General features: G+C 36.1%; 1 long non-coding RNA gene across 1 annotated transcript; it reads right to left on the bottom strand.

Moving 5' to 3' along the window:
• Positions 1-44658: 44658 nt before the first annotated feature.
• Positions 44659-69269, bottom strand: LOC146544477 (uncharacterized). The gene is made up of 2 exons (XR_014883056.1): positions 69174-69269; positions 44659-45377 (listed from the first exon to the last, which is right to left on the bottom strand). It is a non-coding gene; the product is annotated as an uncharacterized LOC146544477 (long non-coding RNA).
• Positions 69270-72089: the final 2820 nt, after the last annotated feature.

Here is a 72089-nt window from a genome sequence, read left to right as displayed (position 1 = left end):
AAATCAGTCTGGTCTAAAGTACTTCACCTAATTTCATGTTCTCAGAGACGCGGTACGTTATTCCAAGATGAACTTTTTTGAATCTTAGAAGCTACTGTATTGAAAACATCAAAACTAAAATTAGTATCTTACACATCAACAAACATTGTGAGACTGTTTTTCTTTAACTTAATTTGTAATTAATATATAGCTAAGGATTCTTCGTCACTAAAGGAGAAGATTCCTTGTGAACTGTCAAATTATTGCCCACCTGAAGTAAATAAAAGTGAGAAATTTTATTTTTATTAGAAGATATGATGAAATACACAGGAAAAATATTGACATAATGGGCAATATTCGGTTTCCAGAGAAATTGAACTGGATCCACTTGGACAACAGGCAGTGCTCAGATTGGAAACTCAAGGATCTCTCCTACCCAAAGTGAGAATTCACTCCTCTCCTACCTTTTCTGTTTCAGCTGTTTCTGTTTCAGCTTTCATGTTCTTTCATACCATAGTTAATTTTCCTTAAGTTTTGCTGTGATAATTCCACTTGATATTTCTGTTCTGAGCTTTTCCCACTGAATGTAATTTTTAATTAATTTTTTTGCATTTTCATGTATGACTCTGTGGGCTAATACTGTTACATTGTAATTGTAAGAGAGGAAGCAAATCTTTAGTTTGCTTATACCTTTTCCTTCAATCTGACCTAGCATCATGTGGTGCAGCCCACATTTTTCTACGTGACATGCAGTGTAGAAGTGCGTACCTAAAATGTATACAGTCAGGAAAGAAAATGCATTCACAGTTTTCCCTTTCCTTTTTGGGGAGAGGCTGAATTCTATTTTAATTTGAAAGATCTCTGCCACTTCAAATACATATATTTTGTTGTTGTTCACAAAAGAGGTAAAAAATAAATTCAGAAATAAAAACAAAATTGGAATAAAAACATGGGTAAGCTCAGTCCATGAGTAAATATTAAATGCATTCATCCTTTTTTTTCTTTTTTTTCTTTTTTTTTCTTTTTTCTTTTTTTTTCTTTTTTCTTCTTTTTTTTTTTTTTTTTTTTGAAAGTTGCATGCTACTGCTGGATAAATATTTTGAATCCATTTGTAATCTACCTATTTTAGAAAAAAAATGTGTGTTTTATCTGCTAGATGCACATTTCTGAAAACTCTTCTTTTTATATTCTGAATTATTAATGTGCATATATCTAAATTAATCTCTCATCCCTGTTCATGTAGAAGAGAAGGTCTCAGTGTTATGCTGCTGTATTTAACTGTTTTTGCTTTCATGAAGAATTATTTTGGTGACTTAATCTTTTTATGTGATTTTGTCTCATTATTATTCTTTGTTGCAATGCTTTCTGTGCTGATATTTTGTTGCACTTGGGAATCCTTTCATGACAATTGTCATACCATTCTGCATTTACAAAATCCATTATGACAGCTAATATGCATTTAAAATATAAACACACAGTGCTAGATGAAAGGATTGTGAAACAGATAAACAGAGGCAGATGGTGTAAATTTAATTTATTATTTAAAAAAAAAAACACAAACAGGAAAATAAATCTGCTGCAATGATTTAATATCTAATTTAATTAAGAAAAAAAAAAGTGTTAGAGTTTAGTTATTGCCAGGAAATTGTATTTTATGTTGTTTCTGCTTGGAGAGAAATGGTCTGTATAAAATTTACAACATTTTGTTCTGTGAAGAATCTGATGTGTGTTGATTGAGTTCCAAGGAATTTTCCTCCTTAGAAGGAATTAAATAGAGGAGAAAGCAGGGAACGAGGCTCAGATTGCCAGGTTAGATGCACAGAGCTGGAGTTGAGGCTGGGTTCTCAAATATCAAGTTAATCCTTAGCTGTCACACAAATGACAGTCAAGCCAGCAGGTATCCTGGTCCATTTTGACCTAAAATTTAGCATCCTACTAAGAAATCCTCCCCACAATGTCTGTGAAACTAGAACATTGACATTTGGAGTGTGATGTTTTGCCAAATTGATATATTCCTAAAGCTTAAAAAAAAAGTTTTTCTTAAAAAACGTCCTGATTCACTACAAGATTAACCATATTCTTTTACATCCTTACATACGACTCATTAAAAATGATTAAAAATGAGGAATAAAAATAAGAATAGTAAAAGCATCAGAGGAAAAAAAGAGTTCTTGACTATCACTGCTATACATTTTTTTGCCTGCTGCTGTTTACTTTCTGCATAACAATTTGAGGACTACACATGCAAGAAACAACGATATAGTTGTGGACTTTGATACAAATTTAATATTATTTTACCCAAAAAGTATTGATTGATTGAATTTTTGAAACATCTGACTTATTCTCTGGAGTTAGTGTTTTGCTGGTTGGAAATACAACTTTACAACTTCACTGGTATTGCAGTTTCTCCTTGTAGGATCTTTTTCCACTGCTGCCATGTGCATAGCCATGGGAGAGCATACTGAATCTAAATTAATTTTTGTTTTGTGGAATCCTTAAATGGCCAGAAAACAAATAATGAGAGGGAATATTGTGGGGTCACATGGGAGATGAGTCTGCAGAATTAAAACCACAGTAAATTTGGATTGCGTTCAGTGGGGACTATTAGCCTGTTCAGAGAAAGAATAGTGAAGAGGTATCTATTTGACTACAGTTCTGGGGTTTGCTTTCAGGAGCATATTTTTGTTCATGGTATTTTAGGCTTCTGGGAAAAAGATTAACATTGACAATCCCAAAGAGAAGAAAACTATCAGAAACATTTTTCTTGTTGCATCCAGGAAAAAAATTTACATTTTCTGCCCAGTAACTTAAAATAAAAGATTTATATTATGTCAAGTTAAGACTAATTTCATTTTTGTTGCCCTTTTTTAAATCAGAGAAGAAAAAGAAATCAATTATTGCTAGACTCTGGTACTGCAAACAGACTGCTAGAGACTGATAGGAAAGAAGTTGGTTTACAGGCTGCTTTCCTACACTAAAATCAATTAAAGTAGTACTCCTGGACACTCTCAAGGGCCTGGGAGTGACATGGGGACATCAGCCCAGTCTCTGACCCAGGTCACAGACAAGCCCCACTTACAGGATGCCCCTCAGACACTGCAGTCAGAGAGACACTGAGTCCAGCTTCCAATCACCCTGCTCCTCACAGTTTTTCAGACACTGGTTATGTTGATCAAGAGCAGTCCCATAGTGACAGGATCATTCTTATCAATCTGCTTTCTGCTTCCATCTGCCACACAGAAAGGGCTTGTAGCTGCTCTCCTTGAGTCTGCTGATTTCTCGTCACCACTATCAGCCTGTCTTCCTGACTAATTCATGAAGAAGGGCAGATTCCTCACTCTGGGGGTGTGTTTTTTCAGGACATCTGTTCCCTGGTTCTCCTTTATTCAAATCTACCTTCTCTGTTTGTCTATGTGTGAGAGAAGAAGGTGAAGTTTCCTTTCTGGCTTGTTTACCTGTCAAAACACTGTAGTTCTGATAAATAAATAATTCTGTAAAAATATCTGTTAGAAATATCAAGTCTTTTCATTAATATCTTTAGGTAATTTTAATATAGTTATGTTTAGGAATTGCCTTCATCCAGTACTGATCCTGTTGCTTTTAGATTGCTTTATCCTGTTTTATTCATTGGCTATTTTCTTATTTATCCTACATTCTAAAATATATATCATCTAACCTGCTACATTAAAAAAAAAAAAAAGGAAAAATTCCTTTTATGATGCTTCTATTGGAATCTTAGTCTTCTGTCAAGGTACTGGTTCTTACCCTGTTGCAGAACCAAATATATGGTGAAAGAGATGTTTGTTTTCCTTGGTAAGCTAAAAGAAGTAGCATTCATTTCTTTAAAACAGGACATAATCCTGTTTACTGAGAAAAAATAAGTTTTAGAAATTGAACTAAAACCCCAAGTTAAAGTGATTTAGAAGGAACTAAAATAGATGCTAACATAACCTGGAAATATTTTGTTCTGGTATTTTCCAAATTAACTGCATTCTGCATGGAACTGAACTTGCTGGTAAGTATAGAAGATGAGGAACATGCTATGGTTATTTGAGCTGATATCTGCAAGAGACAATGTACATGCCGAAGTGAACTCCATTTTCCACCTTTTATGTTTGCTTAGTTATCTTCTCACAGGACTGTTACATTCCTTGTCTTCAGGAATGTCCTCTTCTTAAAAATTGTCCTGCTGGCAGGCTGTTTCAGATATTTAATAGGTGCATAAAGTCGTACAGACTTGTAAGCCCTCTAAAACATTCACATGAATAATGCAGAAGTTAAAATTCACATGGGTGAGAAGTTTCACAGATAAGAGACCATCTACTAGGAAAGCATGTGGTTGCCCTGTGAGTGCCACTGGAGTTGTAAACATTATCGGGGAAAAGTGAGATTTCCTGGGGCTGCAGTAAGTAAAGCCTGTTACATCTTCTGGTATTAATCATAATAAGTGTTTTATCTGTGGCTGTCATGTTTAGTTTCTGCATGCAATTTACCTCTCAGGCAAGCTGTTCACAGTATCAGCCAACCTTATCTGTGAACTTATGGTCTTCAAGTACCTAAATGTATTTCCACTGAAGTTCCCACAGTTAATGTGACAAAAGCCAACATAAGTGCTATTTTAAGACTGCAGTGCATCTCCTTACAAAAAAAAACAACGTTGCTTGTATTCTGATCACTCCTAACAACTGAAGAAAATCTTCACTGTCCTTTCTAGTCTTACACTCTACTGTAACTTTATTATAACCAATTTTCAGATAGACTTTCTATACATATGTAATTTATCTTGACTCCAAATGTCCCTCACACATGTTATCTCCTATCCTCTAAAGTGCCTTCACTAGCACGGATCTTCCGCATACAAAGCATGTCATTATCTGTCTGGCTCCAAAGGTATGTTTAGCAAGATGCAAAATAATGAAGGAAACACGTGGTCCCTGCCCCCAAAAGTCGACCAGCTAAATAAATTACTTTGGGAGATTCAGTGATAGCCCTCTGACAGGAAGGCAGGGAAAAAAAATGCCTTCTACAATTTTGAGAGTTGCTTTGTTTGCACGATGATTCCAAAATGATACGAAGAAAGAGGTCAAAGATTAGACAGCTCTTAATATTCTGCTCTGCATGACCCCATCTCACTGCAATACTCTCATGATCTGCTAATAATCCTTTATAATTAAGCTTCCAGCCTAATATTAAAATGTAATCCACATGAACACCAGTTAGAGCATACGGCTCTGGAGTGAAGTGGTTACCACTTCAAGTTGTGCATGGCAAGCACTATGCAGTTTTAATTCAAAATCTTTAAAATATTTGGCCCTCAATGTAAAGACAAATTAAGCTTCACTTCTAATATACACAAATACAACATGACACATCTCCTTCAGACATGCTGTTGTGACACCATTTGCCTGCACAAGTCTTGACAAAGGAATATGGAAGCATTGCAGCATCTGCTGTAGCTGGCATGGCTTCAGCGTTGGTGAACTTTGCATTTGGCTTTCTGGATTGGATTTTGTATGCAAATCTATATGTATGTATCATGGTAATCACCACTACAGGACTCAGTTGTATTTTCTCTTAGCACATGTGTAACTCTAACATCTTAACTGGGATTACTGTTACAACAAAGTTGATGATGCAGTGTTTAGCCCTGTGTTTCTATCCATTCCAATACAAATAGAGTATTTGTTTTCTGAACAACATACCTTTTATTCTCAAAAATGCAAAAGATTAATGGTTTGATATACTATACCGACGTAAGAGAAGCAACATTTTTTGTCAGAGTTTAGGTAAATATTTGAACATTAGTTAATTTAGTTCAGAACATTCTTAAGATAACTGTTCTCATTTGATTGCAGAACATAAAATGGGAACTGAAATGCATCACTAAGCAGAACTTGCAGTAGAAGAGTTCAAGGGAAAGTGCAGTGTGAATATGAGTTGATTATAATCTTTCTATTGTTTCCCTTTTTTTTTCAGATAAAAAAGTTCAATTTTAGCTTTTGTGAGTTAAGATAGAGTAAATCTGTTGTGAACCATGGAACGTACATATTTTCCATTTGAATATCACAGGAGAATACTGCAGCTTGAATTGTTGACACTATTTCCCATTTCTTTAAGGAAGTTTTGCTAAATAAGCTAAGAATGTTTTCCACTGATGGCACATGTGTAGTGGAATTCTAAAAATCTAATTAGTGCCTAAAGACCTACCTAGGAACTGCCAGCGATATTAATATGTAATATATGTCACTTTAATTAGCCATATCCACAGATTAACGCTAATTTCTAGTCCTGGAAAACTTCATTCCAGAACTTGACATTTGAGTTCCTACAGCTGCCCGGCAACCTCCATGAATGGCCAGAGCAAACTGAAGCAAGAAGGTGAAGGGCATGAGAATAGTCATTGCATTGAACAGAAAGATGGTTTGCCAAGCATTGTCCACGTGTCATTGTAGTGTAGAACTGCTTTCCAATTTTGGAAGGTACAAGTTGTGACAACAGAAGCAGTTTGTCATCAATAGTGGGACTGCCAAAAGAGCTGCAAAGTATGTGTCAGAATAGAATGGCACAAGAGAGTACTTGCAGCATCTGCTGTAGCTGGCTAATGAGAATTCTCTCATACTCTGATCTCCTTTGACTTCCAAGAGCAGATTCCCGAAATGATGGAATGATTATTTCTGTTCTTCAGTGTTCTTTTTAAGGTTTATAAAGGGCCCACGGAAGTAGAAAACAAGCAGATGACAGAACGTACTTTTTCTTCCTTAGGCATTTTACTATTTTGAAGATTTAATTTTGGTTTCTCTTCCTTCCTTCGCTGTAAAATCTAGATAAAAATGAGCAAAATAACAGGGAATGAAGCTAGAAACAGATTTTGAAGAGGAGACTTGAATTAAACTTACAAAAAATTTTGAGGTTGTTGTATGAAAATATCATGGTAGATAATACATTTATCCCTTGTGGGTATAAAACTGAAGTTTTACTGTGTTTTCTATATGCTATATTTTAAATATATTTATATACAATAACATATGTGAAATATTGTAGTATCGGGGAAAATCTTTGTTATTGATTTATAAATAGAATTAAATTTCCTGTAAGATGGGAAGAGGCCTATTTCCAAGAAAAGATCAAGAGTACATCTATGCAATTCTTTCATAGTAGCTCAATAAAACAAAAATGAATGAGTTACTTTACATTTTAGGTAAACCAGAATGTATTAATTTCACTAAAATAAATTATTTGCTTAGTAAGTACCCATGTAGCAGAAATGCTTAGTCATGGTTTGAAACAGTGATTAAGACCTGGTAGGAAGGCAGGGCCAACCCAGGGGAGCTCAGGTGAGTGCAATGAAGCTGAATGACCAGAATGGATAAAGCCAGGATCCACTCCTTCCCAGACCTCATTTAAGGGTTGGCAGTGGAGGCAAGAGTATCTTGCTAGAGATCCCTGCCTACCTGCAGCCTTCAAAGGGTAAGCAGATTCTTTCCTTTGTTTCTGTGTCCATGTCTGCTGCATTTGAGAATATTCTCACTTGCTGTATCCTAGGACTTTGCTACACTTACTGTCATGTTACAGTGGTGCAACTGACTCTGTGATTCTTATGAAGTTATCTTTTAATTTAGTTTACTTTCACTGCAGTCAGAGATAACTTGATGAGTAAGAATAAAGACCATGTGGTATCATTATAGAATATGTGGGGGTGGGAGGGGGGGAGGAGGGAGGGTAGTAAAAAGAGTAATGTGCTCTGAACGCTTGAATAACCTCTGTCTAGGATGCGACTTGTTCTGTATGTATTCTGTAAATCACATTAACAAAAAACAAAAAACAGACAGGAATTGTTAATTAGATGAGAGAACCAAAGACAACAAATTCTTGGTGCAGTAAGTTTATTTATTTGTCTTCAAGCCTGATCTTAAAAATATGTGCAATTACACCTTTCACCATAGTCAAAAAGGAGAAAACAGTGAGAAGGTTCATAATGGAGAAGGTAGGAGGTAGACCAGAGGTATAAATGAGGCTAGGAATGAATGGGTTGGATTTGTTTAAGGAACAGTTTACTTATTTTTTTATGCTCTTGTGCTGGGTTGCGCTACAGTGTGCTTGAGGGAGCAGGTGTTGCTGATTTGCAAATCTCAAGCAGATAGGAAATAATAATAGAAATGGGATCAAAGAGGGCATATCCCTGTCTTTCCCACAGTGGCTAAGGAAGTCTGCCTTGGCACAGTAGCTGACTAACCTGTATCTATTTCTCAGCACCTCTGAAGAGGCAGATATGAAAGCATCAGGAGTTTGCCTGAATAAGGACTGCTTTATGAGTAGAGATTTGAATGTCAGATTTAATTTTGACAAATCAAAATGAGCCCTATTACAGACTTTCCTTCTAGAGTGTCTTCCAGTTTCTTCTAATTATAAACTAGGTTTATTCTATTTAAATTGGCCTGATAGAGTTGCCAGGGGAATAAAAATAAGATAAAAAACAAAAAAATTAAATCCTTTAATTGTATTTTACAGCTACAGAAATATTTCAGCTGAGCCTTAAAAGCCTTAAAAACTGTTACTTCTTGTATTACCCTAGCAACTGGTAGCAAATAGAGAAGAAAGCTAGATATAAAACAGAAACGCTTCAAAGTATGCATGAATGGGTGCAGATGGGCCCCAAATTTTCTGTCTCATGCTGGTTGTGAGGCTCCTGCAGGAGACTCAACACTGCTCTTGTAGGGGCTATGCCTCCCCACAGAACACAGGGTTATTGTGATAGACCCACATCTTAGCCAAACCTGATGCAAAGCCTTTGGAAATCCCTGTTCATCTTATGTGACAACCTTGCTTTATTTTGGGAGCCTGTATTACGTGTAACTGGCTGTGATAACCTGATTGGACAGACTGGGCTGCATGAAGAGTATGTAGGCTTGTGAGGTAGCTGAGTTACAATTCCTGCATTCATATGATGATGCTGACAGGTGGAAATACTTCAGCCTTCAATTTAACTCAGATCTGACTACTGAAATGTGAACTTTCTCTATTATTGAGACTACAACTTTTCTATGAAACAGATTCTTTGAACAAGAAAATTGGGTCTTTTCCTCAAGTGAAAATGCAAGAAGTGTGGGTTTTTTGTTTATTTGTTTATTTGGGGGGAATGGGGGACAGATCTAAGCCCTTGTTCATACTGGGATAAAGAACCCAAGTTACAGAGGACAGGTTGTGGCTAAGCAGAACATGAGGAACAAGAAAAAGGTTGTAGGGGATCAGATCTTTATCAGCAGCTTGAATTCAAAAGTGCTCATGTTATGCTTAATTCTACAACCATAGTTTTCTTTTCATATCGGTTTATTTCATGGTCCATACGTATTCTTAAGGAGAACCCCACAAGATTTATTCATGCAAGTATTTCATCAAGGAAGAACAGTTAAAACTAGATTTCATACTGCACTTGATAAACTATATTGAAAATATTCAGAGAGCTCTAAATAAGAAATTACAGATAAATATTAGGAACTATTGCCTGAAGTTTGTTGCAGAATTTCTGTTCTGATCTTCATTCTGCTTGTAAGAAAACCCATTCTGTCTCTGCCTACAGTTTAAGATTTCCTTGCCAGCTCCTTGTGGAACTCCACTTCCGATCTGTCCTCAGGGAAACCACTAGAAATGGGGAGTTTGTTTATTTTAAGCTTTTGAAACTTACCTTTTACTCAGTACATGAACTGGTGACATTAAATCAACAGAAGGCTTTTCTTTTCCTTCTATGGATTTCATAACAGATTATAAGAGATACCTTATTCCTATAAGGTCTGTGCCTTTTTCTTTTTGCCCTTTAGATCTCTTGACAAAATGAAAATCCAAATAACAGAGAAATTACTTTTAGTGCTCCTCCTCTCCCTGCCTTACTCCCCCTTTTGCTTAATATCAAAAGGTTAATGAACCAAGTCCACATTGTTTAGATTTTGTACCAAGTACAAAGAAATATGTTGTGAATAGCTGATAAGTGGCATGATCAATAATAGGGAAACATCTTCCAGCTGGTGTTATATAAAGGAAAAATTATCAACAAAGACTCTGGAATTGTCAACACTGATTTGTAATATATTGATAAGTTGCAGATCAGTCATCGCATTTTAAACAGTTGTAATGTTGACCACTGAACCATGTGTATTTGGATCATCAAACATCCTAAAACTCCATTTGAGTGCAATGGCACTCTAAGTTGTGCTTAATGAACTTCTCCGTAGCATAAACTTAGTAGTTTTCTAACAGACTTTTTCAAACATTGCTCACCATTACAAGCCTAGTTCCAAATAGTAAGTACAAAAGTGTTCCAGCCTAAAAGCAGGCATTTCCTAGGTTTCTGAGGTGCAGTTATTTTTAAATAAATTTTCACAGCACTCTTCAAGACTTCTATTTGGCAAATGTAAATAGAATCCTAGAGTAGCAGCTCTGTAAGTTGTTTAACTCCTATGGCACTGTATTTTGATTAGCCAACTTAACTGATATCTGATGTCTTCTAAGAATTCTAGTATTATGTGCATTTAATTGAGCCTAAGCACATCTGAACAAAGTAAATTTGTTAAAAGATGGTATTTTGATGAAGTAATCTCTAAAAAGAGAGCCTATAATTATAACACTAGAATTATGGTACTGGTTCTTTTGCATTCGTATTTTACCTACCATTTATGTAGATTAAAAGCTAAGCACTAGCGTGGGTTTTTGTATGTACAGACCTTGATTGTGTGGTGACTGTCCAGGAGGAGTCACAACTTCTAGGCTCTGAGTAATATCTTGGTCCTGTGACTATCAGTGGGAGATTTTGCATGGACTTGTGGAGTAGGGATTCTTTAAAAATTCAAAGTAAAAATAATTGCTGGATGCTGACTGATCTTCCAAAGCCAATGGGCGATTTCACCTTTCTGTCTCCAAATATTCAAAAAATAAAAAAATTCATGAAAAAAAAAGCCCAGAAAACAAAAATTTCTGATTCTAAGAAAATCTGTTTCACAGAGACATTTTATGAACTTCTGCCTTCTTACTAACAAAAGTTATCAACTCCCTAAAGACAGTCCACAGTTGGAGACCTTAATGAACTTTCCTGTCAACAAAATAACTGTTGTTTTGAAATGAAACAGGGGCATAAAAGAGAACTTTAATTAAGTAAATACATTCCTTTAGTTATCTTTACATTGATTTGTTTTTGAAGTGCCTAATATTTTTACTAAATATTTCCTTCTGTATTTCTTAGGTAAGGGGTTGGAGGGTTCTAAAAATATTAAAAAGGATTAAGACTTCTTAAGTATTTAAAAACTAGGAAAAAGCATTGGAATGAGTGACACCTCTATGAAGTGTCATTTAAGAACTGTCTTTTTTTTTTTAAACTAGCAAGAGTATTTTAAACATCTCTGGAATCTGTAACGTGTATGAGATCTATTTATTAGAACAGCACTTCTAAGAATGAATAAAACCAATTAAACATTTCCAGGAGTCCTGAGACTGAGGTGTGTGCTTTGCATGTGTATGTAAAGTATAAGTATGAATGCACGTAAGTGTGTGGGAGGGAAGAGCAATTTTCCCTTCTTCCTCTCAGGAGAATGCCTGAAATTTAATTGAGGTAAAATAAATGTTCTTATCAGAAGTCACAATAGACCTTCCCAGTTTTGTTTGTGGCAGAGTTCAGAAGCCCTCCCCATGGCTTGCTCTACCTTCCCCCACTTCAGATATTAACCTGGACATCGTGCCTTCCAAACTTTAAATGAGCTGCACGATGTTTTATTACATTTCTCATGTGGCTAAGCTTAGTGTGGCTTTTAAGTGTTCCTCGGTATGCCGTGCTTACGCAAGTTATTTTCTGCTGTGGATTGTTGATGCTGCAGCAGCAGATAGTGATGTGCCCTGAATTCCAATGAGGAGAAGGTTTTGGTTTACTTTGGTTTGTTTTTTTTTGAGTTCAGAGTAAGTATTTTGAAAAGATTTGTAACTCATATTTTTCTCTGTATTTCAGGCTTAAAGCATTGGAAATGAGTTAAGTGCTGCTTGGAAATAACTGTCTTTATATTGTTGAAGTTATTTAAAAATTAATTATTTATGAAGTATATTGCTTTTCTAGAATTTCTTTTAGCTATTGACCTGTGTTTAGTATGAATCTCCACAAAATGCAGATGAATGAAGAGAAATACTAGAGCTCTGAAAAGTTAATTTTTATGTAAGTAATGTTTTGTGAAAGCAGACAAAAGTGATGGGTGGGAAGCTTGGCAGCAAGAGCCTGAATTGCATCTAAACTAGACTTTCTTTCATTGGATGAAATTATTTGTGACCTTGTCCTGGCAATTAGGAAAATTTGTAAGCAATGAGGTGGGCGATTGAAGTGATGTGTGTATTTTCTCAGACTCCTTTAGGGGATTAAAACCTTTCAGTGTGTTCTATCCATCTGCTTATTTAGTGCTTGTATTATTGGAAGCAATCCTTTCCTCTTCCAGCAGTGATGCTTAGATCCCTAGTTCTTAAGGGTTGTGTATGAAACAGATTTCGAGGGATCCAGCCATGATTAGAACAGTTAGCCTGTTAACGTCCTATGTATTTACAGTGGATTATTTGAAGGGAAGCAGGGGTTAAGTCAGCAGGTCTCTCAGCTTCCCCAGGGGTTAACCTGGCAGCCTGTTTGGCACACACAGGAGGGCTGACAGGTAGCAGGATTTGTCTAAGCAGTGTGCATGAGAGCCAACAAGGAAAACTGAATGCTCTGGATTAGTTTTGGATTATGTTGTCAGAGTGAAGCCTGACGGACAAACTGCAGAGGAATAAAATGCAATCTGTTTGGGGAAACAGACAGCATGCATAGCTTTCATTTTTCAAGAAATGACAAGAAAAATCATTAATAATTTGTAAATCCATGTCCATTAACTTTTCTCTTTGTTATCCCAAGACAGTCTTTTTAACATGATTTTGCCACTGTTCTGTATCTAGTCTTTCTTGTGACAGATGGTAAGATAAGTATGAAATTGCAGAAGTACAGTAAAAACTGAAGGAAAGAATAGCTAGATTGTAACACCTGGATTTGCTTACAGTGGAATATTTTAAGTGGGAGGAACTCTTTTGTCTTTGTGTTGAAAGATAAAATTGAGTGTAATTTACATACTCTTCCTATTCTATTTTCCTTTGTGTAATCAGCATTTATTTCGAATTACTGGAAGCAGCATTCCACTGTTTTTTTTTACCTTGAAAGTAATTGCATTACCCATTGCTAGCATGGTTGATTCCCTGTATTTTTTTTTCTTAATCCAATTACTTCATTATTTTATTCCTCAAATACTGACTATTTTACAAGGGAGACAACAGTTGCTGTTTCTTTCTTTTTTTTTTTTTTTTTTTAAAGAGGAAAAGAAAAAGCTTTTTCTTTTTCCTCCACAAAACAAAAGCATAGCACTATTTTTCTTTCAAGCTGTTTGTTCTTGCAAATTTCACAGTTTTTAGCAGTTAAATGTTTGGCTATAGAAGAACAGTTCCTGCTCATTTACTTCATGTTTTATTTAAGAAGTTACATGAGTATTGGATGGTGATGTTCTCCAGTTAGTACTTTATAATAAATGAGGAATGCACTAAACGTAAGCTGGCTCAGAGACTCTCTGTAAGTAGCAGGAAAAGTCGGGGAAGAGTGGAGAATGTGTTGTGGACTTGATCTTCATTAATTTTATACTAGATTTGTTAAATTTTCACACTAGCTTATTTTTACATAAATGGCAAAACCATTTTAAGGTATTCCTAATACACAGAAAATGACTAGAAGTTACAGCTGTTTGGATTATTTTATTCCTGAAGTGTAAGCAAAAGAAAACAATTCATGAAAGTTCTAGGACTCAAATAGCAATAATGCAGCTGAATAATTTGAAAGAAAATCTTTATATGATAGGTTTTTTTCCTACTTTTGAATTATCCAAAATTAAAATGAATTCATCTTGTTTTGGGAAGAATATGGTAAAGATTCATTGAATTAGCTGTAGTCTTTTTATGTCTGTATGCAGATTGCCATGGATATTAAGAATATTAAAAAAAAAAAAAAACAAAACTGGGATTCATTTTCAGTGAGCACATGAAATGAACATTAAGTTTATATTTCCTAATCAGTGATAGAAGAAAGATCGTGTTCATGTTTTGAGTTTTCCACTTTAATTGCAATTCCCTAGGATGTGTTCTATCTGAAAGTAGTCGTGCTAGCTGTTTTGCTTACTCAATCATTCCTGAAAAGTAAATGGGAAAGTGGTGTGAGGAATTGTAGAAGTTAATTACAGCTTCTTAGGCAGGAATTTGTTTGGTTAGAAGTGCTGTTGTATTTTTTTTCTTAATGTGAGTGAGCCAAAGTAAAAGGCACCGAGGCATCTCTGTACAGCTATAAAGTATTACCCAATAGATGGTTGCTATTTTTCTGGTTACAACTTATAGAAATACTTTTTGTACGAGTTAAAACTAATTTTCTTGTAGTTACTAGCACCATTCTTAAGAAAGGGAAAAAGTAGAAAAATACTTATTTTGGGTTTATAAGTAATGATTTCTAGAAAGTTTCTAGAGAGTACCTCTTGGCTGAGGGTAAGAGAGATTTCTCTTCAGTGGCTCCTATGCCACAGTCTTACAGTTCTTCATCCCATGAATTAAAAAAAGTGAAGATGATGGTATAACATACTGTCACTGTTTTTAACATTAGATGCAACTTGCGTGTGCGTATGTAAATTATGGTGATCTCTGTGCGCTACCTTCCATATAAACTGTTAGAAATATTAAGCCAGCTGAAAAACTGAGTAAGCAAGTAGTAAAACTATCTCCTAGAGAGTAAAATATTTATGTCCAACCCCATCTTGAGTCTGAGCTGATATCCTGCACCTGGTATATTCTGCTGGCTGTCTCTAGATAGATAGAACCTTAGAACTGCCTACTTAATAAGAAATGACAACAGTGCACAATAGAGCACAGTCTGGATTAATTTGGGCCATTGTGTGTATCAGTATCTCAAAGCGTTATTATTTTAATATTCAGCATGTGCTTCATTGGTTGTGTTGCTCAGGCTGACTAGATTAGGTCCTGGAAGCATTGTTGGTCATTTTCAGTCTTGTTTTGTACTGGAGAGTAGCAGTAACCTAAAGACTGTAATCTCTCCAAGCTCCTGTTTTTTCCCTGAAAATAATAGGATTTTGTAGATGTCGTGGAAACTGAAAATTATGCCTTGAGATATTTTTATGGATAAAAGTTCAGTGTGTTCTGAATGAACATCCAGAGGTCAGTGCTTACAAATGTTAAGCTTTTCAGAAGTTGTACTTTTATCTATAAAACTTCAGTCCAGATGATAATTTTAAAAACACTGCTTGTTTACGTATCTGTTTACGTGAACTTTCATAATGTCTGCAAGTCTGAGTATGTGAACTAGTGAATAGGCCTGGGACACTTTCATGCACATACTTCAAAATACCTTGTATCTCCCTAATCTGTAATTGTCAAGTGGTTATTTCATTTATTGCTGAACTGGAGTGAAATCGCAGCAGATGTACAGAATGCTTGAGGCCAAAGGTTAAAGAAAACTGCAGAAATATGTGGGTGTAGATGCAATATAACTTATGTGAGGAATTTAATTAACAGCTACTCACAGTAGCATAGAGCAATATCAGTGACTGATAATAAAGACTTCATTATCAGTCTACACAGAAAAGCCTTCAGTTCTATTAGAGCTTTTTGCAGTAACTTCTGAGTTAATCAGTCTCTTCAATTCTTTTAGGGAAGAATTCTAGCTAACTAATGGCCAGCAGGAGCTATGTGTTTCTGTACGTTGTCCTTCCTGAAAACAGATCTGCTTCAGGCTTGCGTAACTCTTCAGAGCTGATAGAAATCATATCACAGTTTACTATGGCTGCAAACGATTATTCCATGGAAATAAAAACAAGAAATGCTGTTAATTCCATTATTCAGCTTTTAAGCTGTCCACTACGAGCCAAGCTGTCTGACCATACTTGGATTAATCATTGATTTCTTGGTTATGAATATATGGGAAGTGACAGAGCAATAAAAAAAAAAAAACCTTCAGATTGCTCTTGTATGGAGTATTGTTAACAGTAATTTCAGGAAAACTTTAATATCCTGTTCCCTTTTCATATAGGAAAAGTTAGGCAATAGCACATAGAAATAACTAAGCAGTAAATTATCAAGGGGCATTCAATTTAAATGGAAATAAATCCATAAAACTCTTGCATATATCCCTGTGTTTTAGGGGAATAGAAATCTACATGACTTACTATATGAAAGCATTTACTAGTATGCATACTAAAAAAAAAAAACCTCCCAGACTACTGAAAGAATACAGCATTAGCATTGTTAACACTGCTTTAGCAAGTTGTGATGCAAAAAAAAGTGAGTTTTTTCCATTGATGGGTCCTTGTATATCTTATTTTATTCTTCAGTGTATCTATCATTCTCTGTGGTAGATTATACTGCTGGTTCCAAACTGCACTTTATGAGAAAGCCCTGTCCCAGCATCCAGTTCACACTGTCACTCAGTCTCCTGCTGACTTCTGATATGTTCCTTTAGGCAACTGTAAGAATCTATTTCAGAGCTGGAATGAGAGTTCTACTCTGTCCCCGGCTATGCGCAAAGGCTCTTCTCATCTACATGCATGAAGTAAATAGAATGGTCAAATACCCTGCTTTGTCCAGGAAGGTTTCTGGATGCTGTTTTATCCTGAATTATTCTGGGTGGGGGGGGGGGAGGCGGGATTGGCTTTTACCTGCTGGTTACAGTGCAGCAAGAACTGATGCATTCTCAGGGCTTTGATGGAAGCACATGAAAGAAGAGGCTGTGCGAACAGGCAAAAGCTGTGTAATCTCACATGAAGCAGTGCAGGAGAGAGATGTTCCCTCTTGTGCTATCTGTATTATGTTGCATGGCCTAACACGAGAGATGAGTTTCTTTAATATGTAACATCACAACCTTCTGCTCCATTTTCATTTTATTTTTAATCTGACCACCCCACATAAAAGCCACGGACACTCTCAGTACCTACCTAAGAATTTTCTAGTCTCAAAAATAGTGCTGAGAGCTGTAACAGAAGTGGGAGGGGAATTTGTGATAATGGTTTGAGTTCTGAATCCCATCTGCGGGAAGCATCACAGCCTTAGCGATGCTGAGAGCTGAAAAGAACTTGGCTCATCTTTGAGACTCCAGTGCTTTGCAAGGTGGTAAGTGAGAGATAGCTTAGTTTTATCTGGGAAAAGAGCAGATATGAAATTGTTGAGACAAAAATAGCAGGAGCTAAAAGAATAACTTCTTACAGACTTTATTTCTCTTTTTCCTCCTTTCTCTTCTCTCCCTGCTTTTTTTTTTTTTTTCCTTTGGAATACAAACTTGCCTGTCATAGGCAAGCATGTTACAGGAAGGAGATCTCTACTGCTTGCATATGGATCAATGCTGCTCAGCCTCTGTGGGCTGCAATTGGTGGTGTTTTTCTTGTTTTGAATATTCTTGCACTGTAGTCCTGTGTCTCCCAGACTACCTCAGAGACATTTTCATCTTCATTCTCTTCATGATGATTTACTGAATTCATAATGCCTGCCTTTTCTATTTCTACTCCTAAACATAAATGCACAGGTTATATTTACTATGTAGAAGTCTACAAGCTACAGGAGTGCTTGGATGAAGTGTCTTTACTGCAAAGATAAGAGAGGAGGTACTTTTCAGTACATGCAGACAAGTGAAGCCCTGAGTGAGAGAGCCCAGGGTTTTAATATTTGCTTTTTTATGTGAAACAGTCTTCCTGTATTTACAGGTCATCCAAATTCTACTTAAGCAGTGACATCTATTGTACAGGTTTGAGAGGGCTTGCGGGGTTAATTCTGTCATTACTGTGTTGACATGAGGCATGTTACAGCTTTCAGCTGAAAATGTTACTTGTAATCTTTTAATCCCAAATTAGGTCAACATTTTATCAAGTTAATCTAACATGAAGATTAATTAGACTAGTTAACACACGCACAGAGGTTATTTGTTTTAAGTCTACATTTAATCAAGGAGTTAGTCCTTAATACAATAGACAGCTTCCCTTCTGCCCCCTAACCCTGGCTGTAGCTCATTCCATCATTTTAGTATCATGCACTGTTAGAAACTTAAAATTAGGAAAAAACCAAACTGAATTGATTACTCAGTCCACCCACAGGCCCAGCTGAAACAAAACCAATCCATCATGATATGAGAGATGGATTTTCAAAAATAGCATAGATTTGTCAAATTAGATCTATCATAGATCACTTTTTCAGAAGGGGAAAAAGTGCCATTAATACTAAACTGCTCTGGAATTTGTTTGGAAATAATTCTATAGTATTCCAAGATAATTTTTCATATAAGAATTATCAGCATTTGAAATGTGGAAGATATATGTTTTATACAGGAAGATTGATACTGCCATTGCAACACAATGTCAAAAACAAACTGTTGACAGGAATGTGCCAGGCAAAATGGAAATGTTATAAGCGTTTCTTATGTCCGTGTTGGAGTTTCCCTGAAAAATAAGACTGTCTCAGCAGCTAATGCTATGCCTGCCAAAGAACACACCTCTGAGACATGACAGTGCTGGGTAGGTTTATGCAACTGAGCCTCTTTTGTGCTGGGTATTTGACTCGGTCTTCAAACCTCATATAAATTCTAGTAACCAACAGACTGCAAGGAACAACAAGGAAAAATGAACTTTTAAAACCCATTGTAATACTTGTCATTCTGGAAATTGTCTCCTAGTGTAGACAGAAATCTTCCATTTTTTGGCTAGGAAAATGTTCCCCAAAAGAAAGCTGTGCTTTAATAATAGTGGAAAATAAATTGGATTTTTTGTTTTTTTTTTTTCCCTAGGTGAGGATGTCTTTTTAATAAGTAATTATAGTTCTGTTAGAACACTTGAAATTACTTTATACTACCATGCATCTTTTCTTTTGTTTACCCACAGAACTTTTTGCTGTATTTTCAAGAATAAGAACAATAGCAAAATCAGAATGGAAAAATGAACTCTGGTTTCTTTCTCTAACTGTATCACATAGTATTGTTTTGGAAAGGGTATGGCATGAGATGGTACTCTAAAACATCCCTAAGGAAGGGAGAGGAGACAGTCCGTATAGAGGGAGGTGGCATAAATCTGCTAACAGGGGTCATTAGACTGGACAAATGCATTTCTCCCCTGAGTTTCCTAGATAAGGAGAACCTATCTAGTAGTTAGAAATTCCAAGAGTCATTCTGGATAGCATTACTGACCCCCCTGGGTGTTGCTGCAGAGTTCATGCCCTGTTTCATCAAATAGCCAGTGACATTCACCAGGGGCCATGCTAATTATAGGGATTTAGCAGACAATGTCTAAGAACATTTCATCACAAAATAGCATGTCTTTGTCTGCAAGTATTGGTTTCTTGATCTGTTAAGTTAGCGAAAAAACTGGAGGTAAAATGATTCTGCAGTTTGTACAACATTAATCAACATATTGAAACGTTAAGATACAATCTCCCCTGCATTTAGTGCTGGCATTAGTGTGCTATCTTGCAATTACTGGTAGAGAATGGCTCAGGGTAGCTTAAAAATTCATGGATTACACATCAGTTCAATGTCTTGTAAGCCAATTGTTTTAATGAACTACATGGTTGAATCACCATAAAACATTTTTCTTGGGCAAGAGTTAAGCAACCTTTGTCTTTTATTATCCCAGACCATATTTGGTTGCTCTTTACTGGAATCGGGGGGAGAATGTACTATGATAAGGGAGAACAATTAGACTCTCATTTTGCCTTGCTACCTGTTGAATTTGTTTTGGATTCTCAAGAGAAAAGTTTATGATTAAAGTATGAAGTCCCTTGGGTCTTTTGAATTAGATATTGTTTGTTTGTTTGTTTATGGTTGTTTGTCTGTTTCTGCTTCTGTAATGTGGCTTTTCTGGATAGCTCAGAGCAAATCATTCAGGGCTGAGTGGAGAAGCAGACCTAGACAATGCTACAAGTTTGCTTTACTCAACTGAAATCCATGTGGTTTCCTATGATGAACGTGAGGTTGGGTAACTCAAAAAGCTGTAAAAATAGCCAGTTCCTGAATGAAGAGCAGCCTGCTCCATTCGTGTTAAAATGCAATGAAGATAACTTCATTGACTAATAAATTGAATTCTATATTTATTTAATCTAACTTTCAGGATCTTAGTTGTGGGATTGTGTTACCATTTTCTCTGAGAAAGCCTTTCTTGGAGGTAGGTACATGGCTCATTTCTTTTTAAGAAATAGGACACAAATTATCTGGTATTTGCAAAATCTTGGCAGTGATTTGTGATATTTTCAGTGTATAGGAATCAGTTCCAACCCACTCTCAGGGAGTGGCCCTATGACTTCATTGCAGTCCATTCTTTCATCTGAACTCTGTTCAGATGGAATAATTTCAGTGGAAAGGATGCATTGCCCCACCTAGGATGGCCTATAGAACTTTGTGTTCTCCAGGGAGCTGATGGATAAGAAGGTAACATTTCTTTGATTCTGACTGAGAAGAACCCAAGTGTTGTGCACTGCACAAATTTAGGTTGCTCTAAAAGTAATGTCTCCTATTTATTTCCATAGAAACTACAACAGAACATGAACACTGTTTGTTAGAGAAAATCTCAGCTACAAAATGTTATTTTTCAATACAATAACTACTGTTGGCTATGCATTTTTTGCCAGCAATGAACAAGATGCATTCTGCTTTCGTAAAAACCAGCACCAGTGGAGATGACCTACTGTTTCATAGCTGCTATGATGGCATTATCACTAGGAAAATCTTGTCCAAACAGTCCATCTTTCATTTTCCTGAAAAATGGAAGTCAGAAGGCACCAAATCCAGACTGTATGGTGAGTGTGGTAGGACAGTCCAGCCAAGACCGGCAATGTGCTCCACAGTCTTCAAACTGATATGGAACGTGAGAAAGGTTGTTGTCTTCTCTGGTCTGACTCTGGAAGTTAGAGTCTTCAGCTTAGTCAACATCATGATGTAGAGCTCAGAGTTTATGGCTTTTCTGAATTCCAGTCAATGTAGAAGCATCACCCCTTTCCTATCCCAAAAGACAGTGCTCACCAATATACCCACTTAAGGCTGCAACTTGATTTCATTTTTGATGGAGAATTCACCAATGGGGAAGCTGTCACTTCATGGACTTCCATTCTGTCTCCAGCTGAAAGTGAGAAACCATGTCTCATCACCGGTAATGATGTGATCCAGGAAGCTGTCACCTTCAGCCTCTTATTGCTTCAATAGGTTCTGACAAACTTGCATATCATATTCTTTCAGTTCCCTTGTGAGCATTCATGGGACAGACTTGGTGCAAACTTTGAGATATTCCATCTTTGCCACCATTGTTTTCAAGCACTGAGGCCAATATTCTGCTCCATACAGAGTTTGCTGATTTTAAATAAAAAATATTCTAGGGATTGTACTAAACCTACTGTCTTTTCCATTTCCTGTATATTTCATGTTTGTATACTGTGGAAGAACTTGAAATTGACACCTTTATTTATGTACAATTCTTTTTGTACATGAATTTTATTCACTTTAATTCATCAGTTTATAGGACTTATAATCATTGTTTTATTAGTATGGAAGATCTGCCAAAATGGACTCAATTGCATAGCACAGTACAAAAATTATGATCATACCTGCTTCTAATGTGAGAACAAACAACAATATTTACTCGATTAACAGAAAACTTAAAGTGGACTTCCTGTTTAGAATTATTTTCTAAGAGCATGTGGGCATTTAGGACTCTCAAAAATGAATTACACAAGCACCTTAGGAGAATAGCTTTCATCTGGAAAAAGTCTACTGGATATATTAGTGATGGCAGAAATATTAGAGTTAAATCAGCGCAAATGGTGAAGCAGGAAGCTTTGAATTGACAATTAGCTAGTGGGACAGTGATTAAAAATGTCATAAAACATAGGAATTGCCTATTGTTGAACTTCAGGAATATCAGACTCTAATAGTAGATGTGTCATGATCTTCAGGAAGTGTTGGTAATTTCCACCCTTCCACGCTCCTTTCTCTCCCTCTTCTTCGCTTTTCTTTTTTCTGCTGTTATCCATATGTCCAGATTTCAGGTCAATTCCTTTGCTTTTTTTTTTTTTTTTTTCTTAGAACAATTTTTAAGAGTCAAGTTACACTCATCATCTATGTTGTAGCATTTGTAGAGCTAAAATGGCACAGACAACACCATTCTACAAAAAAAAAAAAAAAAAAAAAAAAAAACAGTTTTGTAATGGGCTGCAAAAAGTTCTCAGCACTGCCTTGGTCACAGTAGCATCTTCCCTTGTGGCTGTTAGTGAGACCAGTCCTTATATCCTTCTAATTCTCCAAAGAAAGGGACATGTTTTTCACTTCTTTACAGAAAGGGTGGTTAAACATTGGAATAGGCTCCCCAGGGAGGTGGCTGTGTCACCGTCCCTGGATGTGTTTAAGAGCTGTTTAGATGTGGTGCTCGAAGATATGATTTAGCAGAGGTTGTTAGAGTTAGGGTACTATGGTTAGGCTGCGGTTGGACTTAAGATCCTTGAGGTCTCTTCCAACCTGGGTAATCCTATGATTCTATGATTAGCTCTCACCCTTCTACATTCACAGACGGTATATTACACAAACAGCATTTACCTCCTCAGTGATATTTTATGGTGGCTGAAGCATGCCCATTTGTTATGTAATTGTAGCATCTTCTGTATTTTTAGACTTCTGATTAAATGGTTGAAATGAAGATGTTTAGTTCCATTGCTCCTCGGAGTAGTTTCTTATGAATTCTATGAATTCCTCTTTAAAGTCATTTTGCAGTGTACTTTTCTCATGATTTCTTTTCTTTTTAACTGTGGGGAGAAAAGTCTGTAGAGTATTTCCAGAAAGCTCACTGCAAGCTGTCAAATAAATGCATTAGCAGATATGTCCATGTGTAATGGCTCATGAAGTGTTACTGACAGTTCTAATATCAGGTTTTTCAGACTGTGCAAGGTCAATTTACATAATCATGCCAGGTTTTACTTTCCACATAGTGGTTGTTTGTTGTTTGTTTTTTTTAAAATCATTTGGAGATGCAGGAGCTTATTTCAAGTTAACGAGATTCTTTAGAATGCACAAGAGCAAGCGAAGATGTAAGGAGGTGATTTTTTAACTTATGATGCTGAAAAGACTAATTGATAAACTAATATGCTAATAGAGCAGTTTGAAGATGTAAAGTTTTATATTCTATTTCCTTCTAAAATATTTTTGTGGCTGTCATCAGAGAGGAGTAACTTTGATCAGCTTGTATGTCTTGGTTGGCCTACATTCTTGGTGAGAGAGAAATATTGCATATAAAATGTTTTTCCTAGAGATGGCCATAAGCAGACGTGTTCCTTGGCATTGTGAGAGTTGTAAAGAGATTGTACTGTTATACTCCATGTAATATAAATAATCTAGTGCACAGCACTGTGTAAAGAGAATGTATCTATTTTCATGAATTAGATCTTTCTAAAGCTTTGAAGTCACAAGGAGTCCAGAACAACTGTTTAGAAAGATAAGTAGAGAGGGCAGGTGAAAAGGATAACTTGGAAGCCTTATATCCTGTAGGCACTTGTAAAGGGTAGAATCTTATCTGTTATTACTGCACTCACCTATAGGACGTATATTTATTTCTTCCGAACATATTTAGTGTTTCATTACGCATTTAGTTAATGGGCCACTGTGACATGTAAGTGCTACTGGGGCTCATTGTCTTTGTCTCTTCCTGCAGTCCTTTAAGTCAATATTAGTTTATACAGAAGTGCCATCGTGCAATTAATTTGCCCTTCCAAGAATTCAGATTCATAGATAACCTCTTTCTCCCTTTTTTTCCTTCACATTTCCATGGCGAGGTAAACATTTGCAACAGCCAAAACAGAAAATGTCGAGAGAGGTCCATTCAGAAAGGACTCCCAAAACACAATGCTTAACTTGAACATGCACATCTGTCCAAACCTTTGCAGGTTTCCTTTTTTCCATCTACTAATTTCTTCCTGACTGGCTCAGACCATATTCCTTACCCTTGTGCTATTTTTTTGTCTGTTTTTGTTTGAAAGAAATATTTATTTATTATTATTATTACTATTTTTTTTTTTTTTTTACAAAATGTCCTCCAGTATTTTTCTGTATTCATTAAAGCTCAGCTAAAGTAAACCATTTCTAGATTCATTAAAGCTCAGAAGAATACTTCCTTGCCTCTATATGACTCCCAGTAGTCCTTTTTAACTCTGTGTTACAAAAGCCCTTCACATAGGAGGGAGGGCTGATCTCCTCTGGGCAGGCTACTGTCTTCAGATCCTGGGAACCACAGGGAGATCCCAACTGTCAGGATGTGAATGAAGTAGGCTACTAGAGAAGGTGACTGGTTGGAGATGTACACCTCATCAGTCACATCACACTTTAGGATCAGAGTACATATCAGCTCAGGGTGGGGGCTGTGGGGAGTGGAGTCTCTTAGGGCTTATAAGGTAGAAGGAAGAAAAATGAAATGAAAGCGTCAAAATAAAGGTTGAGAAAGAAAAGGGCAAAAAGAACAGATAAATTTCAGAGGACAGAGGCAAAAGATCTCAAAACAGAAAAAGTAAATTTCTCAGAGCTGTTCTAAAAATCCTTGGCTCCTTCAGTAATCTCTACTTTAACCTACAGTCCTTCATCAGACTTCTGCAGCATTCTTCCACTTGCCACTAGTTTTGAGTTAATTCTTCTTCTGCAATTAAGGAAGATAGCAAGAGAGAGGAGATCTTTCTATTAGTACTACTCTCCTGTTTGTTTAGAAATGAGGTGGGGTTTTTTACAGCTTTTATTCTTCATGCCCCTTAGGAAAAGGATCTTCATTGAGATGGTGAATTGGCTCCCCAGGGAAGTAGTTGTGGACCCACATTTAAAAAGAAGAAACATTTCAAAATATTCTTTTTTCAGTTGATCATTATCTTTGTGACTTATTACAGTACTTCTTTCTCTGATCCATAGGCTATTATCTGTTTAGCCATAGGCTAATACTTGTTTGTTTGTGTTTTAGCAGACACTCTATGACCAATTGGAAGCATTGTGGATATTTTTTTTTTTGTATAGGGATCTACCTGTCTCTTAGGGATAGGTATTAGTGCCGTATCTGTAAGTAGATTTAAGTTCAGAATTGCTGCTTTATTAATTTGGTTGCATGAAACCAAAGGAGAAATAATTAGGTCTGCTTGAAAATCGTCTTATGATCGAAGCATAAATGCTTTTCCCTCTTGCCATTTTCTTAAAACCGCACTTTGTTAGATAGATTTTTGTGACAGATATGAATTATTTTATATTGCTTTGTCAATAAAAAGTAAATTTTTAAGCTTAATCAATTGAGCATGTTTACAGGCTATTTTTAGCACCAAATTCAAAAAACTGTATTTACAGGTACAGGAGGAACTGCAAGTTGAATAAATTTTAATGACTTTAGCATACTGTTTTAGTGAATGTATTTGGTGAAGTGATCTCTATGAGGCAGTTGGGACAGACTGCTAGTTTGCAGTCCACCATATAAATGTGTGGTTCTTTTCTTCTCTACTGTTAGAAGGAACCAATGGCAATTGGAGAATGACGGACCTTAATTGAGACCTTTTGAAAGTAAGGCAGTTTCAAAGCAGTTTCAAATTGTTATTGAAGGAAGAATATTGTGAGCCTGTGCCTCATCTGTTCTACATTTGGCTTCAAAATCATGTCATAGTATATGCACACATAGGCTGCTGCACTCATGTATCCTGGGAATTGCCAGTAGTAGCAAAATATTAATATTTTTCTTATTCTTAAATGCCATAGCAGAAGAAGCATGGTACAGACTAACTATAACATATTTACTTGTTTGTTAGTGATTGTGAAAAAGGTGATCATATTTTTAGCTCTTTCAGAGGAAATTCACTATCATCTGCATTTACTTTGCTACAACTCTGGCCTGTATTGTGCTACAGAAGCATGTTCATCTACAACAGTGAATAATAATTTATCAAAGTCTCATTCCAAAATAAATGAATAGCCAGATAAAATCCAAAAGGTCAAAGAACAAAGTGAAGCAGACCACCTGGTCTTGGAGCTGCAGGGGACGAATAGTCTCTCAATCAGACACTTAAGGTGGGAAAAGGCTGCTCCTGAACTGATCATCAGCAGGATGCCACGGGTTTGTAAGGCTGTGGGTGTAGATAGTGCTAGGACAGGAGATGAAAAGAAGTAGAGTTCTACAAACATGAATTGGTCAATCTGGATAGATTTGTAAGGATGCCAACGAACTTGAACTCAATCCAGGTTTTGGACAGTTTCAGTGCAAATTTACAGCATCTGTTGGGGTTGGTGCAAATTCAAAGACTGTATTTGATTCTATTCTGGTGCCCATTCTGTGAACAGAATGAGATGAGATTGACAACAGAAAACTGACTCGGAAGTGAAAAGGATGTCTCCTGGTATTCATTTGTGGATAATGTACTGACGCTGAGCAGATACACTAAACTGCATTCTACCTTTGCAGCCACTCTTCCTCGATTCCAGTTCCCTGAGGAAATATTTCCAATCTCTAATGTAAACTAATGTGGATTATTTACAGTTCTGCATTTTGATTTGCTTCTCAATTAAATGATGTTTTTTTGTGGCCAAACATTAGCTAGAGATTGGCTCTGCTCTCAGCTGACTTTGGGTGAAAAGCTGTTGTGCTAACGCTACACCACTTAAGTGAGCCTTGTGCTGAGGCAAGCCCTTAGTATCTTAGTTATCTTTCTTAATTTATTGCAGTCCTAAGAGCATGTGGCAAGAGAATTAACACCTCTGATTTGGAAACAGTACACTTGATTTGAAACTTCATAGGGAAACCCACTGTAATGTGTTCATTTCAAGAATCACTTGATTTTGGAAAGTACAAACATGTTTCGTAGACCAGGATGCAGTTCAAATACCGAGTCAATGTGTGGCTGAAGTGTTTGCCCTTTCATATTGCAGGCTATGCTGGATTATGTGCTGCTGCTTACTGTTTTAACATAAGTCAGACTTCTGTTATGCAACTACTGAGAGGGAAATGGCATATTCTTACAAACTTTTCAAGCTTTATAGTTGCTTAGTTACTTTATTAATCTTGCAAGACCACGGTTGTTGACCTATCTGACATTTCAAGGCGGGCGCAACTCAGACATATGACAATTCAGTATCTGAGCAGGTGCACTTTGAGCGTGGCAAAAGGTGGTGGTTACCCAAGGCATCCACCAGCCCGTATCACACATGCCGCTTCTGGGAGCTTGGCTGAGCCCCAGCCTGACTCTGTAATGCTGGTGTTTGCTGGCTCATTCCTCCTGCCAGTGACGAATTGGCTGTTCTAATGCAGCTCTTTGCTGATGACATGTTCTTGTCTCAGCACAAATGTTACAACTGAATTGCTTTCAAACCAGATGTGGCTTAAGGGTTTCAGGCTGACCACCCTTGTTCTGTGAAGGAGAACATCTTCTGCCCAAAATGGAAGTGTTACAAAAAATGGTTGCAGGAGAGCTTCACTTCTGCTGAGACTGCAAATTTAAAAATACTAAATGATTTTTCAGCAAAAGAACTTGATGTTCCAGAAATAGGAAGACTTGGAAAACAGTATATATGGAAATATTCATTCACAAAGACTATAAAGTAGTTCTGCCAGTGAAGTCCTAATATTGTATGTGAAACATACCAATGTGACATAATCTATATAGATATAAATTATTGTGGTTTTTAATGTTATACATTTTGTAGTATGCATAGGGTATATCATGTAAATCACTTTGTGCAAAATTTATACATTATTTTTAAAAAACAATTTAATTGAAACAAGCTGCTAAAAATGTTAGTTGTCCCTATCTGAGGTTTATAGTACTTTCACAAAGCTATAGCTACACATAAGTTTGTTTACTTCCATATCCGAATGAGAAAAGTGAAAAAGACCTCTATCTTGAAATTGTAATGTAAATAGATGTTTCTTACAATAACAAAGAGGGCGACAAGGAGAAGAAATTCCTGCTCAGTTTCCTCTTTTTCCCCTTGCTCTATTGCTTCTTCTTTCATTACTTTCTCCTTCCTCTTCATTTTTCCTTACTCACTGTTTTTCTCCCATTCCCAAAGAAACTTTGTCTGTCAATAGCAGGTCTTGACTTCAAGCAGCTTGCAGTTGCCCAACCAAATGGAATATAAGGCTGTTTCACAAGCTATATTTCGTTCAGTAAAAATTTTCTAGAGAGGAAATCAGTCAACATAATTTATAGGAGAAATTAGCTTTTTTTGTAGTGTCAAGCATCTGCTGCTCCACTGGAAATCTAACAGTTGTAAGTGCTCTGAGCTGCTAAAAATTAAGTGCGTACAGCCCTAAGGCTCTGAGAGAATATATTCTGTACTTATAAGAGATTCTTTCTGGCAGATTTGGATTTGGGGTGAATCCAAATCCTTTTATTTGTTGGGTTTTTGTGTTTTTTTTTACTTTCACTTTTTTCCTTTTTCTTTTCTTCCTTCATTTCTTTTTTCTGTATCTTTTTTTATTTTACTTTCTTTTTTTAATTTTTTCTTTAATTCTTTTTCAAAATCACTTGTTTTCCAAGTAATGTTACATTTTTTTTGTGTTCATGTTGATTATAATCAAGATATCCTACATCTCTTTTGTATTTTTATAAAGTTAATATTTTCCTATGTTTTTTGCATCTCTCTCGAACACATTTAACAATACTAGGAATAATACATGCTGAGATCAAAGAGAAAAGGGAGAAATGAGACTTAAGAGGAGGGTGTTGGTAAAGCATCCTGAATTGATTTGGAAGATGAAAGAATTCAGCACCTTTAGAGATAAACTCTATAAAGAGAAATAATAGCTATAAGAAAAATTCAAAATGGCGACAGATATACTCAGCAAATGCCAACTGGAAGATAAGATGATGTCTTTGATATAGTGATAATGGAGCACATGTTGTGTAATGTTCAAGGACAATTTTTTTGCCAGATAATCCTTCATATACCTGTCCAGGTTTGGAGGAAGATCATTACAGATAGGTGCAGCTGCACAGACATGAAAACACTCTTCCACTGTAATTATATATTTATTAAATACAAATATACTTAATTGGATGTTGAACACCAACAAAAAATATATACTTTCCAGTCGTAAAATGAGTATCTTTAAATAAATAAATCAGTCATAAATGCAATGGTCCTTATTTCATTGTAGTTTATTCATGGAATACGTATGTTGAAAGTATACATTAGCTATTTGTACTCTGCAACTTGCAAAGTATTCACAAACTATCTCCATATACAGTTTCATTTACATGGATGAATACTACTTCCAGGAGAAAAATGAAATAAAATCTCTTCTTACGTGGGAATACATGGGAATAAAGATTTGGGCCTATCTCTCTTGAATTAAGGTTTGCTGTAATTTCTGCATTTAGTTTTATGTGTATCTAAGACTCTTTGAAGTCTTCATTTGATTCAGATGTCTGTAAAGCCAACTATAGTCACATCTATCTTAGGGATTGAATGTAAAATATTTTTATTTCTAATCTATTGTCAGTAGAAAAGTTTCATGATTTTGATATGCCTACTATCAGATTTAAATGCAACAAGATAATAAGGAGAATGAGTTTATTTTTCTTGATTTCATAAAGTATTTTCACGCAACTACTCTCCCCGCGTTGCATATCTCATTTATGACAGTGTGATAGGGTAACCAAAGATCTCTGCTTGTTTGTGAAAAGTTCTAATAGTCAGCATGAGGCCAAATTGCCAACTGTTTTGCCCACAGATACTTCAGAACACAAAATTGAAAACTTGTGAAATCTATTAATTAGATTAAATAACACTGATCTAAACTGAAATGTCTAGTCTAAAATACACATAAATTATATTTTGAACAGAAGTTCTTGTAAAGAGCACAAGATGTTTCTGACTGAAGATCCTTGGTTTTCAGAACAGCTACCAGTATCTGAACAGGGCAATGGAAGTTTAATGCAGGTTATTTCTATGTTTATCAGCTGCTTCCCCCGTCTCTTGCTACTCCCAAAAGACAGTTTCCCTGAAGCAGTGTTTCTCCAGAGTGATAGTCAAGCATTCGTTCATTCATCACGTACAAAGCAGAGGATCCCTTTTCAGCAGCCTGTGGTAATAAAAAGAAGAGGTAGCGATACTACCTCTTCTAATAGGATAGAAGGTAGGATAACTAAAACTTCTAGTCTCATCCTGAATCTGCAAAGCAGTGGAGCACTACTTGACACCATTACAGCAAGAGTTACCATGTGATCACTTGTTTTTCATGGAAAGTTGGCAAAATTATCAAATTCCTTCTCATTCTTTTACTCTTCCTTTTTCCCCATGCTTTGCTACTGTATGTGCAATATTCCATTTCAGAACAGCAGTGGCTAAAATGGACTAGCGATACACAATTTCTCCTTCTTTCTTTTGAAATAAGCAGTTATTTTTAAAAGGCAAGATAATAGAGCTGTTCTTGTTCGTAGTATAGAATCTAACAAAATAAATGTATCTGATTTATAGGCTTATTCAGTCTCTGTGAGTTCCTGTTGACTTTGATGGTGGGGTAAGATGCATTGCACTTCATAGCATGTGGTCAGTTTCTTTCTGAACTGTAACCGGCGTAACGGATTATGTATTTTTTGCTGTTTTACTCTAAAGTATATTAGATGTTAAGAGAAATACAGATCTCCATTTTTTACCTGCAGCTGAAAAACCATGAAAAAGCCATTTAAAGACACTCATTTAAGCAGCTCACGTTTGGATTGCGTCCATTTGTCAGAAATCCACTGTAGTGGAAAGGACTTCCTATACTGAGTTCTCCTAATGAGATTTTTTTGAAAGAGACCTAAAGCATCAGGGGGCACTTCAGAGGTTACTTCTGTATTAGCGAACCTGGCTCACCCCACATGAAGAAGAGATGTGGCATGTTGGCTAGGCAAGAGCTACGTTTTTCTGTGGGCATTTACCATCATGGGTAATCACCAATCAGAATCCCTATGTTTACAACTTTATAATCCAACAGTTTATCTGAATTAACAATTCTGCTGGTTCCAATCACTAATTTTGGCTATTTCTATAATGAGTACATAGAATCATAGAATGGCCTGGATTGAAAAGGACCACTAATCATCTAGTTCCAACCCCCCTGCTATGTGCAGGGTTGCCAACCACTAGACCAGGCTGCCGAGAGCCGCATCCAGCCTGGCCTTGAATGCCTCCAGGGATGGGACATACACAACCTCTCTGGGCAACCTGTCCCCTGACATGACAGGGTTAAATCACAAAAAGTGATCGCTACCACTTGGACAGACTTATTTTTGCTACTATGTCCATATTGGTGATTTTAGTGGTGCTAAATAAAATGTTGCTTAATGTGTTTCTTAATTATAACCTCAGACTATAAATACAAGGTGACTAGTTCTTTTGTCTTACCCATCTACAAAGTGATGGGTAAGTCTGAATATCACCAATAGGAAGCTTCTCGCTTTGTAAAACTGTGAGGAAAAGTTCTGTGTGTCTTCTCTCTGCAAAATATAGCGAAACCCTGTTTGCTTAAGGTGGTATGCTAATAGAAATATTAAATGGCAATAGAAATTCCTTTTTAATAGTTGAATGACATGGCTCAAGAAAACTGGTTTAAAGTGTTAGGAAACAGTCTTGACCTTTGTAATATATTAGGAAAAAAATAGCTTTTATTTTCTGATTATTCACTCGTAGGTGACTTCTTATCTTAATTTCACTCTTCTCCCATTATAAATCAGATTTTCTTCTTTCGGTACCATGTTACTTTTGGCTTAAAACTTGTAATTTATACCACAGAGTTGTGTATTTGTGCTATACAGGGTCTCTCAAACTTCATAGCTATATGCAGAAATATAGTAAGACCAAAAATGTAGAAAAACATACCTGCTTGATGGAGATTTATAAATATAGTAAATCAGCTTTTCATTCTTCATCGTGTTTTTCTAAAATGACAGAGATCTTTGTTATCGTTCCTTCTTTTTACTTCAAGACATTAGCACAATGTTTTCCCCTTGTTTCCTGGGAAGAATGGTTAAAGGGTGTAGCAACTGCTTTAGTAATGCTCTTGCTAAAGGGATTTTAATCAGCTTTGTGCATATGGAGGCCTAGTTCAGAATTCATACAATGAAAGTAACTTCTCATCTATTTGAGTAGAAGGCGAGGGTGGATTTTCCCCTTCTACAGCTGCTTTACAGTCTCAGTGTAACCAAAAAGCTGCACTCCAGTGGTGGGACATGTAGCAGATACATGCAGATAAAAGATAAGGATCAGTGCAGAAAAGGGCAAAAGGACCAGAGTGAGCTCAGGCAGCACTATTTTGTGCCTCACAGTTGGAGGTGCCTTCATCTTCTGAAAAGTAAACTGAAAAATAGCGCATTGTCACCAAGCCTGTGTGGGAGAAAACCAACAGTCTATCATTTTATTTGTTCTACTTTTCCACTCTGCTGGTTTTTGAGACATTGGTAACTTTGAGGTATAAAGTCAGCATAAGCTTTCCTGACTTTCTCCAGTAAACATCACTCATCAGATATCCTCCTTTGTGCTCTTTCAGACCAGATTTTTGATCAGATCAGAATACAATCACCAGAAGGACATGGTCTATGAAACTGTAAATTTAGTTTATAATTTAATAAAAACCCTGAAATAGTTGAACAGATGACATGTAGAAGAAAATTTCAATTTACAGTTAATTTCTGTACATTTTCACTGCTGCATCTCCATGAATGAATCTGCTGTGGCTCACAGAGCGGTTATTTGTCAGGATAGTTCCCAGTGACACCTCTTGTGCCGCATCAGAGCAAAGAGCCGTAGGTGCCGTTGTGTCTTACTGGTTCACTTCCTTGTGTCAGGCAACAAGGAGCATGTCAGTCCTTCTGTCATTCTACAGAGGCCTCAGGACTGCTGGGTTGTGGGCTATTTATAGACTATTATAGATATTTATAGACTATTAATAGATAAATAAGGATTGGAGTTCTTTTTCCTTCTGAAGTATCATTGACAAACAACCACCGTTGATTATCACATTAGTATTTTTTGGTATAATATTTCATTTTGTATGTTCTCCTGATTGATATGAAAAGCATCATCTTTAAGGAGCAGGATGATGCAACTGGTCCCAGACAGATACAAGAGAACCTGTTTTGCCAGAGATGAGATCACTGTACAAGGTCAATGCCATTCTAAAGACATACCTGGATTGCTCCTCCTTCAGGAAGCTGGTAAGCCACCTAGAGGTCTGGGAGCACACAGGCAGCCAACGTTTGTTTCTTAGCTTCAAGAAAGGCTGAAGTATTTCTGGGATAAGCTATTAATGGATAAAAAGCATGTGAAATTCAGTGATCAGTCTGCTGCATAATTTCCCAGGGCAAAGATGAGCAAGGAGTGTTTAAGAAAAGAAAAAGGGGGGGAGGAAGACAAATTGATCCAAGAGGGGTCTGTACTTTGTTCTTGCATTTTTACTGGTGGAAATGCTGCTGTAAACTTCTGCAAGACTTTTGAGTTCTCCATTTGCTGTGAATAACTCTTGCATCAAGATAACAAAATGTAGTTTTAAAAAAATCTCAAGAGTTACAGAATATGGAAATTATTATAGCATATACTAAACAATTCCAAGTTTTGTTTTTTTAAATTTGAGGTTTTATGAACAGTCTCTTGTCTTCTTAATATTTGTACTCTATAATTAAGTCTCTGTGAAATAGATGGAACAAGACTTCAAAGTTATATGTCTTAAATCTTGTTCTGTAATTTTTGCATTGCTTGAACACTTCAGTCATCAATAAGCTCATGTTTTTGTGTAACCGTAAATTCCAATTTTTGCTGTATTTATTTCCCTATTTTGAAAGTAAATGTAGAGGAGAAGGAAGACTGCTCTTGAAAATCGGTAATTTTTTAATTTATATAACAACTAAGAAGCATTTGTATATTCAAGTAAGCCTGTTTCTATTTCATTACCTGAAAAGTAAGGAGACAAAAAAAAAAAAAGGAAATCTCTTTTGGCTTTAAGGAATATATGAAAGAGTGGTTGTGTTATTAATTTTAAGTAATGAGTATGGTATGAAAAGTTAAATATACGTATACAATAGCATAGGTATATGCCTATTGAGTAGCCTATTGCATAAATATAGTAGAACTATATATTACTAGTGAAATGGGAAAAAAAGAAAAAAAGAACAACCCAGCTTTGTGATTGCAATTTGTTACAATTCAGGGAAATTTTTTTTCATATTATTCTTATATATATATGTCTTTGGTTTCTTTTTTCAGTTTTATATACTGTATGTGTTTTTAAAAAGCTGAACTAGGAAATTAGACAGCATGAAAAAATATATGCATTTAACATAATCCAAATGATAAGCCACATAGCTATCTCTCATGTACCATTCACGCCATGAAGAGTTTCAACCAGTCGAAATACACTGGTGTGAGACCAGTTCTTGATCTATCAAGATCAGTCGACTAAACAGTATGTAAAAACCATACGTTTGTAAGGAAAGACAATCCTGTAATTGCTCATGGAGGCTGGTGACATCTGAAAGTGGATAGGCAGAACTGTCATAGGTCTGAGATCAGAGCCAGTTCAGAGCATCTGGTTAAGATCACAGAGTGTTAAACTCTCTGCGGCACGGGCAGATGCGACTTGTCTGTTAACTGCACTGCTGTCTACCAGTTTGCACACACAAAAGCTGATTTTTAGATCATGCATTAGGTGGCTACTTCATAAACTCTGTTCTCTGTCTTCAGCTTTAGTGCAATATCAAGCAATCATCAGTTCTGAGTATTTGTAAATACAAGGACAGTATCGAACAAGCAATTGTGTACATTGGTATAATTACTTCTCAGTGCTTCAATAAATAATTGAAGGTTTTGGAAGCAATGGCAAGCAAAATCAGGAAGCCATGGAGAACATCCTTTTTTAAGCTTTTTTTTTAATAATTCAGTTTCATAGAACAAGATATGGATACAGATTGTATCTGATTGATAGAAATTATTTTTAATTATCATATTTGATTAATTAATTTTAATGTTTTGAATAATAGTTTCATTTGCCTGCAGAGGATTAGGAAATGCATAGCTCGTTAATATAACCTGCTTTGTTTATGTGAATTAACTTGGCAAATATTCTTCCTGTTTTCGTAGTTCACTTTTATATTGTTTATTATCTAATTAAAAGAGTCACACAACTCACAGACATTAAAATCTAGTAATTTGTTCATATTTGTCCTCCTGCGAGTATAATATACAACCTCCTTTGAGAATACATAGTAAAGTGATGCTCCAAAGTTGTGCACCAATATTTACATTCATTAAGATGTAACAGATGTTCAAAGTGCCACATTGCATTTTCCTTAACATGATATAAGAACACAAACAAACAACATGCAATGCAATGAAATAACCTGACTATTACATAAAGCCTTTATTAGAGCTTCTACTGAAGGTCTTCTGTGAAAGTGTGCTAACACTAGGGCAGGGTCTCAGCAACAGAACATCTGAAGAGAGGACTCTGGACTTTCTCAGTCTGTGTGCAAGCATCTGTTGTGCTTCTCCCAGCGACCAGCTGTGTGCACAGGGACAGGCAGAACCTGCAGAGCTTCTGTCCTGCCCTCAGCTTAAGAGTAACTCTTTTGATGACATAAACTTAGGAGATGATTCTGAGAGATGATTCATTATTGCACTCACCTCAGACTTTGCCTTCCCTGGCAAAGGCTGAGGCATACCAAGACCTGCAAATCATAGGTTCATTAAGGTTGAAAAAGACCTTTAAGATCATCCAGCCCAACTGTCGATCCATCACCACCATCCCAAACCTTGGGACAAAATGGAATGTGTCAGTAGAATGCAGTTCAAGCCAGTGCACAACTCTGCCCCCCATGCTGTGAGAGATGCAAAAATGCCAAAAGTCCTGAGAAGCAGAAAAGCTGGAAGGATGGCAAGCTAAAGGGAGAGCTTTCTCTCTAAGCAGACCATACCCAAGAAGCTATGTGTGGCCTTTGCTTTTAAATAAAAACTGCATGGAATTGAATTTGCATTGAATTTGCTTACTGAAAAGCTGAAAGGACACATCTAATTCTTTTGTTGCTTTTTCAGGTTGTTCTGGGAAAACAATTGCTTAATATGTTGTATGGAGATCGGTTTTGACAGTATTATGTTAATGCAGGTCTCAAAGCAGATAGCAACAGAGGCAAAAACATTGCATAGGAAAAGTTACATCATAATGCACTCCTACACAGTAAGTTTTGTAGTTAGATTTATGTGCTGAGAAATCAAGTAATCACTGATGTTTCATGCAAGTGTCTCCAAAGCTTGGATTTAACTGGATCATATCAACTGAGGGAGAAGAAACAGAAACAGCTTTCTAAAGCTGGAAAAAAACAGAACAGGAGTACAGCGCAGGAAGAAATGATGTGTGATGCACATGGCATCTGATTTCAATATGATGACTTTTTCCGCCCCCTTTGAAAATGTATCTGGAGTATGCCATTTGTTTTAATGGCCATGGATTGCTTGATTATTAAATTAAGCATGACCTCTCTGTTCCTATCAACTTAGGAAAGAACTTTTGTAGCTTCATAGGTGGATTCTTCAACTTGATCTACAATTTATTTATTCAAATAATTCTTATTAGCTTCAAAATTTATTCCAGCAAGTCTGGCACCCTGCAGTAGCTTTGTAGCTTTGCTGTAACTTAAGTGAAGAGTTTAAAGATTGTTATCTCTTTTTCTTGCTGGGAGATGCAGTCTTTCTATTCTTACCCCTATCTATTTCTCTGCTGGTATTTTGGCTGCCAGTTTTAGTTCCTTGGACAGCACTGTGGTCTTTGAAGTCAGAAGAAGAATGAATCTTTCCACATGATCAATAGGCATTTGGCCACTAAGTCTCCACAATACTATTTTTAAAAATAATTACAAAAGTTTCCTGAGAGAGAAGAGGATAAATTCTTGCATGGCTAGGCATTCATCAGATGAGGCTGAGATAAGCAGATAAAATAGGGAGGCTGGTTCAAACCACTACAGCATTAAATATTTATGCTTTAAATTGTTTTTTTGCCAGATGAGTTAACATTTGGCTGGTTTGTACTGTATATTTGAGGGTTTTTCTTTCTTTCAGCATATTCTTTCTTTCCTCAGTTGTTAATAACAAGTAACAAAATGTCAAAATCTTCCTTTAAATCACAGCCCTTTTAAAACATGCATTCCAGTTGAGACCAGCATGCAGAACTTAGACAGGATAATGCCATGGCTATGACAGCCAAGGATCCATGGGCTCAGTTGCCAACCTGAGGCAAACACTAATAACAAAGGAGTTTTACGGGACCGAGACAAATGCAAACTGGGGTCGGGGAGAGAGGAGGAGGAGGGAGGAGAAGCATGAGAAAAATGAGGATAGAGCTCACTTAAAAAAAACTTGAGCTTTTATGATATTTGAAATATAGGCAGAGCTGGCAGTGGAAATCTGGCTGGTGGACAGGATAGAAAGAAAAAAAATCTGATAATGTTGCATTGACTGTATGTGGAAACCAGTAAATAGGGAATTAGTCTATCACGACTCACAGCATTCTTTTCCTACTCTGAGTACCTGTGGTGATATATTAAAAAGGAAATTAATTAGGATTGCAGAGCATCCCTTCAGAGAAAGACACAAATGGACAATTTACTAGAGGAATCTGTAATGCAGCTTTGACTGCTTGAAAGCCAGTGAGAATGTATGTTGTAGATACTCAATAATATATGCTTCCCTTTTTATTAAGAACTTTTCATTTGGGGAAAGGGATCATGATTTATATATTAGTTAGATTTTTCCCATTTTAGATAATTCTTTTTCATTTACTGCAGGCATGAGATACTGCGTTCTTGTCTCATAAAAAAATTTTAAAAAAAAAGCAAAAATTAAGCAGTTTTCAGTGCAGTTAGTAAAACTTAGAGGTGTAGACGTGAATTAAGAAAAGGATAAATAAGAGTACAATAAGGACTTCAAAATCTATAGCTATTTCTAATGATTAGCAAGCACCAGAAATATGTAAGATTAAGGAATATAAAACAACCCGATATGGTAGTTTACCCAGCACTGCAGTTTATTTTCCTTAATTGGGTGTCCCTGCCTTCAGTCAGAGATCTGTTTAGTCTGTGTTAACCAATGAGGCTGTGCAACTGGACTGAGACCTTCCCCTAAATATATGGAGTAGGAGATAACGTTTACTTTTTAGGAAGACCCTCAACTAGTCCAAATTTTGATTTTTAAAATGTGAAGGTGTTTTCATCTACAGAAAGCAGCCTTATAAAGACTGTCTTCTGTAAATCTGCTTCTTCCAGGGTCTGTGTGAATCCCAGGAATGTGCAAGAACACATTTTTCAGCGTATCAGATATATGCGGAGTTCAGAAAGTGAAAGCAAAGCTAATCCAACTATTTCCAGGCTTTAAATGTTGTCAGATGCAATTTGAATTTGTTGAAAGTTTTCAGTCCATTAATTTTAATCCATGTCAATTTACTTTGCTGGGGCTGTGCATGTTAAGTGAGCTCCAGCTCTATTTTGATTTCATGCAACACAATTGCAGTGACATTTTGTTTTGAACTATTTGTGCCAAAACAGCAACTTATTTCAGTTATCAATGTGAAGAGTTATGCACACTTCTACACACAAAAAAGAAAAAAAGAAAAAAAAAAAAAACACACTAGTGAAAAGTTTACAAAAAAAAAAGAAAAACAATTGAACCAAAGTAGATGATCTCTGTTCGCTACAGTATTTTTCTTGAGCTCTTATTGTTACTTCTGCATGAGAAATGTTCATTAAGAGTGAAGTCCTTAAGGCAAATGCTGCCATCTAGAGAGAAACAGAAAGAAAGTACACAATGAACTTAGTGATACGATTTTTATCTCCAGGGAGCTCCAAGAGGAGCTGGACGGGAATCCCCAGGATGGACTGCAGTGTAAGAGGTGGGAGCCAGTAGGATGCCTTTCCAGCAGCTGATGGCTAGAAAGTCAGGTAATTCCCACAGACACTAAGTAAAAATAAAAAACACTGAGAAAACTCTGAAGAAAATGTGTATCAAAGGTACAGTATGCATTTTCGTAGGCAGCTAACATTGTTTCAGGATTGCAGATTTTTCTTTACCATTTCCATTTCTTCTAGAGAAGCTTTTGTTCTAAGTTTATTTTGTTTGAAGGAAGAGATGCAAAAGAAGCTTGCAATATTTGCTGTCTATTGTTCATGTACCTCTTTTTTTCATGTCACTAAATCTTTCTCTTTACTCTTCAGTTGGTTTTGAGAATTAGGATTGCAAAACTCAAATAGAATGGCAAACACACAAAGAAACCACTGAAAATACCTGAAAGACAAGAAAGAAGAGTGGGGATTTACCTTGTCTCAGTATATTGTGTGTGCAGCTATATAAACACCCCAGTGTGTTCAAAGACTGAGCTATGCATGTTAAGCCTGAATTGCAAAAAAGAATTCTTGTAGGTGCTTTCAAAACTCTGCTAGCAGTAGTGTTACTCTGGGCGTAATGAAGATGACTCATTCTGAACTAGTGAGTGAGAAGTCTGCGCATAATTCTGCACACGCTCAACACTGTTATGCCCATTTATTTCACTGAAATTATTTGTACAGTTAACCATGAGTGATTCAGTGTTTCAGTTTAAAATGTACAAATGAATAAGCACAGAAAAAATAAGGTGGGTGTAACACATCCCAAGTGTACTTTTGGACTGGTACAAACAAGCATGTTTCAATGTCAGCGTGTAGAACAACTTAATTACTTAGAAACTCCTCTCTGATATATTTTCAGTGACCGCTTTTGTTTAGCTTGATTTGTTGCTAATGGTGAACTAAACTTTGTCTTGGTAAACATATAGAAAAGAGGAATGCGAGAAAGAAAATAGGGTGCCCTCTGTGTTTCGCCTCCGACGTACCTGAACAGCATTTGTATTTTGAGATTTTAGGAGAGGTTGGATGCTTCTCCCTAAGTTGTATCCCGCAAGTGAAAAGGGAGTAAGGGAAAACTATATATATATATTTTTAACATCTTAGAATTAAATAAGTAGTATATTTTGCTTTAGATATGCATAGGATGGATTTTTAAAAAATGATTTATTTTCTGCTGTACTTGCTGGGCATATCTTCAGTGACTTTTAAGTGACCTTTTGCTGGAAACAGTTGGAACATATGCAGTGCCTATAAACAGATATAGACATGCACAAATGCATATATAAATTGAAAACATGCAACTGCCAAATGCATCTAATACAACTAGCATCAACAGCAGTAAGTTTTCCCTCTTTTACTTGTTTCAGAATAGCTTGCTTAATTTGATGGTAAGCTCTTCCCAGCTCTTCCCTTCTTTTCCACGTTTAGTGAGACATTGTTTAAAGGCAAATAATAACAGAGTTTTAGATTTATTCCAGAGAAAGCCTTGTATTTTGTTTTTGCTGTTTAACGTACTGCCTACAGTGAAAAATAAGTACTGTTATTTTGTAGAAATTATACATTAAACAAATTAGAAGACATTATGTTTAGTTTATTTCCAGAGCTGTCTGTTTAGTCTTAGTAAATGTGGTTGTTTTTTACATTAGAAGTTTTAAGTTCCGATCCCATCAAGGACTTTTATTTTTATTCATTAGTATACTACATTGGTAATATTCTTCTTTTTTTTCACTGAAAAAAAAAAAACATACTAGCCCAGGTCACATAAATTTGATCTGTTTGTAAATATAAAAAAATTAAAAACAGTTGAAAGAAATCATAAGATCCTTTTAATAGTAGTTTATAAAGGGTCATTTTGCAGGAATATACATGAAATGAGTACACTATGAACTATAGTACCTAGCGTTGCAAACACATTACAAAATACAACTCCATACAAAGTCGGTGTTACTAAAGAGTAATGTCCCATAAGAGCAGTGATAGTTAACTGCCTTTTCCTACACGGTGTAGTTGGTCAGTAATGTAGATTTGAAGATCTGCATGAAACTGCAGTGAGAACTGAATTATGAGAGCAGACAGGATCTGGAATCTGTTGATGACTGAAGATAAAGACACTTACAAGCAGTACAAAATTTGAACTACTTGGGACATTGGTTTTATTTTGTCTAAAAGATAGCATTCCCAGGATATAAATTCCTAATGTTATTCCAAAGTGCTTCATTCAATACTGACATATAGGGAAATCTTCCAAGAACTTGAGGCCAAGATCATCCATCTTATTAGACATAAACATGCCTTTTTTAATAACTATTTCCACTGAAATGCTTTGGGCCTAGTTTTGCAAATGTTTTGTTCTTTTTTCCATATTGATTCTTTCTGTCTTTTCTAGACATCAGATATTGATTATAACAGTGACCTACTACAGAATCTTGTGATAGGAGTTCTTCGTCTGTCTCTAGAAAATATGATACAAGGAATTAATTTTTGACATGTTTCAAAAGACTTCTCAACTTTTTGGGAAAAAGAAAAGTTAATTGGTAAAATGCAAAAGCACATTCTGTTTCCTGCTAGCAAACTAGGTTGTCTTGTATGTTGAACTATGCTCCCCAATTTACTCCAAACCATTGTTGTTGCCTGATTTAATTGTCTAGTGACCTATGCTTGGCTTCTGTTTGTGCTGTCTGTGCTTAGTGTTTGATTTCCATCTATCATAATACTACCATTCTCCTAAATGATAAACTCTGCATTTGGCTAATAGAAGGAGCTCTAAAAATTAACCTAGTTAACTTTTATTAGCTTGTTTTGGTCAACTACAAACAGGGAGTGACAAACGCACCCCTGACCTGAGCACCTTCATCATCAATTTCTGCCATGTGATGTGTCTGCCACGTTCCAGATAGGTGTAGCTGATTTAGAAGAATTAGATGGTCTCTCACTCATGGTAAAACACTGAGTGGAAGTGTATGAGATATGGTTTCCATACTCTCTTCTGCAGACAATATAGTTCAGTTATGGAAGCTAGTACAGTTTCCTGTACAACATGGAAGAATGTTTCTATGAAATTTTCTGTTTGGATTTGCTGTCCATTCCAGTCTGTAAGACAAAACACTGCATTCCCATGCATTCTGGTATTCATCTGAACAAAGTCAGATACACACATCTAAACTAGTTGTTTCTGGCAATTGCTCAGGTAAAAGTAGTGAGTGCAGGTCAGCATTGAAGTTGAAATACATGAAATGAATAAGACCTGAAAATTGTCTGTAATTCTTTGTGAAGGAGATGAATTAGGTAGTCTACTGGAACTGCAGTCTCCAGCATGGACAACTTAAGTTAGATGAGCTAGATTCCATGCATTAAAACTTTGTAAGATCTATTATAGTAGCATTGCTCAAGATACTTGTCCATAGTGAAATTAACTGTAGAGTCTGCTGGCTTTTTTTTTTCCTTTAATCAAGCTGCCTTTTTCAGAACTCATTCCATTACAGTCAGTTTAATTGCTTTCCAAACCTAGTCACCATATTTTAAAATATATAAATTAGAAATGTGTTCAGTTTGCTCTACATATGGATGTAACATTAAAATATATAAATAGATTAGCTTTCAGGTACTTGTGAAGTTGCAAAGCAGGACTGGTACGCAAAGAACAGCCTGTGATCTGTGGATCATTAAACTACCTACACATACCTTTAACCTAATCTCTGAGCAGTAAAACCTAATCTTAAAGTCTGGATTGGAATGGCCGCTCTTTCTCATGCTTCAGGATAAGGAGAGATGATTTCCCTTCTACTTATAGTTAAATCCTTGCTACTGATACTCTCTGGATAGAATCAGAAGAGGCAGGAAACATACTTTGCCAAAATGCAGACAAACTGCCAGCCTGTTCATACTTGCATATTTTTAGGCAACTCCCATTGCTGAAAAAAGGACATGTTACCCAAATAGATTTTTCAGGATTTGGACTTGAGTTATTCTAATATTTGCAAATATATGCTGAAAGGTAGATATATGTGATCTAAAGAATGAGGAAAAAAAAAAATGCACAATTTTTTCCAATGGCAAAAATGCTGTGTCTCATTAAACACAGATTTTAATATAACATTCACAAAATCGTACCACTTGTTCCTTTCAAAGCAACTAAAAGCATCTAAAATGAGGAATTTAAGCAATTGGAAAAGCAATCACAGTGTAAAAGGTGGTTACTGCATCAGTAGAAATGAATTCATAGCATATTAACAGAGAAATTTGATGGATGCAAGTGTGAGGGGGGTTTTGCAAATTTCAGAAATCTAGAAGATGCATGTAAAAATTATTTCAAAACAAATTTGAAAAACACTATTTATATACAGGTAAATGGATATTAGATGATTTTAACGTAATTATTTTTATCTACAACAATTATTTTTATCAACATTTTGCAGTCAGTTCTGTAGTGAGCTCGTGCATTAATCTGCTAGCTTACATTGCTCAGGAAAATCACAGATCTTGCATGTCCAAGGCTGTCTTAACCTCTCTCAGAAAGAATAGGTTATTTTTTTTCCTCTGCTAAACAGGCAAACTTAAGTAATTCTTAGTATTTTGTGGATTGGAGCCTCCAGTTACAAAGTGAGCGTACGCACATGCAAAATTGGCTTAGTGTTTCTAAGGCTTTGTTTCAATGTCCCTGCATTAATGCTTAGAAGAACTCACTTTTCTTGCTGAATAAGCTTATTTTCCCATTCTCCTCCCCTCCCCCAGCCTTACCAAAGTCTCTAGTCTGATGGCATCTTTCCAGAGAGTGATGAACAGGTCAGATCAGCAACCAACTTTTTATCCATTGACATACAGACTGACTGATGGAAACTTCTAACAGCCTTAAGACTTTAAGCCTCAGTACAAGAGTTTACATCAGACCCTTCACAGAAGGGGAAAGCCGTTTAATCCCAGAAACTGTTAAAACTTCCCACAAGACAAAATAAACTACTGTGGTATAGGGTTTGTCTATTCTATTTATTATTTCTAAACAATTCAGTATGAAAGATAATAAACTTAGATCTCTGTGTGTTTTTTCTGTTTAATCTGGCATCGGTACTTGAGTGATCTGCCTCAGATGGCAAGACTTTATTCTCTGCCACTCACAGCTTTCCATGTGAGTGCCTTCAGTTGTCAGGTAGTGTTGGGAATCTTGCTCCCATGTTTCATTGGAAAGGATGGTGTTTTGAAAGCTGAGTAATACTGTATTACAAGTTCAATTTCCAGCTATCACTTAGTTTTAAGGCAAAATTATAACCCTTTTTTGTATTATTACCATACTACAAATTCCAGTATGAGAGTTTTTCAAATCTATGAGAATTCAAAGGAATGACTGTATTTTATGATCTGTGAAATCTCAGAAGCCTAAGCATGAACCTATTTCAGCAGCACCTATTGCCTGCTTCTAGTAACAGATGCAACAGTTATCTTGCACTCTGCTTGCCAGTCTGCAGCCACAGCTACATTACTGTCAGTCTGCAGCTGGTCCCAGAATCAATGGACGTGGTTCCCTTCCAAAAGCAAGAATATTTTTCAGCAGTTTTTATATAGGATGCTACTCTGAGGATTAGATGAGAGCATGATAGTTTCCTACAGGATATTGTCATCAATGTAGGACTGTAACTCTAAGAATTTCATCAGAAGACAGTGACATACTTTAGAGGGCTTGTCAATAAATTCAAATTTTTCACATATTTTTATAACCAATGAATAAATTACAGCAACTTTTCACACCTTTATTGAAAACTTTAATTTCTTATTATTATCTATCCACATACTCAAAAAAGACAGAGAACTAAACCCTTCTCATAAACCCCCTCTATATCATTTGCATTAGCTTACAGCCTAATATGTAATCATATGTCAATATCTGAAATCTAAGTAGGCATATATCACCATTTAAAGATGTATTTAACAGAACTGTCCAATTCTTGACATCTTAATTCTGGCTCTAAAGAAATAAAAATATGTCTTAGATAAAGAACTTGCTGTCCACTTTTACAGCTTTTTGTTTGTTCATTTTCACTCAGCCTAGGCCTCATTTACCACAGGATTTGTGAGGGATCCTTCTGGAGTGCCTCGGAGTTGTTAAGTGACAATCTAAAAGCCGATTTAGGATTAGCTAGCTTAACCAGGTGAACTGAGGGTTTCACTTTGATTGGGTAGAAAAGCCGTAGCTGTGCTTGGAAGTCCATATTGTGATACTGAAGGGCTTTATCAACATCCTGAGAGGAGTGCATTCAGAATAGGTGATGATGCGAATCTCACTAATCAGTGAAGGATTAACGGAGGCTCAAAGCTCTACTGCTTCTAATTCCTTCTTCATGACGCTGTTCATGCACTGCAAAATGATCTAGTGCAACACCAGAAGTATAAATATTAGATGAGGCTCTTCAATATCTTAATTAGCGCACCTGAAGGGAGCAGTTCTTGAACAAACCCTGAAACATAGCAGAAATTTGAGATGATTTCAAATGTATAGTGACTGATGCTAGGCTATTCATTGAACATATCACATTACTGATTTTTAAAAACATAACCAGCATTAATTCTGATGCCAAATTTTTATAGGGTGTACTATTTATAATTTCTCCCTCTTCCCCCTGCCCACCCATCAACAAGCTTAAGGTGATTCTGCATAATTCTTTCCTCTTATTGAAATATGTGACATTCTCAATTGCCAGACTTCTGTATGGGTTAGGAGTGTGCTCAGAACCTGCACAGTCATTTAATATCATTTTCCATATACATGTCTTTCAGCAGAAAATAACAGATAGAAAACTCACTACATGTAGAATACATTATTTGTTCGTTCTTTTTTTATTTTTTCTCTGATGTGTTGAAGAGAGTAAATGGTATTATGAAACATGGAACTAACAATAAAACAAAATTATCATTCCCTACTACAAATCTATCAATTTTATGCTTGCAGTTATAGTAAATGACAGTTTTTCTGAATTGGAAGAGTTTTATGTTTTTTAATAAAGTCTGTGTTGGTAAAGCAAGAGCTTTCCTAACTTTCTTCACTACACACATTGTCAAAATGACAGAACAAGATATCTTTAATTCCTTACATCTAATTAGGTTCGGTATCTGCAAGACCACCAACAGAGTAAGGGATTGCTTTGCTTCCTGGCATTTCTTGTAGTGTTTTTGTATTCTTCAGTCTCCCTGGCTTCTTACCATCCTCATGTTAGTCTTCTGGCTTGCAAGAAAAGTATTTACAAGTAATTGGCAACTCTTAAAATATGTTGTTTGTTGTTTCTTTCTATCCTGCAATTTTAAATAGTATGTAGAGGAAAGATAGGCCATTAATAAAACCCCAGATTTGAGGAATCCAAGCCACTAAGAAATACAAATACAGGATTTAACCTTGAAGATTAGGATCATTAATAGGATATCTCTGTGTATTAATTTTTTTAAATCAGCAGTTCAAGGTTTTTCATCATACAAATTTTTAGTTTAATTCAATTTAAATGAAACTCATAAAAAGCTTTTTTTTATTTTACCAGAAGTTTCATTACTTGTTATCAGAAATATCTATTTTAAGTTCAGAGCAAATAAAAGTGAAAACTGTTTTTTCACACAGGGTGTTTATTTTAATTGTATTGTTGTATTTTGATTTTGTTCCTATACGTATACTTTTCTTCAACATGCAGAGTGCATATTTTCAAAGGGGCTTGCAATATTTCTATGAAAAGCGATAAAATAAACATCTTAGAAACCAAGTAATGTATTTAATTTTAATACTGTTTTTAAAACTAGATAGCAGTGTTTTATCTCCTACTTTTCTATGATACCAAGAGAACATACATCCAGGTAGACTTCACATATTGTGTCAGAGGGCTTCCATTTCTATCACTCCTTAATGATGAATGAGGTGGTTCTTCTAAACAAATAAGCACTTCAGAGAGTTACCTTTGACAGGGCTGTTAATCCTGGGAGTCTGCCTTATCATTGTAGAATTCAAGGGCTGAAGCTGTACAGTATCCCTGTACTGCCTGTCTCTTACGCTGCCTGTCTCTTATGCTGTCCATCTGGCTGAAACCTGGGACGTGGCTATTTCACTTCTTGCATGGAAGACTATGCTCAGTGCTTCTGTTCTGGTGTGCCTGCAGATAGAGGGGCTTATCATCTTAGCAGGCACTGGCTCTCTTAATATCTGGCTGAATTTCTCATTCAGATGGATGTGTTATGATCAGCCTGCTTTCAGTGATGTGTTTCCTTTGCAGTCTTTCTTTGCTGAATGCAATGAATTTTGGACTATAATAGAAAGCTTTTCTTGAGTATTACGGAACATCAAGGTGAATCAGATCACACTCTCCTTTCACAAAAATATTGAAGATATGGCCCTTAAGCGCAATAGGACTTCACAAAATTGGCAATTTTGAAGAAATGAAAAAAAATCTGTCTTATGATTTTGCATACCTAGCAGCAGCTATGGTGCTTAATATCACCTTCCAATCTATAAAGTGTTTCAAAAGAAAAAGTTTATGGTGTTATTCTGGTGATTAATGCTAGAATCTGGACTCATTTCCACATGATTGAAAACCATTATCAAGTAGCCTTTCAAATTTCTTTCATCCTTTTTCTCCATCACCTCCCAAATCTCTTCCACACCACCTGCCATGGGAAGTTTGGAACACCACCAGGATTATTTGAAAAGAAAAAGTGAATATTTTTTTCAGTTCTGTCAGACTTCTTATCCCTTAGAAGGCTGAGAACAGGCATATGACATCAGCTGCTTTTTGAAAATCAAAGCATAATATGTTTTCAGTTAATAAAATATTCAAAAGCACAGACTAACTTTAAGGAATTCGTTATGCTGCTTGATAGCCAGAGCTGTTTGTCTCTTTTATCTCAGATACTTCCCCCCACCCCACTCTCTCCCTTCTTTTCTTCCTAAGGGTACAATGAAAAGGAAATGTAAATTTTGATGCCTTGGGCCTTGGGAAGATAGGAAGGAAAAAGATAATGCCAAAAAATAAATAAGGGAGATGGGGTGAATAGAGGGTCTCTTTTGATCTGACACCAGTACTTGCATTCACTAGTTCCACTGCTTTTCCACCAAAAGATGTAAAATATTAACTTTGTAAAGGGTTTTCTGAACACTGGGAATGAAACCAGGCATTATGCTGCACAAACTTTAATTCTAGGTTCTCAAAGCTCTGCATGAATATGAATTGTCATAGTTACCATATGAGATAGATATTTTAACACCCACTTTACTGATAGGATGCTGTGAGGCGCAAATGGTTAAGAAGTCCAAGGATGCAGGAGAGCATTCCAGGAATACTGAAAGGAAAATGAATGTTTGGGTCTGATCCTCAGCAGCTGTTTTCTTTGGGGCAGGGAAAGCTCTGCACACATAGCTTGTAGAAAATATGCATGCCATCACTCTCAGCTGCCTGCACTGAAAAAGACAAATCCTGTTAGATGCAAAAGGTGAAATCTTCACTCAAGTGATGAGGAACTCTTTGACTTAAGCAGAGCTGAGCTTTTCTTTATATGTTTTTTTCTACTTAGCCCTGGTGTGAGCTAAGCAGAAAAAGACTTAGGCTGTATTTTATTTGCATGGCTTTGATAGTGGCAAAACCAGTATGAAGGAAGATCTTTTTTTCTGCTGTACTCTAGCTTCATAATCCTGCATCACAATTTGTTCCCCCCTCTGCTGTACTGCATGGAGAGGCCAGGATATAAACCAAGTCAGTGATATGATCCTGATTGTTTTAAATCTGGAGGATTTTTTAGATGAGATGAGGGAAGACAGAAGATCAGTTATGAGTATTTTGGCTTTTCAAAACTTAGATAATTTTATTGATCTGGATTATAGCAGATACATCAGACAGAAAGTACTAGAGGGTTGGGGTAAACTGCACCAGAGTGGTATTGCTACTTGTCAAACGTGCCTTCAAAATCAGAAGCATTTTGGTGTTTCAATTCTGCTAGTCCGCAGTAAGCCTGTACAGGTTCGATTGCAGTGGAAGCTTGATGCCGATTCAGATCTTGAAACTTCCCTTATAAACCTTTTAAAACTCAACAGTGTTATGACATAAAGATGTCAGCTTTTGGAATTTGTTGTATACTGTTGTCAATGTCAAAAAAAAAAAAAAAAAAATCATGTGAAGAAGCAGGATATTAAGACTTTTTCCATAAATGCTTTTCATTGGAAGGATGTGTTTCTTCTCTCTAGTCTTGCAGAAAAGTAACATGTAGTTTTGAGTTTACTATGCTAAACCTTGTTTTCTATATCATATCTCAGTTGGCTTTTATAGTTCTTTATCTTTTAGCTACGCAAACAATTCACTATTTGCTATATCCCTGACATGATGTTTCTAAAACCTATAAATCAAATGAAAAACTGCAAATTAGACCCAAAGTAGCTTTTTGCTGAGGATTCTATTTGCTTTCACTAGATATGTACCAATAAAGAAACAAATATGCCTCTCTTAATTGCTCTTATTTTGTCTTAATAGATCTATTGATTAGAACTTTTATCTAAAGAATAAGCAACAACATCTTGGACAGTGTTATCAAATGTGATGTAATCATAGCATACAGAGATTTAGTCACATGTTTTCCTAACTTTGTTATCTAAAAAACCACATCATTTTCTGTTTAATTTCAGTCTTAGCTCTGCAGTAGTTAACATTCTTTATTTTATAATAGGTTAAATGTGACTTATTTTGATCTGTTTAGCTTTTTTATGAATTTATTGGGACAGGTGATGTTACTTAAATGTCATTTAGTCATTTGAAACTTGTGGGAAAGCATTATATTGACTGAATTTTATTATAGGATGAGTACATAAAATTGATTTTGAGAGATATGAGATTCATGTTCTCCACATTGTACGCTTTATTGTAAATGCGCATTACATTTTTTCTATCAACCAGAAAATGATTTTTCCTTTTTTTTCTTTTGTGTTTTTCAAAACCAAAGGCTTGACCTGTAGTTAGAGTAGGCAGAATGGTAAGCCATCACGTCTGGTCTTTGAAAGCCCCAGGGTCTGCTATAGCTCCTACTGAAGTCACTGGGAGTTTTGCCATAGATTTCAATAGGACTGGGAGGAGAGCCTGTATTTATCATTGACTGAGATATACTGAAGCTTTGTTCACAATGAATTAGAAGGATGGATCTGAATTGTTTCAGAAGTTTATTATGTGCAGGCTGCAATTCCAGAGAACACTTGTTTACAAGAGGAAAAAATCCACATTGCTTTTACAGTCAGAATTTCCACTGAAGTCAATGAAATCGTTGCTTGAGTAAGAGTAAACGCTTTTGAACAAAGAAAATTATTCAGTGAAAAACAAGCACATTACCAAAGTACTTACTGGCTGTGTTCCTGTATTTTCTGTTGTTAAATCTGAAGAATTATCAACGTAATGTTAGTAAGCCTCAGATTCTTATGTTCACTTACTGATGGTCACTCCACAGTGACTGAGCACTGTTGCCTTTCTCATGCAGTGTTTAAGTGAAAAGAAAGTGCAGGAAAACCTTTTTAACTGGATTGTCAGACAAATCTTGATTGATTAAAAAGATGCTATGCTGCCCTTATTTAAATTCTTGTTGCTTTCAGCTGAGAATCTGATCCATGATGTACCTGCAAATTTACCCCTGACAGGGAACCAACATTGTGAACAGTGAGGACTTCAGGGATTTTTTTTTTCTCTTTAAATACCCAAGTGAGATGTAGCTTGGTCCTAAACATTTTTCTTGTATGAATATACTGAACCCTTTGTGTCTGAACAGTTGTATCATCATAGATCAATTTCTTAATGCTCTTTGAGGATTAAATCTGCATGACACGTGATGAGTCCTGTAAGCAAAAATGATCAATCAAAATGTGAGGGTTTGTGGAAAGAGAAAATAAAAATAGATGCCTTAAAAGAGACAGGCTGGAAATAGTTGTTAATCTACCTTTTCCACTAACCCTAAATGTTTAGAGGAAGTTTAATATCTCAACTTGCTCCATAAATATGTAATAGCATTCTAAGTATCTTTTTGGTCAGGGACTCATCAGCGCTGATCCCTCTGTGTCTTTGCCCTGCAGTGGGAGCCAGTGAAATTCTGTAGCAAAAGTAATGCAGTAGGGATCTCCACAGGAGGTGAGGAGTGGGATGGAATTATTCCCATGTGTTTCAGGCTGTTTCTCAAGCTTACTGGTATGATGAAGAGGAGAAACGATGTTCCTAAGAGACACATAAACCCTGTCTTTAAAGGCAAAAGGAAGTGCTTAGAATTTGCAGAGATGCACTGTTAAAAAAAAAAAAAAAAAAAAAAACTGAAAAAGTAATTTCAAATTGGAAATGAAACATTTCCATGAAATGCACATTGAAAGCAAGAGATGCTAAGCAAACAACATGCTTAATTTGAAATACATTAATTTTTCTGCTGCCTGTATTATTCTCTGTCAAATATACTGAGAACACAAATCTGCATCTGCATTGATTGGACGAATTTCAAAGACCTTTTACCTGCTCTCTGTTTGTGTTGCTTCATATCTTTATGACATGGAATGAACTGCTTGGCGCCACGTTGCTGTTATCCATTAACCGTTCCTGTTTTCCTAATCATCTTAAACTCCATCTTTCTCTGTCCTATCTGTTATTGTCTTCTGCAAAGTGATGTGATGTTCATGTAGCCTGTTCTGGTTAGCATGACATGATTTGTGTTTCTTCCTACAAGGGTTTCTCTACTGAACCCTGTACATTATCTTCCCTCAGCCCCCCCTCCTCTGTAACCAGGAGAAGAGGGTCATACATCTGTAAAATGACAGCACTTATGAAAAATGGGAGTTTGGTACACATGGCTCTCATCAGACACAGACTCATCTTCCATGCCACAGACACTACTTGTTTCCTTGCAGTGCAGACTGGAGCTGGAAACACAGGAAACACCTAATAAATTGCTTGACCTATCAAATTAACAAGTCATCAAGAAACTATTTTGGTAATCAATGAGCAAAGCAGAATTGTTTGCTTTCTGGAAGAGCAAGAAAAAATGCAAGGAGATGGAGCCATTTCTTCATCTTTGTTCTGTGATTAGCATTTAACTGGCTTGTAAGACTGCTGCAATACATGGAAAAAAAAGTGAGAAATCTATTTTTAGAATTAGAAAAACTCTTAAAGTTAAAGATGTGATTAAACCTTATGGCAGAAGTCCAGAAATCAAAGGAATTCATATACATGACACCTTAACAGTTAGATTACTGTTTCTGATGATGTTTATAGTGTTGATTATAATAATAAGTACATAACAGAAATGAAATTTTCTTTTTTTAAGATGAGTGCAAGTTGAAGTTTCAGTTCTTAATCCCACAACCTTGCAGAAAAACTCCAAAGCATAAAATTTTGCAGTCCTCATCTAAAGCATCTAATTAAAATCAAAATAAGTAATTAACAATAAATCAAGAAACATCAAATTTCTTCTTCTTTCTGATGTGGCCTTAAATGCAGAAGTATGCTGGCTCTTAATTCTGGTTAGAAAAGTCAGATGCCTAGGGCTGTTGAAAATTAAGTCTTGGTGATGGCTGCGAAGGCAACTGCCAAGGATGGTGTTGGAGCGCATATAACACTGTTGGCCTAAGGCAAAGAGGAGCTGTGAAGTGAGATCAAGGCATAAAAACATGGGACAGACTGGAAACTTGTAACTTTTGAAGTTCTATCAGTTATGTGCAGAGGAGCTTGCATCAACAGACAGGTGCCAAAGCAGGTGTCATTTATTTTGTAAGCTTAGTAGTAGACATCTTCTTGAGTGCTTTCTCAATTGAATTATTTGGAAATTTAAATGAGACTAGTAATCTTGCTACTACTGTGCCATTCTCTCGGAGTTGAACTTCTTGTCCTAACAGTAGACCTTTAGTAAGTCTCTATCAAATCTGTAAAGATGCTAAGAGATTGAGTATCATTGCAACTTCAAGCACAATTTGGTTTTCTTTATTAAATAGAAAGTCGCAAATTTGAAATCTTGCTGATATGGAAACAAATAGAGCTCTGTACAGTATCAAGTTCTTATCCAGGAATATAATTTTCCTTCTATTGCCCTTCTGACAGTGACCATTTGGAAAGTTTGCTGATTAGAATAATTCAGGAATCTTTCTGACGAAGTTATAAGTTCACATTGTTATAGAAATCTGCAACACATTACTTTTTTCTTATTTAAAAAAAAAAAAATCGCTTTGGAATTATGTGTACTTTTTTCTGCCTACACTCAATTCCAGGTTTGTACCAGGTCAGCAAGGTATTTAAGCACATGGACTTCAGTAACTTTTCTCATGTTTTAAGTCTGAGCACATGCATAAACAATCTCCCAATGCCAAAAATAGATGATAAGGTCCCTGTTCCTCTGTTTTTATGTGAACTGTGGACAAACACAAGAAGTTATACGTCATGTGATGCTTATAATAATAAAATGTGGTCAGAATGATGACTGTGAAACTTGAAACTAAATTCCTGTTGGGATACAAGTTTGGGTTGCACTGATGCTTGTTTACAAATATCTAAGCCTCAAAGTACACCCAAGTCAGTGACTCATGGCCTGATCCTATACATGCTGAACACTGCAACACAAAACTGCTAAAAGAATGCTGCCTCCACCCTCAAACTCCAACTGAAAAATACTACAACTCTTATGGTTTTAGAGCATGTATTATCAAATAATCAAGATTTGACTTTCCTCTTTCAACTGTTATTTTCATCTTTCTAAAATACACAGAATGGTTTGATATATAACTAGTGTATTCCTTAACAGGAAACCAAAATGATTCCTATATTTGCACTCCAGATCCTTCCTTAATTTAGAAATATACCTACCAGGCTCTCTTTATAACAGTAGTAGTAGTAATTTGCTTACTCATAATTTCACATTTCAGAAAGAAAAATGACTCTAGATGAACATCTTCCAGTTCACTCAGGAAAATTTCACTCATATCCAGGCATAATTTGTAACAGCAAAAGTTCAGTTTAACCATATAAACATCTCCTAGGAAAGCAATGAATATGTTAGTTTGAACTTAGTTTTACTTAATAATGACTGTAATAATAGCCAGTTGTTTTGCATTTTGTGTTACATCATCACTTTTCTACATTTGACGCTGCCTGATATGTTACTCTTTAGTTCATGGGAGTTTGTATATTTCTCAAGTCAATCCCTGGTTTCACAGATGTTTGTTTTAAAAGAGTTCCTTAGCAGTATAAATTATAGTAGATTAAATTGCTCATTTAAGGGCATGACAAAGTGACTCTCAGAGAATGCTCTGGTATGTGAAGCAAACAGAGTAAGTACAAAAAAGTAGTATGGGTCTCTATGAAAAAATTCCTCTTCCTATGTTTGAGAAAGGGACTCTGTCATACCAAAGTTATGCCTCCTGCTAAAGTAGTTGAACCAGCTGCATCCCATGTGCTGAAAACACTCTTGTCTCTTATTTCTCCTGTTCAATTATTGTGTCTATAAATTGCAGTGGGCCACCTGTGCAATGCACTCATCCAGAATAGCCCCAGAGGAAGCATTAACATATCAAGGCTCATAAAGCACAAATCCTTAAATGTAAAAACTGACACTTTCATCCTACTCCAGCCTACATCTATATAGACATTAAAACAGAAAGGCCTAAAGAATATTTTACTGTGCAATTTGAGGGCTGTGCTCTCCTCTTGCTGAGGTCAGCAACAGAAATCTTGGTTTCCATTTGGGAACAGTCTCAAACCATAAAAAGCATGAATTCTGGTTACATGTCTTAGAAACTTATTCTGACAGTCTATTAAGTTTGATGCCCCTATAAAATTTTGGAAAAAAAAAAAAAAAAAAAAAAGAGAAGACTTCTGTTCTTGACATTAGCCATATTTTCTATGTTATTTTCAGTCAAAAAGACTCAGATCTCTCTGGGAAAGGACCTTATGGGTTTGGACTGACCAGAGGAAGGTCTTCAAATTAACAAAGCAAGGGTATGCTTCTTCAAGCTTTAGCGCTCCCCCTTCAGAAAAGGTTAAGAACAAATATTCTTGCCTCAATGCATCAAGGATAAACCAGCAGATGTGGAGAGTGACTTTTCCACCTCTGGGCAGAGCCATGGGCCAAAGATAGCATGTAAAGATAGCAGCTTTCCATTTCCTGAAATCTTCAGTATATATACCTCATAACGGGGAGAGGTCAAAATGGGACCAACCGGTTTCACTCAGTCTATTTGAAGAATTTGTGAACAACAATATTAAGACAAGAAATTCTCTGGAGAAGCAATCATTCTCCATAGCTGTCAAAAAAAATCTTTTTTTAATTTTATTATTTTTTTTTTTTTTTTTACTCTCCTTACACATGTATCTTCAGTGCATTCATAATACAATTGGTCAGAAAAAAATAATGGTAATAATTGTACTATCAAGTCTGCATTTCCAGGGTGTAAGCATAGATTGGTAAGTCATTCTGCTCCACTCAATTTCCACTTCTGAATTTATGCATAGTTTGCTCAAAGCCAAACTATTGTTGTGTATTCTCAATCATCTCTTAGGAAAAACATGACAAGATGTGCAACTGTTGTCCTTGAGGGAAAATAGGTTTGGAAACAGAAGCTGCACCTCCTTCTTATTGTGTTTATGGATGGAAGAAATCAGGGAATGTGTCTTAGAAATGGGTGATGTGGGACTTCAGAAATAAAAGAAGATATGTGCTAATAGCAAATAACTTTTTGGGGAGCTGACTCTAAGGAAGCATACACAAGAACATGAACCTACCTTAATTTCAGGTTAGGATTCTGTCTAAACCAATTACACAGCTCTGATCTCGGAACTATCATTCATTCAGAACTGCATCTTTCACTGATAGTGTATTCACTTTTCCACATTTTATAAATTTGCATGTATATTAGAGGGGCTGACTGCCTCAGCATTTCATAAACAACACTGTCTGTCACTGCCTTGTTGTCTATTCCTTTACCTAAAAAAAAAAAAAAAAGAAAGAAAATTAATTCTCTAGCATCCATTCCAAGACAGTTCCTAACATATCCTAACACTACAGAGCTTTTCTTCTGTGCAGCACAATTACACTCCTGACCTTCTATTCCCCAATGTTAAAGAAATGCCAAATTGCTGCCAACACTTCATTATTTATATGTATAGATCCTATGAGATTTTAATTTTTACTGGCTATCCACATCCTCCTTATTATTTCCTATTTACTACCATCATACAACTTTCTGTGATATCTGGTGCTCTTGGAGTAGGATATATTTTTATCAGAGATTATTATTTAGATTTAAAGATAATTTTTTACTCAAAAACTGTACCTTGAATTTTAACTAGTTTGAATTAGTCAGCAAAGAAGAAAAGAAGTAAAGTCCAATAGTTTTAAGATTTTGTGGTCTGGAATCCAAATCCAGCACACGTGTGCTCAACATTATCCACATGAGTAACCTCTGTCTTCAGTGCATTAACGAATCCTTACTTTTCAAGTGCACCTTTGCAAAAGCTTCTAGAGGAATACCTTCCTACCTGCAGATAGAAAACTTACCCCAGTTAGATATATTTTGGCTGAAGAAGACTTTAATGCACATTGTTGCATCTTCTGCTAAATCAAGTCTACGTGAGTAATGTGTACAATGATGATATCTTTATGCTTAACTCTCAGAACAAAATAAAATGAATGAAAAAAAAAAGTCATAATCGTCATCAAACATATTAATCCTTTTATTTGCTTCATGGTATAAAAAAGTGGCCTCCACTACTGATGTTAGCAATAGTTCTGTTATTCATTTAGTGAATAAGATAGCATTACTTAAGCCTCTGAAAAGAAATGCTTCTAAGGCAGTGTCCACATCCATCTTTCTGTCTACTCTTTTTCTGTCTACATCCATTCTAGCCTCTACTCTTGGTATTCATACTTTTAAATATTCCTCATGGAGTCTTGTAGCTGGCCCTGTTTGCTTTTTTTACAGCTTAGTCCCTTTTTCAATATTTCATCCAGTTAAGAAGAATGCATATAGTCAAGCAAGATTTGGAAACTAAACTAGAATTCAAATGCTACTCTGGGAAAAAAACCATGCAATATCCTGCAGTCTTTACTAGAATGCAAGGTGAGGATAAAATGTTGATAACAATCCATTCTGGGCTTAAAAATTATTCATCTATTTGCATTATTTGTTACCACATGAGAGTAGTAGTGTGTAAGCAGACAAGGCAGTAGAATAACAACATCTGGATAGCTCAGGCCTATAGGTTGCTTGAACCAGTGGTAGTTCAGCCTAATCTTGCCTTGAATGTCAACATGAAGGCATTGCTCTCAATGGAGAGCTTTACAGCGGAGCAATTTTCCCACTAATATACTCCACTTTACTATATTCTTCTGAAAATCACCCTATTTTTCATAACTGTGAGAGTAACCACTGATTTGCCTTGCTGGCTTGTGAGTGGTACAAGCAAAGCTTGAAATGACCAGTACAGAGAGATCAATGAAATGATGCACCTCTCTCTCTAGAGTATTTGTCTTGTTGAGTCAGTAGCTGTCAATTTGCAATATAGTTTGAGTCTCTGAAATGGTCTGAAATTAGTTTTGGAAGAGAAGAATTGTCTTTCCTTAAATAGAAAAAGTATAAACTATGCTTGATAATGTCTTGATCATAGTTGCAAAAAATTTATTGCTGAACTAAGTAGAATATCTTGACTTCCACTTTGAGCACACACCACACATCATTTGCAAAACATTTATACTCATCATGATCAAACTTGCAAACTTTTGATTATTCAAAAGTTAGCATCATTTTTTTTTTACAGAGAATTAGAACTCAAAACAGACAAAACTGTTCTAAATGCTAAACATGCTGCATGGAAATCAGTGCAGAACTATTAATAATATGATTACATTCAAGATCCATGAGATCTCCTGAAGAAGCTACAGATGGAAAGGTTTAACACATGGCAGAAAGATGTGTGATATGAATAAGTATTTTTAAGGGGAAACGTGTAAAAGGTTATTTGTCTGTGTTTTATAGCAAAAATATCCTGGAGAAACAGCAAGCCATATTCTCATTTCTGGTATTTGTTCTGTTCGGGAAATCTACTTTTTTGTTTGTTTGTTTTTTGTTTTTAAGTCTTTTCTGGGAATAAATACCAGAGGGTGGGTGGACAATGTCAGTGACTTTCTCAACAACTGCATCTTAACTGCAACTGCTTTCAAGCAAGTAGCTGCCCTATTTCTCTGAATTTCTTCGCTTTCAACAGCTTGACACAGGATAATGGGAAACTTGAGACTTTAAGTATAAATTTGTTCAAATCTGAATTTGCATTTTTTGTTAGTAACTAATCAAGAAGTATTTATGAGAGTGAAATCAACTTCCCTTCTGTTTCCATCGCTTACTGAAATGGAGAAAACAGATAATGTACTCTCAGTTCAGTGGCTCAACCACCAGACTTATTCAAAGCTCAGTGTCCCAAAGTTGGTCACTTTTGTCCCATTACCATAAGCTACATGTTTGTATGTTCAATCAGAAACAGTAATGATAAAAATCTCACAAAATGAAAATGTAGACTGTCATTCTGAATTTACTTAGATAAAGAACATTGAAAGGTATGAAGTAAATAAGAGAGATGGGCTGAATAGAGGGTCTCTTTTGATGTGACACCAGTAGTTGCATTCACTAGTTCCATTGCTTTTCCATTAAAAGATCCCTAATGTAAAGTATTAACACTGATACTCTAGCTGATAAAGTGAGACTGTATGGATGATTATAATGTCCTGGAATTACTGAATCCTAGGGATTGCTGACAGTTTGCACTGGGGAATTTGAATACAAATATTATTTTCTCCAGGAGCTATAGTATTTGATACTATATGTTGCACTTTTATATCCCAAAATACACAAGTTAATATCATTGGTGATCTCAGAATCTGGTCCTGATGAATCTTCAAGCTACAAAACTGGCCTCAAAAAATACATTCAAATTACATTCATAGTTCTTTGAAGGAATCTGGGTCAGTTACAAATAGAGATAAAGGCAACTCCAAGCACTCAACATATCTTGTGACATAACCCATGTACTCCGTGCACTTTTCAAATGTTGGGTATTTGAAACCTGGATATAATTCTAAAACTTCTAAGATTTCAGTCTGACTTCAAGAGACCCTGAGTGAAGTGCTTTAAGAATTGTGGGATTACTTTGATATAAAAGTAAAATGGAGCAATCTTAATCTTATCTTGTCAAAAATTAATGTAGATGATCACTCCAAATACAGTCTTTTCTACTGCAGTGAACTGACAAGATGAAGTCAAGCCAGGATGGAGGCAAGAGATCTTTAGATTGGAAGAATTCAAAACTCAGTTGCAAAAAACTTACTGCCAAGCCAAACAGAAGAAAGCGCTGAAATCTGATTAATTGGTGAGATGCATACTGAGATTCTGTAGTTATCTACATAGTAATGAAATCTTCAATTAATATCATTACCTAATTTCAGATTCAGATTTTCAGTATTCCCAAAGCCTTTTAGGTCATCTTGAGCTTCAGTTATGACTCAGCCTCACTTAACTCATTTCAGAGCTTTTCCATTGTTTTTAGTAGATTTTTCTGTATGCTATTTTAACAGATTTATAATTCCAGTCTTCCTTAGGAGTGAGAGAGTATTTTCTATTTTCTCTATTTTAAATAATTAGTTTGCACAGTATATAGTGTTTATTTGTCCTATAATTATTGCCATTTTCTGTTTTTTAATGTGTCTCAGCTGGCACTGAACTGTCACTCTCATTGCGCTGAAATTACAGCTATGGGTAAGAAATTTGTCCATAGGAAGATTTAAGAAAATAGCTACATTTCTTCATAAGCCATAAACACTGAGCTGTCCTCTGTGACCTCTAACTGCTCTTGATTACACATGCGAATGAAGATGAAATTTGAGATAGAAATCTTCTTTTGTAGCACATTACACCTGCCATTTCCATCATACAGCAGCAACTCAGCAGCAAGCAGTATATCTGTCAGAGAGATTGAGTACTGGATGGCACCAGTGGTTTTACATTCAGCTACTTTAAGTCAAGCAGCGGAGTGATTTTCTTTCCTCTCTGAATTGACATAATGCTATGCTGAGAAAACAAATTCCTTTAATATTTGTCTTCTGTCCAGCCTGCAGTAGACTTCACATTCTAATTGTTTCTATTTGCAATTTGCAGATTTTATAAAATCAGATTTTTAGAAACGTATTTCTGGTTTCCTGGCACAACACCCAAGAGGTAGATTCCTATTTGACTTATTTTTTCAAGTATCTTGCATTTACTGAATATTAGAATAGCAACCAGTGAGTTAACATGAAATTCACAGAGTAGACATAGAAAGCATCGGTATTTCAGAGGATCCAAAGAACTCCAAGCCACAGATTAGACAATTCAAGATCCAATGAGGAATCTCAGAAACACAAATCCTGTGTGTCTTCTATTGGAATCTGACTATTCACGCATCTAAAAACTGCCCAATTATGGCACCAGTCTTGAAATTTGCAATATCTGATCTTCCATCAAAGCGCAGAATTTACTACAGTATCATGCAAGAGAATGCAAACCAAAGCTACCTAAGGACCACAACTATGTTTTTATTTAGAAGGGCAACACTTAATAGAGCTCCTTCATATATTATACATTAAATATATGCTTTTCAACATATTTATTACGGGGGGGAAAGAAACAGAAAAATATCAGTTCATAATTTTTCTACTGTAATTCTCTACTTCCATTTCACCAGAAAACATAGCTCTTATGCAACTATTTGCTTTTATTTAAAAATGTTAAAAGGTAAACCTGATAAATGCAGAGATAAATACAACTTCTGTGTTGGCATTAAAAACAGCCTAACTTGTATTTACACAAAGAATTGTAAATATTTCTCATTTATATAGGCATAAATGTGATTTATGCTCACTACAATAGCCTTTACTTGGTAAGAATGATAAAGATGTTGACTAGATGAAACTCCTATTTGGATGGAAGAATAGGATAGTATTTGCAACTTCATCAGTTCTTAGCTAACCTGAGCTTCAGATGATACCTGCTGTATGGCTGCTTTAGTTACATGAATACCTGCCCATTTAGGCATGGAGTTCACCATTTTTAGTTAGTAGGGGTCCCACTGTGACTGCACATCCACTAGGAATTCTTGAGGTAGGAAAATAAATAACACAGATGGTTCAATTTTCTTATAAATGTGAGTTATGATAGAAACTAAACAATGACATATGTAAGAGTATATACCACTTAAAGAAAGGAAAGCTCCCTGTTAAGCATAGGGAAATGGAAAGAACTAGCAAAGGACCACTTTAAAAGGAAAGAAAAATTCAGTGCTTTTCAGCTTTTATTTTCTACTCACTGTTTGGAATACCCTTTTGTGCAATATTACAAGAGCTCTGATGTAGACTTCCTACCTAAAGTCAGATTGAAGTTGTTTACATTCATTTTTCAAACCTGTTCTGGCTTAAAACATGAGAAAGAAATGTTTCTTGAAACACATGATATGAAGCTGTTTAGGAGAAGATATTATTTTGTTGATAACCTCTAATATGACAGCAAGCCAAAAATAGCTATGTTTTATATAATAACAGCATCTAATCTTTGGTCACAGAAGACAGTACTAAGTCTGTATTTCACGTATTTACATTACTTCTATACTGAAGCAGAGATTTGAACTTCTTTAACTTGTACTCTTGCTTTATAGACAGGAGGAAAAAATGCAATAAGGGTATTGTAAACAGCAATCACTGTTAGTAGAATAAACTTTTCTAATCTTTCTACAAAGGCTATGGGCAAGAAAAAAATAAGTAAAACCTGTAGGAACTCGATTGTCTCTGCTTTTAGCACAATTGCTGGATTTCCAAAAACATATCTACTGAATTTTGTTTTGACTAAGATTAAGGTTTTATACCACTGAAGTTTTTTAAGAATTATGTTTTTGCACATTATTAGCATGCTGAACTGTGGCAAAATATAGTGCTATGTCCTAAATTTTTTCTGTGATCTCATTAGAAAGATCTCAGTTTAGCTGTGCGAAAAGCAGTGAAAGATCCCTGGCAAGCTTCAAATCCAAGCTATTCATGTCAAATCTGCCTTTTCTAGATTCACAGGAGGAAAACTTCCTCCTAGCCCTTAGAAGGACTGGAAAAGAAAGATCGGGATTATTAGCAAGCCTGTCTCCAAAGACAGGAAATATAAAAGTGAGAGGTTTAAAAAGCCTGAGTCACAATTTTTTGTAACAGTGTGAGGAAATAAGAGGAAAAGTTCTGTTTTTAAGTGGATATTCAGTTTTGAGGGAGAAGTTGATCCCAAAAGGGCAGGAAGGTAGAAAGCAAGCAGTAAGAGATGAAAAGAAGGTACTGTGCAAATACTGTCTTAGTACATCTTCTCTGCATACCCCAAATCTGGAGATAGACATTGCATGTGATGCTGATTTGTATTCAAAACTGAAAGGATACAGCTAGTTTTGAACACCCCATCCATATATCCAAACTAAAAAAGGACTGAAAGTTCATCCGTAGGGTAGTAGGCTGAGTCCGGTACTAATAAGAGCCAATAACAATGAAATGATAAACTTTGAATCTCTTATGAAATGTACTATTCTGTTATTCTGTGATCATGCTAATAATTGTATGCACATTTCATCCAGGAAGCTGAATCTTAATCAAATAATGTGGATCCTCTTTGAAATGCCTCTTCATTTTGCTTTGAAGTGCCAGACTGCAACCAGAAGAGTACTTCTGTATTTCTTACTTGACCTGCTCCCATCTGCTACCATCCAAAACTTGACTTTCCCTCTGTCGCTTTTTTCATCTCCTCCTCCCTTCCTTCCTAATCTACACCACCAAAGTTTTCTCCACCTGGTAGGATAAAGACATGTCAATTCTATCAAGTTTCCTGGTAAACAGTGCTGCCTCATGGATAACATATTTGGAAAGTAGAGAGAAAGATAATCTCTCTTTTATTGGCTTCATTCATATTGAAATGTACGATCAGAGTCAAAGTCTTAATCTGCACCTCATTTTCACATCTGCTCAGCTAATCATAGTGAGCGCCCCAGCTCTCTGTGAGAAAGCAATGCCCCTCTGATTGGATTAAAGGGAAAGAAAGGCAATGTGTGTTATCTCTTTAGGCAGCTCAAGCTCTCAGAAGGAAGCTCAGTTAACAAAAGAGAAGGAATCTGACCCAGCGAAAGCATGGCAGGTTCCAGCAGACTTCAGCGGGCTGCATCGTCTACAATGAGGTCACTTTTGACACTGTATGAAGAGATTTCTCAATTTGTACTATATCCTCCAGCATTAGTTCTCAATAGAACACAGGAGAGGGTCTCTCCATGTACTCCTACTGAAACAAACCAATCGATAGCCCAGAAGAATAAGGCAGAGCATTGAAGCTTCCTTTGTAAGGCCTCAATTATCAGCTTCTAAAATGATAAAGAAAAATACTGACCGCAATTCACAACATCTGTTTATTCAACAAAGTGTGCAGAGAAACTTTTTTTTCTAATTTCTAAGCCCAACACTGAAACTGAGTACAAGCTGTGGTGGCTTCCCCATCATGTTTATTTAGTGCCTTGCACCAGTAGCTACTAATAATTTGTTTCTTTGAATCTAAGAGTATGCCAATTCGCAGTTAAAAAATAAAAAATAAATTAAAAAAAAATTAAAAAGCCCTGTAAATTTTCCATTGTTCTTGATTAAGACATTAAAAGGGGAAAAAGACTATGGTAACAAAACCCAACCCAAAAATGTTTCTTTTAAATATATATTTTTAATTCCACATGTGCACACTGTAATCTTAGAATCTTAGCTTTAGAGTTTTGGAAGGAGTCCTCATCTAACCCGCACTGTCTCTATGGCCCCTCTGCCCAGCTCAGATCAGAGCTGCAGAAAGGAAACCAGAGAGTGTAGGTCAATTCTGAGCTGAGCTGCATGCAGTTGCTTATAGCAGCAGAGTATCTTTTTTTTACAAATAACATTTTCTGACTTGAAATACAGGAAAGCTGAGCAAAAAGAAGAATGTCTGTAACCTCACAAAAAACTGCCAATTGCAGTCATGTTAGTGAAAGGCCTCCCTTCAGTATGTGATAAAAGTGCACTGGGAGGTCGCTGAACTTCTGCATCCATTTAGGCACTTTGGACCTAACTTGGTCCTCAGCTTGCTTCAGATGTGGCAGACTTTGTTATTTAACAACTGTTAAATCTTGTCCCCAGAACTAATCATTCAAGCACATACAAACAGTTCTATCATTTCAAACACAGATTTGTCAGACAGGAGATGCTGATCTGAATTAAATGTATTCAAGCCAGGTCCTTGGACAGACTCCAGTGGATAAATCCATTTCAGCTAGCCATTTGTAAACGTGTCCTTTGTTAAAGCAAACCTCAGGGGATGCAGAATCCCTTCTATTCCAGGTCACCTTGATTTCTGCTGAGGTCAAGTTCAGTTGGCCCCTAACTGCAACGTGAATCCCTATGTGCTCAGCACCCAAAATGGGATCAGGGTCACATTGCAGTAGATGAGAGCTGTCCCCCAGGCTTTGTTTCGCTAGAAGCTATAACTTTGAGACTCTAGTGTTTGTAAAAGTAGTTTGAAGCTACCTTCACCTTCCACTTCCTGATTTCAGGCTGAATGTTGATTAGCTCAACTGAGGGATTAGGTATCAAAGTCTGCTTTTTGCTTTCAGCAGACTTTACAAGAAACCTTTTTTTCAGCACTGCTGGAAAAAAAAGTGCAGTCTCTCCTTCTCCTGGCCTGCACTTCAAGACTGTCAATAGACAAAATACCTAAAATCACCAGCACAGTTTCTGTAAGGCAGCTGCTGTGGCAGCAGAAATGGAGACGTAGTTAGTGACAGATTGATCAGCTCCCTGCTGCCCTTTTTGACAAAAGAGATGAGGAGCCAGTATTTATTTTCAAATAATGTTTTTGCCGAGGTTCTAGAAAGATGGATGAACTGAAACTAACTTTGATTTGGAGCTAATAGCCCAGATGAATCAGTATAAGAGACCACTGCCTTACCTCAGGTGAAGGCATGAGCTGATAGTATTTGGGCAACATACAAGCCCAAATACTGACAACTGACAGCCTTATATTTGCTGATGTGTTTACCCCAGATATAAACAAACCTTTAACAGATTGCCCTTTTAATAACTGGATTCTTTTTCATTTATTCATTGTATACGTATGAATAATTGGGAAAACATTTCAAAACTAAACAATTCTTTTAGAATGCAAAAAAAAATTAGCATTATATATTCTGTACAGTGGAGGAAAAAAATGCTTTCAGTCAAGCACGTAAATTTGTACCCTTTGCCTTGTGCTAAGCTGTAATGTTGGCTTTCATGCAGAATGAATAATAGCTTTATTCACCCTCTCTAGATTGCCCTAACATGCTGCAACTTGATTAAGGGCGTGAATTCAGGGCATGAATCTTCCTGATATAGTGAGATTATTGAAATTATCCCAAAAGAGCATGTTTGCTGCTCTGCATGCAAAGATCTTCCATTGTCTCCTAAAGAATACACAAGACAGGTCAAGAAAAGCTTAATTAATATGGAATTAGCACAAGTCTTTTTTTTTTTTTTTTTTAATTGTCTTTCCCTTTGTGACTACAGGGCAGCTGGCAGTTGGAGGAGATCCTGCTCATATAAGTGTATTGATCAAACATTATTAGTTAAAGCTTATTTGTCTGCTATCCGTAGGGTAGCCGAATGGAAATTCTATATAGTGCATACTGCTAGGCAGAAAAGACCCACAGGTTTCTGTATTTTGGCATGTCTTCTTTAGGGCAAATAAGTAGCCAAATTTTTCAGCACAGAAAAGGCAGCAAAATAAAGTCGTGGATTAACTCCATGGCTACATGCATTGGGTTTTTTGCTTTGTTCAATACTACACTGCAATCAAACAGTTCCCCTTTTCTAACTAGAATGTCTATAAAGGATCTTTTAATATCTCTCAGTCATCTGCCAGGATCTGGTACCTAGTTTGCAGAAATAATTGGATTTCTTTAATGTCATTTGTTCTCAAATTTATTGGACAAGGATGACCAAAATCAGCCTATTCATCTAACTGACTGAACACTGCACTCTTTGAATATCATATTACCATTATGTCTAAGCTCTCAGGAGCCAAACTCAGCATTTGCCAAGAACTTATTACTAATTATTTATCCATGTTGCGTGATAGCACAGGGATTCAGAAAAGAGCATTCTGTCATCTTCATTATTCATTTCTCTTCATAGTTGTACCAAGTTCATGGTGAAGCAAGTGAATTAATGCTCAGATATTTAATTTGTGCCATGCACAGATCTTGACTTGGTGGATCCCCCATGGAGGGTACTGCACAGGAGAAAGAATCTCTGCTTAAATTTGCCTTCTCAGCATTCAGTCTCCATGGCAGCAAAAACTCAGTACAGCCAAGAACACTAGAGGTAATGGATTCATGTTAATCAAGTCCCTGATCAGTTACTGCAGTTGGTTCATGCTTGTGGAACATTTCTACTGTATTTGCAACAGCTACTTTTAGCGTGTTCGTACGTGGCACTGACTAGTCTGCATCATCAAGATGTTCCTCAGAAGTAAGATGGCTCCTCATTAGCTTTGTCCTTAGATTTGGAAATGCTCTAACTGCACTTCATTTAGTTAGCTTTATGGAAAATACCTCCTCTTGGTTATCAGCTCTTTGCATTGGATTTATTCTCAGCACCAAAATCAGAATGAATCATGGTAGGATTCATTGTAGGGAAAAAAAATAAATAAATAAAACAACCTTTCTTTATACAGTTCACAAGTCAGGAAGAGTTATGCACTCAAGAAATCTTCAAAGTGCACTAAGGTTCCTTTCATGTACCTATTCAGTTGTATCTATGTCTGTCTAGGTCCTACATCATGCCCAGGTATGGATTTTGGAGTTTCTAGAGAATTTGTGGAAAAAAAGGAGGAAGGAGAAGACGGTAGTTCGTCCATTTATAATCTCTTTTGGATAGTGTAAGTGTAACAGCCATCATATGTCTTTCAGCAGCTGAGAAAACTAACCTGGACAGGTTAAGAAGTCCCCTTAAAGCATATGTACAAACATGCGAACACATGCCTGTATTTCATCTCCTTCTCTCTCAGTTCTGCTCTTTACATCAGTGGGATTAGCGTTCTGAGCAATATCTGAATTAATTTGATGGTAAGCCCAAGCTTAACAATGAACTTCTAAATCAGTCTCATATCTCTGTGAGTATGTGAAATGCATATGCAGTAGCCAAAATCGGCCAGTAAACCCCTCCATGTGAAAATCAAAATCCGTCCCCCTTTCCTATTCTCATACAGGTTATTTCTCTACAGTCTTATATCATTTCGAGGTAGTCATTTTTTTGTAAATTGGAAACCTAATCACTGTACATTAAAACATTTATCACAACCTATTGTTATGCAAAAGTAGAAAGAAACAGTGTGCAACAAAGCAAAATGAATTAAACCTTAGTGAAGAAGCGGAGTTAGGTTAAAGTACTATCTAAGAATAATCTGTCTCTGATGAAAACGATTTAAATTATGACAGCTTCAACCTCTAGACTTTTAGGGCTGTGTTCTGCAAGTCTTGTAATGCTTTACTACTACACTCTTCAAAAACCTTGTGATAAAGTCCTCGTAAATATTTTATTCTATAATAATCTTTTCCTGCAGACTGATGTCACTCATTTCCAAATGGAGCAGTAACACATGAACTTTTCACATATATTTTTATTGTTATCAGAGATTTTGCTGCTGTTTATGATACTGTGGGGGACTGTTTGTGTAGGGTTTTTTTTCCTAATTTTCGAAGCAATAGTCTTCATAATCAGAGCAAAAATTGCTTACACCAAAAAAATTTTAACAAAAAAAACCTGTAATACTTAGAGTGAAGCAGGGTAGAGTAAGTCTCGGGCTGGAACGTACTAAAGTAATTGGCTTGGGTACTCACTGGGATACTGTTTTATGTCATGAAATGTTCTCATTCACTTTCAGGAAATTTAGTTTATTTTTATGCTACTATTTTTATTTTCTCCAAAAAGGTTCTATGAACTATTTAGAATAGATTATTGTTCTGACTTTAAGTTTCTAGAAACCAGAGGCTGGATTACAGCTGTGCACACCTTGAGAAGCTTAAATTTTATTGCTTGGTTAAGATGTGAGCTGCAAAGTTTAGAGATGTCTGAAATTGATCTTCTAAGGAAACAGCAAAATTAGCACAAGATTTTTCCAGGACTATTTATATGTATCTTGAAATACACAGTAAAGCTTATCATTGCCTTTGAAGACTATTCACTCACAAGGCAGAACCACTGGTGTACGGCAAGATCTTGCAGTCATTCTTTACACTTAATGAAAGTAAAACTTATACAGGTGTCCTATATGTACTCAGCCCAGCAATATTCTTGAAAAGACACTAGTAGTAACTGCAAGTCATATCTTTGTTTATATTACTCATGTTAAGCAGGTGCTTTTTCAACAACGTAGGTTATCCTGTCTCTGTTAAACATCTTGTTCTCATCAATACTTGGCTATACATATTGTGGTTAATAAGGGCTTTATCTGGTCAGTGTCTAAATAAGTTAAACACTGAAAGGGGAGGGCTGTGTGTTGTTGTAACTCAGCTGATATAGATCTGACAGTTTCTCTCATATGCACACAAGCTGTTCAGATCTGGGACATGAATGCAAAAGGAAAAGTAGATCATTTCTCTTTGGAGAAGAAAGCACCATGTAGGTGAGGGGCTTGTGGAAACTGATGGAGAAGTAAGGAATAAGGTGGAATTTAAACTTTTAACTTTAATAGTGACAAACTGCAATACTTCCAGAAAAACAGGATGGGGACAAGGGGAGGAAGAAGTAACAGGCCTGATAGTCATGTCTCACAGAGATACAGTGGAGCTGGTGTGGCCAATGCTAGCATGTAAGGGCTTCGACTGGACAGAAAATAAAACTTCAGTGCTAAAGAGCAAAAAAATATGCACAATTTTTGCAACAAAAGTAGGTGTGATTAGCAACTTCTCTCAGCATTTTTTTTAAAGCTTCCATAATAAAGCTTCCATAATCATTGACATTATTGTGATCTTCACTGATACAAAAAATTCTGAACTGCACAGGATTTAAATCCCAAACAGCCAGCTAAAATGTCAGCAATCAAATCCTGCTTGCATTCCTTGCATCCCTGCACAATATGAGGTGAATATGGTGAATAATGTTGTGTTGATAAATGAATCATATCCAATAAAATAAAAACTGGAACATACCTGTTCAAAGGCTGCTCTCTTGGCATTTTCAACTTGGCTGAAACCAGGAAGTGTCAAAAGTGTTGTGTTACGAGAAAACCTGTTCCTAAGACATTTGATTTATAGTCTCAAAGAAGTTGTGTTTTGTTGAGATAATTTCATTTTCTGGAAGGTGATCAAAACAAAACTTTCAAATGTTCTGAGGTTCACCCAGGATTGGAGGGTTGAGTGGCTGCCATTTCTACCATGTGCACTATATCAGCTTTATTCATCAACTGTCTTCTTTGATATATAGAGTTCATATGATACAGGCATTTTTAGTCTTTGGGAAAGTCCACATTCATTTGTTCCAATTTACAGTACTAAATGTTCCTCAAGCATTAGAAGTAATTGCAAAGAAAAAAAAAAATTAGTATGACTTAAAAGAAGTTCTACTTATCCAATTCTCTGAAAAATCCATGGTCCATTCTCAGCATTTTATTGCCAGTGTGTAAGCATACTGTAGTGGTAAGTGTGGGATTATTAAATAAAACATTTCTAGCAAATAAAAACTTAGCTGATATTCATATTATTAGATCTCAGTAGCTCAGTGTGCACTAGTTGTCACAGTTTATTCTAAAGGAGAGTGAGAGTCATCTTACCCGTAGAAAAAACACCATAATGCTGCCTTTGTATGAAGTGTTTATTCATGAGTTACTCAGTATGTCTGCAGTTTGAATTCAGTGATTTATATTCTAAAATACAATGTATATTACATAGAAGTAGCTCTAACAGAGACTTTATATTCCATTTGTTTTCATAAGAATTAGGGATCTACATTCAAGTGAATCTCAACACTAAGGCAACGATTCATTATGTCAATTTTTGAATTGCACTTTTTTGAAGACATTTTCTTTCAAAAAAAAAAAATTTTCTTTATTTTTCAACACACATAAATAATATCAGGTTGCCTTGAGGAATTGTAAGCATACAACGGATATGGTATGATTATCAGACAAATCGTGCTGCCTGCAGAATTGTATTGATTCTCATGGAGAACTAAACCAAGATATGAAGGTGGATTTGAGAGTCTCACACCCAAATCCATGGCCAGCTTCTGAATAACATGTGCTTTTTTACTAAGGATTTTCACCTTTTCAATTGCTTGCCTAACAGTGCGATAGAATTCTACGTTGTATAATCTTTCTTCAGGCTTCTATGTATTATCCAAAAGATCTGATGGGCTGCTCAACTGGAGGTTAAAAAAATTGCATGAGTAACCCAGAGTCAGTGCCATGCCTCTTGGTCTGAGGCTCTGTGAGTCTACGTTGTTGCGTTACTGCTATTTGCTGATCAGAGATCTCACTCTAAGCAAACAATTAACTGCCTTGCAAAGCTTACCGTCATGTCAGGTAGATGTGATGACAGTACCAAGAACAGCTATAGGGCCAAAAGACTTCCTGACAGCAGAACAGAGTTAAAGTTTTCTTAAGTAAGCTGTGTAGTGCATAGGCTTTGTGTACAGTAGGCTTCTCAGAATACATAGAGGCCCAGGACTTTTGCTTTGCTATCTTTTCAGTGCAGCAAAATTACTGTATAACTGGTCATGGGCAAAATAATTATTCGATTCAACAAACCAAAGTTAAGACAAGAATCAAGTTCTAAACATCACTATATATGATTTTGAACAGTAGCATAGCTTTGGGATTCATTTAGAATCTAATTTATTTGATTGCTTGATTTGTTTTAGGGTGGGAGCCCTTCAGGAGTTTGCTGGCTTTGTACTGCTCAGGCAACTCAAAGAATAAAATTTGAAGAATTGCCTGTCATTTTCTTTCAGGGAAGAAATTCTTATTGTCATAAATCAGTAGAGCCTGCTCTCGATAACCATCATCTCTTTTCCTGCTCAGCACAGATGCAGCAGTGCCAAGATAGAGGAAAGGAAAAGTGCTGTGTAGGAGAAGTCCTTACTTTCTTAAACACTTATTGAAGTGAGCAAAGTGATAGAGAAAAGGAGGGTGAAAGAGAGGAAGGAAAAAAGACTTCAGAACTTCAATTCTGAAGTCATGATGCCACCTTTGTGCACATATGTGTATTAGAATTCAAACCCAAGTATTTCATATTTATACAGTCATTTATTTGTTTTTTGGATCAGTAAAATACTTAAGTCATACTAACCCTTTCTTAAGCTTCTTTATTTTATGAATCAATTGTAAATAACCTTTGAAATGCATTTGGGGAATGAAAACCATTTGTTTGTGTGGAAAAGGTGATTTTACCAAGCTCAGAATGGAACAGATGGTCCTTTCTAGCAAATCCTTTGTAATGGAGTGAGAAATTGTTGAGTGACCTCTCGTGGACGTCACAGGAACTAAAGTAATACATCCCTTTATTTCCTCTCTGTTTGGCATATGCAGATCAATGATGGTACTTAGGAAAATGCAGATCTACGAGCATGGTTTCATCAGAAGAACTGAGGGCAGTTGCATGACAAATTGTAACATGCAATGTTTTCAGGTTAACTGATATCTTCAAAATACTATTTTGGCCCTTGAATGTCGCTCATATATTCTCAGCTATACTGAGAAAGAAATATTTCCCAATTATGGCAAGTTGGCTTAGTGCTAGCAGGTCTTAGTTATACTGTTGAATGTTGGCTAACAAAAATAAAGACCTTTTAAAAGTTCATGTCATCCTAAACCACTACAAATGGGAGCAATCAACTCTTCCTGAAGAATCAGCTGTGGCGTGAGTAGCTAAAATACCTATAACAGATACTTCTATTACCTTATACTGCCATCTTGTTTAAATTTCACAATAGTCAGATTCCAGCTAGTTTTAGGTAACTAAGGAATTTCTATCGTATGTTGTGCATATTTTTCTTAAATTTGAACAAATAATCAAGATGTGTACCTTATGAATAGTTTTATATTGTAACTTCTTAAGTATCTATTCTTA

This window comes from Meleagris gallopavo, chromosome 4, assembly GCF_905368555.1.
Source record: "Meleagris gallopavo chromosome 4, MGAL_WU_HG_1.1, whole genome shotgun sequence".
Lineage (NCBI taxonomy): Eukaryota > Metazoa > Chordata > Aves > Galliformes > Phasianidae > Meleagris > Meleagris gallopavo.
The sequence above is the reverse complement of the archived record's forward strand: the minus strand, read 5'-3'. Positions and strand labels throughout refer to the sequence as shown.